The sequence below is a fragment of the Amblyomma americanum genome, chromosome 9 (genome assembly GCF_052857255.1).
Source record: "Amblyomma americanum isolate KBUSLIRL-KWMA chromosome 9, ASM5285725v1, whole genome shotgun sequence".
In the NCBI taxonomy this organism is placed as follows: Eukaryota; Metazoa; Arthropoda; class Arachnida; order Ixodida; family Ixodidae; genus Amblyomma; species Amblyomma americanum.
In genome coordinates this window covers 140,748,138-140,820,226 of record NC_135505.1, presented here as the reverse complement: position 1 = coordinate 140,820,226, position 72,089 = coordinate 140,748,138, and the positions used below count along the sequence as shown (strand labels likewise).

The following is a 72,089-nucleotide window of genomic DNA, read 5'->3' as shown; positions in this document are numbered from 1 at the left end:
CCACAGAGTGGCCCCGCTACATGGTCGGCGTGCCTAGACCGGGACATCGCATGACAATGCCCCGTCTCTCGCCCGTTTCACCAGAGCCCTTTGGGACTCAAGCGAGGAGCAGTTGAGGAGGGCAGTCTCCCATGCCTCTCTGGAAGGGGTAGGGGAAGGGGGGAGGTGGGGATTTGGAGTACATGCCCACACCATGTGGAAGATATCACAGGTCTCCCCACAGTGCGGGCATCGCCCATCCGTGTTAGGATCGTAATGCTTTAAGATTGCAGGACAGAGCAGAGTACCTGCCTGCAGGCGCCTTAAAGTTCGCTCCTCCGTCTTACTCAGCCCCTTGGCAGGGGCCGGGAAAAGGCGGTGGTTGTCGCTATAATGCGTTATTATTTCCCTGAATCGCAGCAGCGGCTGGTTAGTCTCCGAGCCAGAAGAGCTGGGATGAGGAGCCCGGTAAATAAGCGCTCGGGCAGCCGCGTCAGCGGCCTCATTACCTCGTACGCCCTGATGGCCAGGAGCCCAAACGATTCTTTTCGGTGTTGGATCAGTGGCAGTCCGTCTTAGAATGCAAGCAGCTAAGGGGGAGATCTCCCCAGCCAAGTAATGATCACATGCTTTTCGGGAGTCCGTAATGATGATTCTCGAATTGGCGTGGGCGGCAGCAAGCGCTATCGCTACTTCCTCGGCTCGCATTGAATTCGGGGCTCGAAAAGAGAGTCCATCGACGTGCATTTCCTGGTGAACAACAGCGGTCGTGTAAAATACCGTGGGCGACGGCCCTGCTACGTCTACATGATATACACCGGGTCGGGAGCCGTGTTGTCTCTCAAGAGCCCGAGCCCGCGCTTGTCGTCTGTTTTCGTGCATGTCGGTGTCCATGTTACGGGGGTGGTGGTGGTAAAAACGTTTATCTCCTCTGAAAAGAGGGAGTTACATGGAGTGTGCTCTGGGGTCAGGCTTAGTGCCCTTCCCCTCACAATCACTAGGTGGAGTCCCTAGTACGGGACCCCAGTGGCTTCCGCTGCCGCCATAGCTCGTTCGACCATAATAATAATTGGTTTTTTTTGGGGGGAAAGGAAATGGCGCAGTATCTGTCTCATATATCGCTGGACACCTGAACCGCACCGTAAGGGAAGGGATGAAGGAGGGAGTGAAAGAATAAATAGAAATAGGTGCCGTAGTGGAGGGCTCCGGCATAATTTCGACCACCTGGGGATCTTTAACGTGCACTGACATCGCACAGCACACGGGCGCCTTAGCGTTTTTCCTCCATAAAAACGCAGCCGCCGCGGTCGGGTTCGAACCCGGGAACTCCGGATCAGTAGTCGAGCGCCCTAACCACTGAGCCACCGCGGCGGGGGGTTCGACCATCGCCTTTTGGGCTTTCAGGTCGCAACAGGCGAGTAGGGCCGCCTCCCAGTCCTCCCGGGTGGATTTTGGGTTTGGAGTAAAAGCAGGGTTGGAGGGGCACGCCCACACCATGTGGTAGAGGTCCGAGGACCTCTCCCCACAGTGCGGGCACTCCCCGGAGAAGGCAGGGTCAAAGTGCTTTAGCGAGGCCGGGCACATCATGGTGTTCGTGACAAGGCGGAGGAACAGGCGTTCCTCCGCTCTCGTTAATCCTTTACACGGGTGGGGGTACAGTTTATGTCTATCTTTGTATAATTGCGTTATTTCCTTGTAAGTGTAGGTCGGCGTGGCTTCCGCTACTTCTTCAGAGGAGGCGGGGGACGAGGTTGCCCGGTTAGAGAGCGCGCGGGCGGCTGCATCTGCTGCCTCGTTTCCTCCTAGCCCCGAGTGGGCCGGAGCCCAGACTATGAAGCGGTGGGATGGACCTCCTACGTACGAGCTGTTTTGCAGTAGCCGGTAGGCCAGGTACGGGACCCAGCCCTGTTGGACGTTCCGACAAGCCCCTCGCGAGTCGGTTATGATTGTCTTGGAATCGGAGTGTGTTGCCGCTAATGCGATGGCGACTTCCCCTGCTTGAGTGACGCTTCGGGCTTTGAAGGTGAGCCCGTTCACCGTTTTGGACTCGTGGATCACTGCCGCCGTGTACCACCCGCCTTGGTGCGGGCCGGATGCGTCCACGTAGTATACCCCGGGTTTCCTTCCGTAGTGGTGAGCTAAGGCCTCTGCCCTGGCCCTGCGTCTACCCTCGTGGTCGTCCCTGGACATCTTAATTGGGAGTGGTCTTACGTGCAGGGCGTAACGCCACTCCTGAGAGAGTCTTACTCTCTCCTCGGTTAGAGTCGTGTGTTCTATGTGCAGACGGGCTAAAAGGCGGCGTCCTGACGGCGTCTGCGATAATCGCGTGTATTGACCTGTGAGGTGGGCTTCTCTAAGTTCATCGAAGGAGTTCGTCATACCCAGACCTTGGAGTCTCAGGTTAGACGTGGTTATCGGGAGGTCGAGGGCCTTCTTCGCCATTTTGCGTATTATCACCTCGATGATGTTCTGGTCGTGTTTGTTGAGGCGGAGATAGGGGGTCGAGTACAGGATTCTGCTTGTTACAAAGGCATTGGCCAGCCGCAAGGCGTCTTTGCTTCGCAATCCCCCTTTCTTGTTCGAGACTCTGCGGACCATTCGGCCCACCTGATCTCCCACCTTCTTTAGTTTGTCGAGCGTGGTCGTCGCCAGCCAACGCTGGTGGATGAAAAGACCTAGGACTCTAATTTCTTTTCTTTCGGGTATCGGTTCCGATCCAAGTCTCAATTCTATCTTGTTTGTGCATTTTTTGTTGGGGCGAATGTGCACGAATTCGGATTTTTGAGGGGAGCAATGAAGGCCACATCTTTTCGCGTACTCGTTCACCGCGGTGGCCGCCTCCTGCAGGCTGGCCTCCATTTCACCGAGAGAGCCCTGCGTGGCCCAAATGGAGATGTCGTCCGCGTACAGCGCGTGCTGCACACCCGGGACTTTCTCCAGGTGGACCGGCAGGTTCTTCATTGCCAAGTTGAAAAGCAAGGGGGATAGCACCGCTCCCTGTGGCGTCCCTCTCGTGCCTAATAGAAAGGGGCCGTGTTCCGCGTTCTGGATCCTCACGTAGGCCTGTCTGTCCGTGAGGAAGCGTTTTATGTACTCGAAAGCGTTCCTGCCGCATCCCGTCTCTGATAGGTGTGTGAGGATCGCCTCGTGTGTCACATTATCGAAGGCTCCCTTCAGATCTAGGGCCAGCACTATCTTATCCCCGTTCGGATGTTCGATCGGGTTTAGTACCTCCCTGCTGAGCTGCAGCAGGATGTCCTGAGCCGATTTATTTGGCCTGAAGCCGTACATCGAGTCGGCGAAGACTCGTTTGTTTTCTAGGTACTCAGATAATCTATCTCTGACCGTAGCTTCCATCAGTTTGCCCACGCACGAGGTGAGAGAAATAGGTCTTAGGTTATCCGTATCTATGGCCTTGCCCGCCTTGGGGATGAAAGTTATCAGCGCCGTCTTCCACTCCGTGGGAAGTGGAGCTTCGCCCATCCAAACCGAATTAAAGTGTTTTAGGAGGGATTCGTATGCGCGGTCCGGCAGATTGGCTAGGAGTTTTACCGAGATCCCGTCCCTTCCTGGCGCGGTCCCGCGTTTCATCCTCGCTAGAGCGGCCTTGAGTTCGTATATTTTGAAAGGTTCGTCCAGCTCAGCATTTTGGGCTCCACTGTATCTGTAAGCTTCTCCCCTTGGATCTTGGGTCGTGCTCAGGTACTGGTCCCGAAGCTTCAGTGCGAGCTGGGCCGTATTTCCTTGAAATGCATGTACCGCTCTCTGCAGGTGCTTCTGCGTCTCGGTGCGCGTCTGGTTGGGATCTATGAGCGCCCGGAGAGGCGCCACGTGTTTTTGCTAGACATCTGCCTAGCGGCCGCGTTGCACCTATCTACCCAGTTCGCGTCCGCGAGTTGCGCCGCGTACTCCGCCGCTTCTTTAGTGATTGCCGCGATCCGAGCTCTTAGCTTTCGGTTATGCTTCTGTCTACGCCATCTTTTGACCATGCTGCGTCTGGCTGCCCAGAGGTGGAGGAGGTGGGTGTCCACGTCCGTCACCGCCTCTGAGAGTTTTACCTGCGTCTCCGTCGAACGCAGGTTGATCAGCAGCTGTTTTGTCCAGGCTTGATAACCCTGCTCCTGGATGGAGCTTACCTCGTATTCCTTTCTAAATTTCGTCCAGTCCGGCAGCATAGTGTGCCCCGTAGGCCTGGTAAGGGGTTTCGTACGGATCGTTATGGTGATCAGGCAGTGGTCACTACCGAGAGTTTCCTCCGTATTCGTCCACTCCATTCGCCTCGCGTTTTTCGTGAAGGTTAAGTCGGGACACGTATCCCTCTGCACCGAGTTCCCTATCCGCGTGGGGCACGCCGGGTCAGTGTGTAGGGTTAGACCTAACGCGGACGCCGCCTCCGCTAGCTTCCGTCCTCGTATGTCTTCTCGATGATAGCCCCATGAGGGACTCTGCGCGTTGAAATCTCCCATTACTAGTAGCGGGTCTCGTCCTGCTTCCCTGATAGCTCTGCTCAGGAGTGTGGAGAAGGTTACGTTTTTTGCTTTAGGTGGGCAGTATACGTTCAGGATGTGTAGCGGCGAATCCTCCTTTTTCAGTGGCAGAAGAGTCACCATCACGTGCGAAAAGCTGGTTTGTAATTCCAGATCTACCAAATTTGCAGTGAAATTTTTGTGCACAAAGATGCACGCTAGGGGGTCGAGTTGGAACGTTTTGTAGTTTGTGAGGCTCACGTTCCCGCCAGGTTCCTGTACGGCCACTACTGCCGGAGTATGCTCGTACGTAGACAGGTGCATCCTAAGATCCGCTCTCTTAGTCCTCTATTTCAAGCCCCGACTATTCCACTGCGTTAATGTTATGGGACTCTCTTTAGTTTGTCTCGTCATGTTGTATCTGGAGATTGTTGTTATTCTGGAGGGGAAATTGCTCCTAGTGGTCTTCCTCCTCGTCCTCGCTCAGCACCCTACGCTTCCTGTAGGTTCGGGGATTCTGGAGTCTTCTCGTGTTAGCGTATTTGCAAACCGTCATCGCTTTCGCTATCTGTTGTGAGACTATGGTGGGAATGGATTCCTGTACCCTTCTCATCATAGCTTCTAGTTTATTTTCAAGACTAGGTTCTGTGTCGCTTTCCATCGCCTCCTCTTGCTGAGGTGGCTGGGGTTTAGCTAGCGCACTTTCTAGTTTTCTCGTTAGCACCGCGATCTGCGCTTTTAGGGCTGCTATCTGGTTTCGTAACTCGGTTTCTACTGGGTTGGGTGTGGGTGGAGAGGAAGGTTTGGGAGGAGGAGGAGGAGGAGGAGGAGAGGCGGTCCCACTCACCTGCTGCTTCCCGTTCTGCACTATGCTGCCCCAGGTCCTCTTTTGCTTGGGTTGATCAGAAGTCGACTCCCTGCTAGGTGGAGGGGGCGGGAGATTCCCGCTTCCTCCCTTCTTCTTCTTGTTTTTTTTTCTTCTTTTTCCTCCTCTTTTTCTCCTGATTGCTGGGTTGTTGCTGCGCGTTCGTGCGGAATTTCGCCGTGCAGTCTCTGGAGTTCGTGGCGTGTTCGCCGCCACACACCGCACATTTTGGTTTGCACACGCGAGGGGACCGCACCCCCTCCACAAACGGGGCTAGCGTTCCGCAGGGTCCGCAGTTTTCTTGTCTCGGTGTCGGGCAGGTATCTGGCCTATGTCCCACCGTGCCGCACAAGTTACACGCTGGTATGGTGCGGCGGTACGTTGCTACCGGTATGACTTGCGCGTTGTACAATACAGCTTTGGGCTTGTACTTGCCTTCGAAGGGGATTCTGGCTTTGTTCGAAGTTCCGAACTTTCGGATCTCCAGGATGGTGCTTTCTCCGTGAAAGCTTTTCACCTTCCCTCGCAGGGACTCGGTGGTTTCCAGATTGGCCACTGTGATGACTCCGTGAACCACGTTGTCTTCGCTCTGTTTTACGTGCCCGTGCAAATGGAGGTCTGCTCCTTCTTGGATTTTTATCGCAAAGTCCCCGACCAGTTTGTCTGCCGCGTGGATGCTCGACGTGCCCACGATGATCAGGTTTTGGTCCGGGGATATTGTGAAGTAAAAGTTGTCCGCTTCGGCCTCCCCGACTCGTTGTCGTAGGGCTAGGCCTAGCTCACCGTGTTGTAAGTTCTTCAAGCTTGTTGCCGTCAATGGTTTGATGATTAGCACCACATCGTCTAATCTAAATCTGCAGAGAAACTTGGGTTTCCATGCAGCTTTGACTTGCCTTGGGCCTCCGGCTGCGCGCTCATCGGATGCCTTGTCGGGTTGCGCATGGTGGCCTCCGTGGGCTGACGTGGCCTTCCCTTGCGCGCAGGCTTGGAGTTTCTGGGCTCTTTTTTCCAAAACCTGGATCACATTAGCGTTGCAGGCTTGGTCCCGACTGGTCTGCGGCACAGTTGACCATGCCATGCCTTCCGGGTCGTAGCCGCGTTGCTGGTTTGCGCTTGCCATGTTGGCCTGGAGCGGCCTCCCCGCCGCCGAACGCCGGCGTTCAGCCTTGAAGCTGCGTCGCGGCGCTATGGTGGATGGGAGGAAAAACGATAAAAAAAGGTCAACAAATCGGCCCACCGGGTTGGGAGTGGTCTCCCTGCGTGCCGGCTGACTTGCTGGCCCTGTCAAGTCCAAAATTGGCGGGATCCAACGCGTTGGTCCGCCGCCACGGTCGAAAATCGCCGGAGCCGATGTCCCATGCGTCCGCTCGCTACGCGCGCTGGTAGCGCCCCCCTGTTACGGGGGAGCGGGGAGACCCAGAGCATATGGCGCCACAGTACCGGGATACGCCCCGTCTCCTCTGGAGTGCAGTCGTGTTGGATGTGTAAGCGGTTTAGCAGGCGGCGCCCAGGGGCCGTCTGCATGAGCCGCGTGTATTGGTTCACGAGGTGGGCCTCCCCCAGCTCCTGGTAGGAGTTTAGCACCCCCAGTGCCTTCAGTTTGGCATTAGAGGTAGCCACCGGGAGGTCCAGGGCCCGCTTAGTTGCCTTGCTGATGATGGCGTCTATTCGCGCCTCGTTCGCTTAGTAGTTCGGAGATATGGCACGGCGTAGAGGATCCGGCTAGTCACGAAGGCATAGACGAGCCGAAGCGCGTCCCTGCCCCGCAGACCGCCCCGCTTGTTGGAAACGCGGCGGATCATACGCCCTACCTGTTCGCCTACTCTCTTGAGTTTCACAATGGTGGAGTCCGGTCTGAGTCTGTGGTGAATGAAAAGGCCCAGAATACAGAGCTCCTCCACCTCTCTAATAGGACCTCCTGACAGAGAGATGTGAATTGCTGTCCTATTCTTTGGGTTCGCTCTGACATGCAGAAGCTCTGATTTCGCTGGAGCACATTGGAGCCCACAGTCCATAGCATACGCATCGACTATGGAAGCGGCCTGCTGAAGGCGGGCCTCCATGTCCCCAAGGCTCCCCTCAGTGGTCCAAATTGTAATGTCATCTGCATATAACGCGTGTTGAATGCCTTCCACCCGGGCCAGTTGGCTTGGGAGGCGCATCATAGCTATGTTGAACAGGAGCGGTGATAACACCGCTCCCTGAGGGGTACCCCATGTTCCCATCATGTAAGGGCCGTATTCCTCGCCCTCAATCCAAAAGAAGGCCTGGCGATTAGTCAAGAAATCTCTTACATACGCGTAGGCCCTAGCCCCACAATCGGTAGAACTCAAGTTGGCCAGGATGCTTCCGTGTTTAACATTGTCGAAAGCCCCTTTCAGGTCAAGGGCGAGGATGACTTTGTCATTGTGTTGCATAGTTGTAGGTCGTATTACATCCCTGTGCAGCTGGAGAAGGACATCCTGTGCAGACATGTGGGGGCGAAACCCGAACAGGGTGACTGCAAAGACGCCCTTACTCTCCAGGTATGGAGAGAGGCGATCCCGAACCATCGTCTCCATAAGCTTGCCCGCACATGAGGTCAGTGATATGGGCCTCAGGTTGTCCGTATTCACGGCCTTACCTGTTTTAGGGATAAACGTCACAAATGACGTTTTCCACTCTTTGGGAGTGGACGCCCGTCCCAGATCTGGTTGATGTATTCTAATAAATGGAGGTAGGCTGGGTCCGGTACGTTCGCCAACAGGTTCACTGTTATGTGATCCCGTCCCGGAGCTGTACCCCGGCCATTTTTGCTAAGGCCGCCTTAAGGTCGTGCAACTCAAAAGGGGCACCAAGTGTTTCATTAGGCTTGCCAGAGTACATGTACTCAGGCCCAGGCGGGTCCTCCGTACGACAGAGATATCTGTCGCACTGAGTGTCCGCAAGTTGCGCCGTCGTACCTTGATACCCTTGCAGAGCCCGCCGGAGCTGCTTTTGCGTCTCCCCTCTCGTTTGGGAAGGGTCGATTAGACTGCGAAAGAGACGCCACGTCCCCTTCGAGCTCATCTGATGAGCTGCGGCGTCGCAGCGTGCTATCCAATTTGAATCTGAGAGTTCGGCATCATACGCTGCAGCCTGCTCTGTGAGTTTGGCTATGCGGTCGCGTAATTTGCGATTAGTTTTCTGCTTTTTCCACCGTTTAGTTAAGCTCCGGCGCGCCTCCCACAAATGCAGGAGGTGGGTGTCCACTGCGGGGATCTCTTCGGTGGTTTGTAGTGTTGTGACGTGTTGTTTCTGAATGTTGTATATGTGGTTAGCCCACTCCGCGTAGCCGCCGGAAAATAGTACGGGAGGGATAGTGTGATTTCGGAATTTGTGCCAATCGGTCAGCTTGGCCTGACCCCATTTTTTGCGCGCTGCCTTCGCCATCAGTGTAATCCGGAGAAGGAGGTGATCGCTGCCTAGAGAATCTCCCAAGTTCTCCTAAGCAGCCGCTCTAGCATTTTTAACGAGAGAAAGGTCGGGACACGTGTCGCGGGTTACCGAATTCCCCACTCGGGTGGGATACGCCGGGTCCGTGAGCAACGTCAGGCTGAGGGTGGAGATGAGCTCCGCCAGCTTACGTCCTCTTGCCTGTTCGAAGTGGTAGCCCCAATGAAGGCTGGGAGCATTGAAGTCTCCAACGATCACTAGAGGCTCTTTGGCTGCCATTTTTATCGCGCGAAGGAAGATTTCATTAAAAGTCAGGCGCGGCTTATGCGTAGGGCAGTATATGTTGAGGATATGTATTGACGGGTCGCGGCGTCTGAGAGGCAGTACCCGGACCATTGTATATTCTTGCTCGGTACTCAAGTTTAAGTCGACCTGAACCACGGTGTAAGCTTTATTCACCAAGATGCACGTAGAGGCGCCCCTCTGAGAGGTGCTGTAGCCTGATAATTTAGCGTCTATGCCGGGCTCCTGCAGGGCAATGAGTGCCGGCATGTCTCCTAGGGACTGCAGGTAGAGCTGGAGGTGTGACCGTTTTTTCCAAGCTCTGAAACCCCTGCGGTTCTATTGAATGATCTGGAATTTTTCAAGGTTTTTATAATTCCTATTAGATCTGCTAGCCATTTTGTTCTATTTATTTACGGGCGAGCGGACTAGCTCTGGCCGGGAGCCAGCGCAACCCCAGCGATTGGTCGCACCGACCCACCAGCTGCAGAGCCTGAACCATGTTCCTCCGCTCCCTGGCGGGAGGCTGTCTTACGTTTGAGGTGAGGGGATTCGCAGCTAGTGGCGTTCTTAAATTGGGTGCTGACCCAGGGCTGCATGGCTTTAAGGACCGAGTCAGTGCCTGGGCCATAAGGTGGGACTTTGGGAGCACGAACGTGAAAACTTTGCATGGATTCCCCCGCAGGGGGGCGCCTGCAGCTTCCAGGCGTCACGACGGTGAGTGGCGGCACCACGGGTTCCCGAGCATCCGCAGGGACATCCCCGCAAGGGATGATGGTGAACTGTGCATCACCACGGACCCGAGCACCCGCGCCTCGCCGTGCGTGGCATCGCCGTGTCCGGGGAAAAGGGGATCCTGGTGGTTGAGCCGATGCCGAGCGTTTGGACCCTTAAGGCCCCTTGGCGGAGGCAACACACCACTTTGGCCCCAGCTTCCTGCAGACGGCACCTCCGGCCTGACCCGACCGGGGGGAATCGGCAGTCGCCTTTTCCTATCCTCCTCTTCATCTTTAACTTTCCTATCTCTGTCTCACAACTCTCCTATATCCTACTCGCTTCTTGGTTTTTCCTTTTTTCCTGGCGGCGAGGGTTAACCTTGTGTGACCAACTACCCTGAGTTGCGTCATATTTGGTTATAGGTGAGGTGTACAGCTGGCGTGGACAGGACTTGCTATCAAGTTCCTGTCCCGTCCCCTTGTTGGACTCCGTGGTGGGTGGCTGGATGACCGAAAAACAAAATTTTTTTATGGCTCCCCAACTTTCAAAACCTGATCGCTCTCTCAAAAGAGGGCGGAATGAGGCAGACAACTTCTTTCAAAAAAGAAAAGTAACTTTCCCCAAATATCATGTGATCCACAGTGAACAACAAGATAAACAGGCGAGAATAATATCCCCCTTCCTTGTGTCAAAGCGCTTGACTGAAACCCTAGGCATTAGCTATAAGCTGTCAAAAATGGCCAGCGGCGACTTATTGCTCGAACTGTGTGACAATGTCCAACATTCTAAGCTCTCCAACCTAACGTCCATAGGGGAAATCCCGGTCTCCGTGACTCCTCATCGCTCACTAAACAGTGTCCGAGGCGTAATATCGGAAAATGATTTTCTTCACATAACTGAAAAAGAAATGCTCGAAGGGCTCATCGACCAAGACGTCATAGATGTCCACCGAATCAAAATCCGGAAGGACAACAAGGAAATAGACACAAAACACATGATCCTGACGTTCAACACCAGCACCCTGCCCGACACAATGGACGTGGGATATTTGAAAATCAATGTAAGACCATACATACCCAACCCTCGCAGATGTTTCAACTGCCAAAGGTTCGGCCACGGCTCACAGAGCTGCCGCGGTCGTAAAACTTGCGCAAAATGTGCCTCGAACGATCACCAGTCTGATGTATGTGACGCAGCCCTGTGCTGTGCAAACTGTGAAGGAGAACATGCTGCATACTCCAGGGCGTGTCCGTCCTGGAAGAAAGAAAAAGGGATAATCACCATAAAGACAAAAGAAAACATTTCTTTTAAAGAAGCGAGAAGGCGTTTTGCGCTTACAAACACATTCTCCTTCACAGCAAAACAAAACTTCGCTGATGTGGTGCGCAGGGGCGTAGCACCACACAGCACTCCGGCACCTGCCAAGGCCAATCCAATTCAATTCAATCCAATTTATTCCAACATCAATATCAACAGACAATGATGTCGCGGACAATGGACAAAAAGCCTCAAAATAGGGCTTGACAGCGTCCACTGACCGTCTTCTTGGCAACGACACAGCATTGAAAATATACATTAGATATGAACAAAATATGAATTCGAAGAACAAAAGATGTACAAAGAGTAGGTGAGGAACACTTTACATATAAGAAATAATAATTGAAAAGCAGCAATATAATTACACAAAAGGCAAATGTGAATAAACAGCCAATGAATATATGCAAAGAAGCACACTTACAGAGGCGAACGCTTTGTAACATGCAAGGGAAACAAATATATGTGCGTCATCAGTTATTAAGTAATTTCGGCAGTTGAAATCGCAGCATCTGATCACCATATTTTGTGCGGTTACAGGGGACCTCCGAAATCTCATGATAGCGAGTGTCCCGAATATTTCTGTTTAGTGTTAGACAAGATATGGTCTCAAGCGATCTGTTTCTCTTTCTAATACCTGTTTGATAACGCTTTCTGAGAGTATGCTGGTAGAGGTCAGGAAGCGGCACTAATTTTAGTTCTCTGAAGAGTGGTTCGGAATGAGTAAGATATGGAACATTCATGATAGCGCGAACAGCCTTCTTTTGTATTATGTGTAATTTATTAATGTTTGATAATGTGGTTGTCCCCCAGACTAAATAACAGTAGCTTATTATTGACATAAAAAGGGAGTTATAAATAAGGAGTTTTACACTTCTAGGGAGGCAATGTCTCAATTTAGAAAGTACACCTGACACTCTGGATATTTTTCTAATAATTGTATCTACTTGCAAATCCCAAGACAAGTGTTGTTCAAAGAGTACTCCCAAACATTTCGCAACAGGCACAATTTCAATGACCAAGTTTTCAAACTGCAGCTGGTACTGCAAATAGATGTGGCGGTTTCTTGGTCGAAAAAGGACCGCTTTTGTTTTGGTTGCATTCACAACAAGGGAATTCACAGTGGACCAAGTCGATAGCTTCATTAGTACAATGTTTGCTTTCATAACAGCATCATTTGGATCTCGGGCAGTAATTAGGAGGGACGTGTCGTCAGCATACACAATAAATTTAACAGAACTGTCAATGTTAACAATGTCATTAATATATATACAGAATAATAGCGGCCCAAGGATGCTTCCTTGTGGCACTCCTGAAATTATAGATCTTAAATCTGAGCCATTGTTGTTGATAATTACTTTCTGCTTGCGGTACTGAAGGTAAGATTTGATTATATCAAGAAATAAGCCGCGGAAACCATAATGATTCAGTTTTTTTAATAATGTTAGGTGACTGATCCGGTCAAAAGCAGGGCCATCCACGCTCCAGGCAGGGTCAGCGAAAGCTGCCCTGTCACTGCCAAAGCAGGGACCGCCGGTCCATGAGTCGGCATCCCGCAGGACCTCCCCCCGTCGGGAGAGGCCTGAAACTAACACAACCGCGGCTGCGCGGTCCTCCAGCACCTCTGTTGAGGTGATGGATACAACACCCACTCCGCCTCCATTACAGCGGCGGAATAGCTCTCTTGAGCGAAAAAAAGACAGGCCCCTCATAACGGGCCCACCACATAAGTAAATCCCCTTCCATTCCCTCTCAAAAACACAAACATGGGTTTTTTAATTCAATGGAATTGCAGAGGACTTATGCGGAATTATAGTGACATAACACATATTTTAGGGTCAATGTTACCCATAGTTTTATGTCTTCAGGAGACCAATCTTGGTCCACAACATGTGCATATCCTGAAACATTATAAAACTTTTAGACGCGATCGAGAGCAGGCAAATCGACTCTCAGGAGGCGTCGCAATTCTCGTCCAAAGCGGCGTCCCTGCTCGAGAAATTAAACTCAAAACAAAACTTGAGGCGGTTGCAGTCAGTATCGTAAGCTACAAAACATTAACAATCTGTTCCGTATACATTCCTCCACATTTTATGTTAACACTCCATGATCTACAGCAACTGATCAGAGAACTTCCGGAGCCATATCTGTTACTTGGGGATTTTAATGCTCACTCCTCCCTGTGGGGAAGCGAACGCTGTGACGCTAGAGGTCAAATAATCGAAGATTTTATCCTGACGAATAATGTATGTCTTTTAAATACGAAAAAGGCCACATACTGTTCCCCAACGTCTGGGAAAATGAGCAGTTTAGACCTGTCTTTTTGTTCACCTTCTGTTTTTAGCGATTTTAAGTGGGACGTTTTAGACAACCCGTTTGGGAGTGATCACCTACCAGTTTTTATAAGCCTATCATCCTCACCTGCAGTCGTCCCAACCAAACCATGGCGATGGAAGCTACATTTAGCTGATTGGGCGTTGTTTAGAGAAAAGGCCAGATTAGAAGACATTTACTCAGAAACACTTAGCATAGATGAAATCAATGAAATTCTCACAAAGTGTATCATCGATGCTGCACGGCTAGCTATTCCCCTGTCCACAGGCGTGGTACGCCAGAACCACAAGGTATGGCGGACGCTAGAATGTTGGGAAGCCAAAAAACAACAAAATAAGGCCTGGAGTGTATTTCGTAGGTATCCTACTCACGAAAATCTAATAGTTTTCAAAAAGGCAAAAGCTAAAGCCCGATATATACGGCGGAACGCGGAAAAAATATCTTGGCAAAATTATGTGCCTTCAATAAACAGCTCGGTAATATCACAAAAACTGTGGGAGCAGGTCAGAAAAGTAAATGGCAGCTATTCCCCATTCACCCTTCCTCTGCTGACGGATCCTGGAATTCAGACAAGTATTAAAGAACAAGCAGACATTTTGGGGCAACATTTTTTTATAGTTTCTAGTTCTTCCCACTATACACAGTCATTCTTAAAATACAAAACCACAACCGGAAAACAAGGACTCCCTACGGCAGGCAGCATAAACGAGCCTTACAATAATTTGATTACACTTCAAGAAATACAGAGAGAAATACTGTCTATAGGAAAACAAACTGCACCAGGCCCCGACGAAATTCATTATGAAATGCTGTCCCATCTATGTGAGCAATATGTAGAAGTTCTGTTAAAATTTTTTGACAAAATATGGGTAGTAGGGAAAATACCAGCTGCTTGGAAAAAAGCCGTTATTCCATTTCTAAAACCAGGAAAGCCCCCAACCTCCCCTAACAGTTACAGGCCTATAACCCTTACAAGCTGTCTTGCCAAATCTTTTGAGAGTATTATAAATATTAGATTAAAGTTTATTCTAGAATCCCGAGAGCTTCTTGATGTCCACCAATGTGGTTTTAAAAAAAACATGTTCCACAGTCGACCATTTAGTCCGCCTGGAAAACACAATCTGAGAGGCCTTTATACACAGCAACACTGCCTTTCAATTTTTTTCGATATGGAGAAGGCATACGACACGACCTGAAGGTTCGGGATTCTTCGCGACCTGGCAGAGCTTGGTATCCGCGGGAGGGTGCTGAAATATTTGAGTGACTTTTTATCCAACCGTTCTTTCCAAGTTCGTCTAGGCGCAACCCTCTCAAATAATTTTACTCAGGAAAACGGCGTTCCTCAGGGATGCATTTTAAGTACTACATTGTTCATAGTAAAAATGAATTCTTTAACCAGTATAATTCCACAGTCCATTATGTACTCGGTCTACGTTGATGACCTTCAAATTGCATGCACATCTTCTAGCCTGGCAACTTGTGAGAGACAACTACAACTCACAATAAACAAATTAGCACTTTGGGCAGACAGAAATGGATTTAGGTTTTCTCCACAGAAAACTGTTGCGGTTCTTTTCTCGCTGCAGAGAGGACTGCAGATTGATCCCACCCTCCACTTGAACGACACCACACTTCCAGTAAAACAAGAACACAAATTTTTAGGCTTAACTTTTGACAAAAAGCTAACGTTTCTACCACATATAAACACCCTAAAAAAGAAAGCCACCAAATCCCTGAATATACTTAAAGTACTCTCACGGAAGCGTTGGGGATCCGATAGGAGGTGCCTATTGCACATCTATCGCTCTCTAGTACGCTCTTCGTTAGACTATGGATCCATAGTGTATGGGCCTGCGAGGCCATCATACCTTAAAAAGCTAGATCCAGTACAAAACCTCTGGTTGCGCCTTTCAACTGGTGCTTACAGAACATCACCCATAAATAGCCTTCACGTAGAAGCAAATGAACCGACCCTCACCAACAGGAGAACAATGCTTACCTGTGCATACGTACTAAAAATAAGGTCGCTACCGAAACATCTTTGCTACACCATAGTTACAAAATGCCCATCCAGAACACTGTTCACCAACAAACCTCAAGCTGTAAAACCATTGCTCCTCCGCTTTGAAGAAATATGCCAAGAAATAAACATACTAGATGCACTTCGTGATGTTGCCCAGAGACCCGATAAGTTGCCACCTTGGTACTTGTTTCCTGGTGTATGCGATTTCGCACTGACACACAATCAAAAAAGACATACCCCACTGGAATATATACAGCAAGAGTTTCTTGGAGTAAGTGAAAAATACAAGAATTGCACAGATTTCTACACAGATGGATCTAAGACAGCACTCTATGTAGGGAGCGCGATAGTGCAAGGGAAATGGGAAAAAGTAGTCAGGCTGCCTCAGTGCGCTTCAATCTTTACAGCAGAATGCTACGCCATTGCTCTAGCTGTAGAACAAATATTGAAGAAAAACATACAGAACAGTGTTATCTACAGTGACTCCCTCAGCGTAATTACGGCAATAAACCCCAGAAATGCAACTGAACCCTTAATAGGAAACATAATACATAATGTAATACGAGCTGATTCCCAAGGACATACAATAAAGATTTGCTGGGTTCCCAGTCACGTGGGCATCAGCGGAAATGAGAGGGCTGATGCAAGCGCCGCACTTGCCCTTAACGCAAAAATAAAACCAGTAAACATACCGCACAAGGACTGCATCAAGTCAGTCCAGAATAAATTGAGAGAAAAATGGCAGACCTCTTGGGACAACGAGGTTAACAACAGTTTGTAAAACCTGTCCTGGGTGAATGGAAGACCTGTAGGCACCAGGAACGATTTATTGAAGTAATTTTATGTCGTCTCCGCATTGGACATACACACATTACACATAATTTCTTACTAACGAAACAAGGCAAACCTCGTTGTGAAAGATGTGGAGACGAACTAACAATAAACCATATTTTATTCTCATGTGCAAAATTCGAAAAACTAAGAAATAAGCACTTTACGAAGTTTTATAATGAATATATTCCTTTACACCCAGCGCTTCTTTTAGGCGAAAATGCCATTAACATATCTTTCGTTTTTAGCTTTTTAAAAGAAGCAGATGTTCTTCAGAAACTGTAAATTTTTATCCACAGCTTTGCTTTATAATATGATGCATTTCAGCCATTTTCTCATTCCATGAGAAGAGGGATGAGGTGGTTATTTGAATGGTTGGGAGCCTTAGGATCCTTGCCCAGCCAAGGATGGCTACTGAGGTTATCTGACCTTCTTGAAAGCGTTTATTTTTAGCCATTTATAAAATTTCTTCTTTCTCTTATTACTACCAGAACGAAATAGCAATTTAAGTCCTCTACACAACCATGTTTCCTCCCACCAACAGAAAAGTGTTCATATACCTTGAGCCTGGCGCATGATAGCCTAAGCTGCTTATGTGCCATTAAACCCAACACAACACAACACTTTGCATGGATTCAAATCATTCGTTGTCAGAAGTAAGCTCTTGTTACAATATATCTGCTTTTTTTCATCACACATGTGTTTGTTGTTTTCATAAAAGATGTGCAAAAGGCAGCTTCCTTGATACATGTGTGGTCTTTGGCGTGAAACGATGCAGGAAGTTAGTAATTTACTGGTTGTTTCCATTGAAACCGCTCCTTTGTCGTAGGACTGTGGCAGACGGCGACGCATATTTTCTCATACATTTTCACCCATAAGTGCCCTCACGTCATGGACACTGCCGGATTCAAGAAGCTTAACGCTTTTATTCAAGTTCTCTCGGAAGGAACCTGCGAGGTGTCTGACCGACCAAAACACCGCTGCGTATGCAAACATGCTAGCGGACACCGGAGACTGCCGGGGTTAACGTCTGCGCTGTCGTCTGTTACGGTGCGCTGTTGGCTTTCGTTCGCTTATGATGCCGTTTGGGAACTTCTTTTGATATAAATCTGTCTGGGCTGTCCAGTTTTAACCGCTGTATCAGTGAGAAAATGTAGCGCATGCTGCAGTGACCCCACGAGAGTCTTGCGCGATTTAGAGAAACATAAGAGCATAAAGCGCCTCTCGGTGGTATGTCCGGCTTCCCAACACACATTTATCGTTGATTGCCTTCGAAAAAATGACGGCGGATACTCGCTCACAGTCTCTTTCATAGCACTTGTTAACAGTTAACGAACGGCTGCCTGCATGAGTAGACTGTGAAAGGAAAAAAATTGTTTGGAATGTTTAATGTACTTGTATGTCTGTGAGTCAATCGCCCACCCGGTAACCCCCGCCAAGGGAGACAGAAGCGCGCTCGTATCGCAGTGTTTTAAATATACATCGCCATTGGAATGACGCCTCAGACTTCCACAATCTATTTTACGGTGTAATCAGCTTTCATTCACGAATGTACGGCATTACATGTGCAATGTGAAGGCATAAGAGTGCTTTGGAAGCGTTTGTTGACATTTATTCCTATGAAGCGCTATCTCCCTCGGAACGCAAAACTGGCCACTTGTGGCGCTGAATGCAGCGCCGACGTTGGAGGAACCTTCTATGGGGCTTATATCAAAAAGCAGTTTTTTCATCAATTATTCATTCTTTCTTTTCGCTGTGTTTGTTCTTAGCGCAACTACCAACTACAAGGGAATATTCTCTAACGACAGCAAGTCCATGGAAGTGATCAACTTCGACGGTATGAAGTGTTATCTTATTTATGTGAATCAAAAGCACGTAGATGCCACAGTCACCACATTTAATGACCGATACTGAGCGGTAACTTTCAGTTTCAGTTGCATGCCGGCTGCGGCGGTTGAATTTGGGTGGAGGTGGCATGCAAAAACATCGTTTACTGTACGATGTAAGTGCACGTTAAAGAACACGTCGTGGCCAAAAATTATCCTGAACCCTCCCCTACACCATTTTCATAGGCCATATGAGGCTTTGGGACGTCAAAAACCAGCCTCGCGTACTTGGGTTTCATGTGGTATCGCCGCCGGATGGGCGATTTATAAGCTGCTCACACTTAGCTGTTTTTTTCCGCTGCGCTAGTGATAATGCTTCGTGGTCTGATTCGCAAGTGCTCTTCTGGTTTCTCGGAATAGCGCTAGTGGGTGTGTGTTCTAGTGAGAGACACCTGTATCAGAGACAGTAGGCACTCAAATTTTCAGCTCCGGATTCACCACGATGTTTTTTCGGAAAAAAATCAAGAGGCACCCAAGAGAAAAGAAAAAACTGTACGCTACGAAAAACGCGCACCCATAGCTCGATACAATCAAGTTGTCAAGAAATTAACACCGCTTTCACCCCACTAAGTTTAATACAGATATCTAGTAACCGGTAGTGTTGATGGTGAAAAACATTTATTGTTAATGACCCTAATCCGTGGCAGTAGAAAGGATGGTGTTAATTAGGAGTCGGGGAAACTGAGCGCTGCGCACCAAAGCTCGGGTACATGCTATGTTTCTGAATAAAGGGCCCTTATTCAGTCCTCATATATTATGAATTTCTGTGATAAAGCTCATCATCAGTATCTTGGAAAAGTGTTTGTGAACGATATATTTCTGTTTCACATTCTGACACTAGGGTGGTCCACTTTACTCATGATTAGTTCTGTCTTGTGCCGGCACGGGGGCTGAGTGGTTATGGCGCTCGGCTGCTGGCCCGAAAGACGCCGGTTCGATCCCGGCCGCGGCGGTCGAATTTAGATGGAGGCGAAATTCTAGAGGCCTGTGTACTGTGCGATGTTAGTGCACGTTAAAGAACCCCAGGTGGTCGAAATTTACGGAGCCCTTCATTACGACGCCTCTTATAGCCTGAGTCGCTTTGGGACGTTAAACCCCCATAAACCGGAAACCAGTTCTGTCTTGCAAACACAAGTTCTGGCGGTGGCCCGCTATACAATACAATGTCGCTGACCGCTAGGTCATATTAAATAAACTGTCTCATTAAGTATCAAGGAATAAACTCAAAATCTCTAACTCACGTCACATTTCTTGCTGACTTTTTATACCAAACATCGTTACACCCTCCTTGATCGCTTATTGACTGGTGCAGTGAACTCTAGTGGGTTGTAAAAACCAGCTCTTCATTTAATTCATTCATTTCGTTTAATTATTCACACGGCAACACAACGTATAGCCTGCAGCTTGAATTCTTTGCGAAACCGAACCGTAGAGAACCCTTAAAATGTTATCCTACCTGCGGTAGTGCTTCTTGTACACCCTTTTCTCAAAGCTGTAATTATGTTCATCTTTTTACAGCCCTTAATGCGCGCCAGCTGTGGACGCTCCAATATCAGGACCCAGAAAATGGTCCCTGCATGGTTTTTACCATTCAAGAGCTTCAAGCCAAGCTGGGAGATGGTAAAGCTGATATATTCTTTATCTGGACGATGAGACGAAGGCAGTCGCGATTAAAAATCTCTGCCTTTCTATTATACGGAAACTTAGGTGATACATTGACAGTATACAAGGGGTCGTTGCCTTACCGGTTGCCCCTCAAACAGGAATGGATTGTTGGGCAACTGTCAAAGTTGCCCAACAAGCAACTGTCACCCATACACGATGAATATCTTCGCTGAAGAAGCGAAAGTGGCTGTGGTTTCCCGATCAAAAAGTTCTTCGCTGAGTTGGGGCAGATGCACAACCTCAATTGAATTCTCCCGGGCTCTACACGTGCTCTAAGAGGTGTACATCGAGTAGGTGTAATTTTATGGCAGTTGAAAATTACTCAGATTTTTAAAATCTGTCTCTTAAAGAAAGTTGTACGTACTCTCGTTTCCCAGGTTTCTCCATCTAGGTTGTTCCAAGCTCTAAAATAAGAGTTCGCGTCTCATTTGTGAAGGTTACTACAGCATAAATGAATATCTAGGAACCATAAGCACTTTAAAGACAAAAGAAAGAAAATAAAAGAGAGAGACAGACTTTCCGCCCTTAGTAAGTAAGTGGCCGGAAGATCAGTTAAGAAAACGTACGATAAGGTGCGGTGCATCGTTCACTGAATGTCTCATGTCCATTTTGTAGAGTTTCACCATGGATTGAAAATAAGCTATCCAGCTTAAAATTTGTCATGGGTCATGGAAAAAAAAATCGAATATGAGTTTAATTTAACAGATGTGTACGAACGTGAATGTGCCTACGGTGGCGCTTGATCTGAAGCCTAAGCATCGGCTTTCCTACTTAAGTTCTCTGGAAACAGAAATCAGATCAGATAAGGCGCTGCAGCAATCATGATAATATTTGTTACAATTGAAAAAAAATAAATCACAATGTCTTATCACAGTGGGTTCGGGCTTAAGCTGCCATGAATAAGAAGCTGTCGGTAATCCCCCATTTCCAAGTAGTAGTAAGTGGTTTTATTTTTAAATTAAAAACGGAAGTAAAACGACGTTGCTAGCCGCGGCATCTTCCATCGAATCCTGAAGCACCTGAGCTGCGGTTAGCGGAAATGGATAGGGAGAGAAGAGCGAGGGGGAAAGAAAGAGGGAAGTCACAGCAAGAAAGAAAAGAGACAGAGGGTTATACAAAATTACGCACAAACATAGTGACACGCCCGCCGTGATAGTCCATTCCAGAGGGACACGCAATAAAACTTAATTTTACACCTTTGACACGCCTTACCAAAGGCGTGCAGACGCGTCTGCTGAATTTGAGTTGAACCAAGGAATTAAAAAAAAACGTAAAGACAGCGGAGCGTTGCACACGAAGAACTGGGTGTCGTTTAGAAGCCGTGAAAAAAATATTGTGATTTAAATTTCATTCTGTTGTCTGATCAAGTAGGAATATTTATGCGTTTCTTAATGTACTCATTTGAGATCGCTATACTGGTTCCAAAATTTTCAGACGGCATTCAGAAACATCCGCTTTACTTTAAGAAATAGAATAAATCTTCATTAGCGGGGCCTTTTTAATATAAGCGCATCAATTACCTTTCAGACGTCGGAACCTGCCATATGTACTTTCGGGGCAGGCCGAAGGAGTCGGATCCGCACAGTGACTGCCAGAATTTCTTCTTAAAACGTTGCATCTGGAAGAAAATATACAAGCCGTATAAAGACACCTGCATAGAAGACACTAAATCTTCCGATACGGGCGAAGACTATAACATTGTTTTTTAGAATAAAATTTAAATCTCAAGCCCCCTCTCTTGTTAGTTAAGGTAACTAACCAGGAATGTGCCCCTCCTCAAGGCGAGGCTGCTCCTGCACGGTGCATCGTGGGAAAGCAAACCACAAGGGGAAACTGCGGGGCTGATTCCCCACAGTTGGTCTTGGGCGAAGGTGCAATTGTGGGCACGTCTTGCGTTTTTAGCTTTTTAAGAGGAGCAGGTTTTCTCGGCGGCAAACTCTAAATTTCTACCAACTGATTCGCAGAATTTTTTTATGCACCTCAGCCACCTTCTCATTCCTGAGAAGAAGGAAGGTTTTGTTTTACTGGCTGGGAGGCTCAACATCCTTGCGCAGGCAAGGATGCTTGGGGTTGTTACCCGACCTTTTTTAAAGCTTTTAATATGAGCCATTCATAAGATTTTCCCTCTTTTCGCATTAGGTATTAGAAAACAACATTTTATGCCCTCTACACCACCGATAATTAATTTGTGTAAAAAAATTTGCAGATAACTTTTTCTCTTACCTTGAGGTTGGCGCATGATGGCCTGAGTCGCCTATGTGCCATAAAACCCAGCACAACACTCATCGAGTCGCACGACGCTACGAACTCTTGATTTTTGACTCTGCTCTTTATTCAGTATGTAAATAAGTTTCGTCAAAGTGCTATTGAACCCGCTTGTTTTCGTTTTCCCAAATTTTAAGGCTTCATTCTTTCTTCAGCCCAAAGACTCAGGCATGCTACCAAATGGAGCCAGGGTTCGAGATAGCCTGTGTGCTAGACATATCACAGAACTCTTCTTAGCACGTACAATCTTTAGATTGGCTTATGAGAGTCCCAAAATTGTACCTTCAGAAAGTCTCCCGCACGTCGTCCGCCCAGCATTATTTCCACGTCCCACTCCATATTCTGAGGACGGCTTTGAGGCAGGTTGATAGACGGCCTTATTTTGATATGACGGCACTCCGTGCAAGATACAGACAGGCAGACTTCCGTACAGCTTAAAATGAACTGTTTATATGGCCTGACTTGTGGCCTTAAAACAAAGGAGCTTAGCTATGGCGATTAAAACCCGTTTACATGGCACTCATCGGGTTTGGTTTGTCCTTGTTATCGGCGGTGGTCAATTACGACTGTGAACTTTTGCTACAAGGCGCATATCACCACCTCCATAATAGTAGCAAGTACCGCTTCTGTTTATGGTTGTTCCAGAGCTCTCTGGTCGCGTCTCGAGTAGCAAACACGAGGTGATTAGATAGCATGCTGGCCTCTTTAAACCAAGCGTATCGGGCTACACGACAATACTGACAGCGTTTGGGCTTGCGGTGTATTGGTCTAAAATTAGCAACAGCTCTTAGACTCTCCGCGCCCGTGCCGCCTGTATTGTGCGAGACGTAGACGTCGTCACTTGCTGAGTAGCTAGGTGACCGTTACTTCTCGTCGTGCATTTCTGTTTCCTCGCCATTTTCGCAGCGCGCCGTCCCGGGCGAGCGTGGACTAACAATTAGCGCCCTCGATCGCGAGTGCGGCGCACAGAAGCAGGCTACAGCGGTTCGCCACTTCCTATGTCGACAGACTGAAGAGAAATGACGCTTGCTTCATGTCAGCAAGCTGTGTATTCACCGGCGATGAAGTTGCCACGTGGGTAATACTACACTAGCGCGCCAGTGGTGGCCGCCGCGAGCAGTTCCAAGCTTCCGGTGTGCAGCTGTTTAGACACCCGACCGCAGGCTTTTTATCGAATCTTTTACTGACAGCTATCGCTTTAAAACAGACATAACAACGCTTCGCAGCAGTGTTAATGAGCTCATGTGCTTAGAACGTGGAGTCAAGGCTCGAGAAGGACGGCAGATTGGGCGAGTTGGTGTTCCATGGTAACAACAGCGCTACACAACAGGACCAGAAAGAGGAGGAGACAAACACGGCGCTGAACTTACAGCTGATTTATTTGATGTAAGAAGTCAATTTATACATAAAATGCTGGGCTAACATGCGCACTGTCATACATCGATGATGAGATAAAAAATCCAAAATGCCAACATACATACGTGATGTATCTGCCTTCCAATCTACCCTTTGTGCAACAATGCCAACTTCTTCAACTTTGTCAGCGAAGGAAATGTCATTGCTGCACGAAGGGTAGATTGGAAGGCAGATGCATCACGTGTGTATGTTGGCATTTTGGATTTTTTTATCTCATCATCGATGTATGACCATGCGCATGTGTGCCTATGGTCTTGTACGTATAAATTGACTTCTTACTTCAAATAAATCAGTTGTATATTCTGCGCCGTGTTTGTCTCCTCATCTTTCTGGTCCTGCTGTCTAGCGCTGTTCGAATTTTTTCTAGGCTGGATAGTGCACAAAGACATTTGACTGCTGTGGACATATACCTTAAGTGCAAGAGCCTCAGAGGGTGGTTATAGGTCTCATCTGGATTCTGCTTTTCCTCCTTTTTGCCTTTTTAAGGCGAAAGCCTTACTTGTTTTATGAGCCCGCCGAAAGTGTCCGCCTCACTTGTCAATAAAATGAAGCCATCGAAACTAAAATAAATAAAATAAAAATACAAACAAAAATACACGAATAAAAATGAAAATAATAAAATAAAAATTAACTAGAAACAAAGTAGGAAATAAAGTCAAATAAAAATAACAATTGAAAAGACAAAATATAAATAACAGCAAAAATAAAACGACAACGCGCACTGCCGTGGTGGAAAAAAACCCGCCTTCCAGAAAGTTCCATGCTTTCGCATTCCTGCACGTAAGCAGACTTAAGTGCCCTCAGAAATTTGGTTCCTTGGACAGCTTCCTACAGGAAACGATAAATTTAACCAAACATCGGTCTTCTTTACCTCCCCGCAATTCTAATTCTTTGGTCTGTTTCCCCAAACCAGAAAGCGCAGCGAGTTGAAGGATCAATTTTATACTTGGAAGAATTTCATAACGCAGGCAAAGGGACATGGTCATATCGTGCTTCTTCGAGTGTACCGATACGAAGAAGCACTGCCTGACTGCGCTAGAAAAGCTACTTTACATTGCCACAGTGGTCCATTATATGCTGTCTTAGTACTCAACTGAGTACCGGAGGAATCCTGCGAAACTGCGAGATAAGGCTAATGCGAGTGGTGATTGGCTTAGAGCCGTTTTATGGAAAAGTTAATACGTGGACACGAAACGACGATGGTTTTGCGAACACCTCCATTTAGTAGTGGCGTGAGCCTGGGATCGTTTTCTGTACCTTCCAAAGATATTGAGCCCTGTTTCCAGTGGAGTTTATCTGCGAAAAAGGGGCTCCAGTTCGCAGATTTGTTTGACGCTGAGCCCATGCCTATTAAGCGTTAACGAAAAAACATGGTTATAATTTTGGAGTTTTTTTTATCATAAAAATTTGGGATAAAACTTTTTTAGGGGACAGACTATCAGATATCGCGATAGTGTGTCATGAGTGAATATTAGCATCTGATACATTCCAGTAAATGTCCCTGTTTATGGCCATTGCAATGGAATAGCTTCATTTTATTTCTGCAAGGTTTCTGCCGCTCTACTGCAATATTGCCTTACGAAGGAAATATATTCGAGAAAAGACACGTCGCAGCGCTGCGTTATGCCCTTTTCTTGTGTGTCTCCTCCGTCGCGCTGCAATTATGGAATACCGTCACCAAGTCGCCCAACAACTTATCTTGTCGTTTATGTTTGTCATGTCCCGCAGTGAGTTTTAATAAGCAAATATTTATAAATAAATGCGTATATAAACCTTTGTCAACAAAGCAAAGATTTTGCACTACCTTCGCGTTTTTAGATACGCGCTTTGTTTGCGCCAACAAAGTCAATTTTGAGGACAGGGGAAGTAATAGCATTTTCTGCGAAATAATGCGTGTCGAAAACGTGACGAGCTCTTATGTGAAATAATTCGGCAGAGTGCAATGCATATTGGGTAACCGTACCATATTTCAGCGACATCTGTATCATAATTAAGTGACTGGATAATTTGTTTCCTCAGGTTGTTAGGCGTTATCGGAGTGAAGAAATCGTTTTAATGATCTTCGGAAGCAATAACACCTGTTCTGATGTGGATAAACGAGCCTCATTATCTGCAGAATTTATTCTATAATTGAGATTGATTACAGCGAGAGAAAAGTTGTATGCGCCAACAATAAAATGGACCATACTGATGGAATAGCACGCGCTAACAGCCAGGCGCTTCCATAGAATTGTCTTTTGCAGCGAGGACGCATAAAAAGAGGCGCCTCCGAACCACAGCCTACGCTTCATGAAGAAGTCGTTCTTGTGTACGATGTTCCGCTCGCAGACGCTGCGCATCTCTGTGCACATCATGCTGTGCTTTCACATAGCAACTGGGAATGAAATACAAGACAATGGCGGAAATCTTGATATCAGGACGGTAAGTTTGGTGTTTTCCAGCGCAATGATGTTCCAGAAAAACGAATGCACATTTAGTTAGAAAATTTTTACTGGGTAACAGAATTGTTTTTCACAAAAATAAAATGAACAAGAGAGGGGTGGAAAGCTTCACGGTGCATAGCCAACGTTTCCGCATGGGGCCTTGTCTTCGCGAACGCATTATCTTAGGAATTTCTGACTTTCAGTTGACGTGAAATCGCCTGCGGGTCGGTGTCTTGTAGTAGTGAATGTTTGCACAGCAAGAGAAGTATATGGCGTCGAGTCTGTCTAACAAACTTCCCACTGCTTCTTTAATAGCAGCGGCGAAAACTCTCTATATAAAAGTGCTTAGGAATGCTTCACATATAGGCCTTAAGTAGAAGCAGAAACACATGACGAAACAGAACGCTAAACACGCTAGTTCCAAATCATGGTACACTCACAGTCGAAAGAGCATACATGTGCGGACAGTAGCATAGTGATCCTACGTAATATGTTCTTGTATATAAGTAGCAGCACCTATGCTCTCCATACCTATATTCTTCTCTGTTCTCATCTGTGCAATCTGAGAGAAGCAGCAACTGTCCCCGTTGCATTCAATTTTCATGGCAATCAACCTTAAATCAACCTTACTGCTAGCGTCATGGGTTAGTGGTGGTGGTTTTCCCCGAAATTTTCCAGCCTCTCCTCTCCACCTGATACTGGTACACTTGAAGCCACGTTTCTATCTGTCGTATCCATTCAGTTACGCATCCAAATAACCGCTAACCTGTCCTATGCATTTACACGTCTTACCAAAGCCAGCTACCGCTATTAAATTCCTGCTAGAATGCGTACTCTTATTGGTTCTCTAAAACGAGCTTAATTGGCCGCGGAGGCAAAGGGGCTAAGGCGTTATGCTGCTTAGTACAATGCCCTAAAATTAAATCTTACCTTAACCGCCGCACTTTCACGAAGACGAAATGCCAAACCGCCTTTATGCTGCCGTATGCTCGTGCATGGTAAAGAACCCCACGTAGCTGAAACTAATCCGGTGCCTTCCACTACGATGTCTCTCATTACCGTCGGGTAGCTTCAGGAGATTAAAACATTCTTACCATGCTTGTAAACACGCTTTGGCTGCTTGGGACGAAACACTCAAAGACGAGACGCATAGAGTGGCAGGAATGGGCCCCTCTTGCCCACTAACTTTACTGGAGCATAGAGGTGATGATTTAGAGGTGGCCACCGTTACGTGACAACCGAGAAACCATGACATGTCAAGAACTTCGGTATCTTTTTTCTTTTAAAGAGTGATCGACGTGATGATAAGCGCACTCAGATGGGTTGTGAAAAAAAAAAGCACAGGCAGTCACGATAGAGAGTCGAAGTAACAAAAAAAAAACAGTAACAAACAACGGGTTTAAATATTCCTCGGGAGCAAACACTGAACAACAGCAGTTTCACGAGATGAAAAGCGGGTAAAAAATAAAACAACCTACACGTACAACAATATTTGCCATAGGCATAAATCTAAGTAAAGTTTTCTCTCAGTCAATCAATTGATCGGAGCGCAGCACATTAGGGCAATGGAAAACAAAGCGAACGTGTTCGTTGCACATATTAGAGAAAGGTCATGTGAAGAAAACTTCCGTTTTATACGGCCAATATTTAGCACACACAGTGCACAGTAGTACAACAGAGCAAAGATTTAAGCCAACCAAAATGAATATCGCCTTTACATTACACTACTGCAGGACGTGCATCAAGGTAGCCGTGTCCAACAGTTGTGGACAAAAGCATTTTTGAGCACTCAAGTTTTACGTATGACATAAGATTTCGCTATAACAATCGCTATGTCTGCAGAGATCACCCGAAGGCAGTCTTGCATTTTTTTCTATTAAATTTTTTGCTATCGTCAAGAGCGTTCCCCACATGTTTTCTATGGCAGTCTTAACTGTTCGATGCTATCGATAGAAACAGTTTAAAAGGAAGGTTTTGATGCATATAAGAAGACTGGAGCATTACCTTAAATATTTCTATAACGTGTCTTAGATTTTCTAGTTTTCAACATTTTTATCTGAAAACGTTGGACATGCTAAGCCTATATCAAATGGTCACTCCTGTTCATGCGCTTTGCATAATTTTTACAGTGCGTAACCCCAGTGAGAAATATAGCACCTCTATACGCGGAGATTATTGATCTTAAAAAATAATTCAGTTGGGAGAGTTTAATGAATTTGTGGTTCTTTTCGCCGCGTGTTTTTGATGCACTACAGTTTGCTGTTGCAGAATCTCCAAGACACGTGTTATTGCAACTAGACCACACAGCCGCTGAAGTAGAGAGTGGGTCCGTCGTTATGTTGAGTGTGTCCTGGTATAGCGGCCTCTGGTGCTCTTACTTTTGAAAAGTTCCTTTTACTTTAATTACTTTATTATTGATAACTTAGAGCTGTCTGTTCTCCTTTTTTCTCATCTTTTTTTTTTTGTGGAGTGAAATGTAGAAGGTTAAATGGCTAAAGGGAATAATGGCGCAGCATCAAATGACCGTTTAGTTTTTGCGTGCGTGTGTGCTTCCCTGCTGTCTTCGTGACTTGATGCTTTTGATGCTTGTCTAACCAACTTGCCCATTCCTATACGCTCCTTAATGTAGAAGGTGCTCATGTTCGTGTGATGTTGGATTAAATTTTTGCTTTCTTGAACAGGTTCTCAACACAAGCCAACCATTTTGGTTGTACTGGGAGACGGAGGATAATAGCTTCAAAGTTTGCTTGGAAGGCAATAATAAGCGATGCATCTCAGAAACAGAAACTTGTATCCGGATCATCAAACTCAACATCTCAAATGAAGAATACAATTTTAAGGAAATAACGCTATTGAATGAGACAACAAAGTAAGTGAAGTGGTGCTTCATGAAGCTCACAGCGCGAGATAAGGCTTGCAGTGAAGGAAAAACACCTTGTATGTATTTTAAGAGATATCAAAATGCATTCTATGCAGTGGAAGAAGAACTTCTGACTTTCCTATGAAAACAACTGAGTTGACTGTTTCGGTTATGTCAGTGCAAGCAAACATTAACGCCACTGTTAGCCTTTAGGGTGAACCCTAGAGGATTAGAAGGCTTGGTTCGCCTTGTATTTATGGTAACATAAATTAACTCTATAGCTATCTACTTTTCATACCATTACTTGGTGGCATGAAATATCTGCGCATGACTGTTTCGCCCTAAGTACCCTATTCCCAAGTAATACCTATTATAGTTTGCGTAAAGACACTCTGAACGAGTTCGCCAAAACTAATTTGAACTGTACAAACCTGAAAGTCATTGGATCTTCCGCAGTGGCAAATGTCCTAGAAACGTTGTTCTCTCTGGTATCTCGTGAATGATGAACATTTTCTCGAAGGTAATTTTTGAAAAACATACTGCGTCGCTGTTTAATGCTACGAGGCTCTGCACAGAGCGTCGATAGATCTTCACCCAACGGCTTCGAGGAGAGCGTTTCTTGGCACACTTGATGTTTCGACTCGTAGAGTTGCACCGAAGCCGTTGTCGCCGAATATACACCTGATGATGTGAAGAAAATGATGAGCATAAGAAAACGAGCAGCTGGTCTGATCAGCGTGGCCCTGAAGTGCTCCAAAATGTCTGTGCTGGATATAGCCAGTCAGGTTCCCGGACGCTACGACAGTTTTCATTGCTGTGTACTTTCCTTTGCTCCGTTGTTATTTCGCACATTTTTTTACTGAAAGGAAATGTTTCAAGGGGCGCTCACGTAATTAGAAACGATGAAGCTTCAGCTGTATGTATAAGCGGGATGCAGAATAAGGGCCAAGGGTATCTGTTTGTGGGTTCAGTCTCATAGCCATGGTCAAAAGATATCAATATACTAAATGACCACGGTTTGAATGAGTAATGGGCTGTGTGAGCGACCACAATACCTTATGTGTGCTTGCAATGTGATGAGGTCTGGTCATGCGAAAGACGACCGCAGGAATTCGGGCTCTGGGTTGCCTTTGTGCAAAGAGCGCTTGTTTCAGCCTTCTTGCATTACGCCCAAAAACGACTGTCTTGTGTCAAGTTATGGCTGTTTGTCATCGTCGTGGCTGTTTGACAGGGTGATGACTATTTGTTACTTCAACTGTTATTAACGCTGTCGTGTAAGCAATAATTAATAAATCATCAGTATTGCTGCCGGAAATATGGTAGAACTTGCACAGATATAATTGAAAACAGATAAATTGTTGCGAAATCTAGCTTTATTCACGTGTTTCAGGGGCCTCAAACGTTCTTTTTGGGCATCTGACGGACTCCTCGTGGTCATCTTGCACATCACGATTGCTTCAAAGTCATGCTGCATTCATGCCGTATTGTGTACTTATTATTTTCTCTGCATTTGGTCAAAATGCATTATGCTTATTATTTTGTAGAAAATCAGAAAATGGAAGAAGGCACGAACAATTTGCTCATGAAGGCAGATAATTCTCTTTTTCACATCTACAATTTACTTTCGCTGAGAAGCGACTTTCGGCATGGGGAGAATGAAATAAGATGCAGCGTACTTTTTGGAGTATACTCAACATTTATGATTCGTTCAGTTCCCCCGAGACAGCTCTCGAAACACGCACAGTTTATCATGTGGATGAGGTGATAAATACAAGCATTACCCTGAACTTCAGTGGCGTTGAGCTGGCTAAGAATAATGCATTGAAAAGAGCCGCCTATTTACTGCATGCTAAGAAGGTTTCATAACAATACACCTTCCTAACCAGAATAACAAAGAGTCCTTTTTTCCGCGCGGCATTGTGAGGCCGCCTGAAAAATGAGTATATCCCTGATAAGATGTTCGTATATAGCCTTTGAATGCAAGCATAACGTTGAGAAACAGCTATTCATTTCAGTGATGGTTCGTGCCTGAAGTAATGAACCACCGGATTAGGCAATGCTGATGTCATGACGTTAAATCGCCGAATTATACCGTCGTCACTATTTCCCTGATTATATCAGAGCGTGCACAGGCAGAGGACAACGCAGACAAATTGCTGCAGAAGATACCTTTATTCCGTTGGCTCAGAGGCTCTCAAACGCTGCTTTCAACCGTATCCTAAACTTAGCTTAAGCATTCAATCTTCTTTGCCGCTTCCGCTTCATAAGCCTCTTCGCACTTAAAAGGATACAACTGGCTAGCTTTAATACTCTTGAGTTTGACGGCCGTAATTTCTTGCGAAAAGGTGACACATACCTAAGCAATAATTACCTTTTCGCGGTGAAAAACGTATGAGATTCGCTCATGCCTTACTGCGTCAGAAATTGCAAGGACAGTTTCCTTACGAGCCAGTGAGCAAACAGAAAGAAGCACCGTGATGGAAATTGGAACGCATGTTACCACCTCTCGCTTTCACGAAAGAAATTGTTTTAATGCTTTAACGCACCACTAGTTCTCAATTTAGTTTATCGAAAAGCCCAATAGAACGTTCTGAATTCCAAAATGATGCTCATATTATTTTCATTGCTACGGTTTCTTTCTTTTCCAGGGTCGAAAATAAATTCCGGGGAATATTCGTCAACGACACCGAACCTCCTAAGTCCATGAGAGTGTACGAGGTTGATGACCCTTCCTTAAGTACGTGCGCTACCGAAAAAAAAGACAATGCGGTGCCCAGTGCTCAAGGCTATGCGTGAAAATTGTAACGATAAAATTTCATCACAGAATACATAGAGCGCTGTCGAAATTCAAGGTGTAATATATTGCTCCGTGTTTGTATAAGAGGAAAACTGAAGGCGGACAAGAGTTCCAAGGTCATACCTAGCTACGGAGCCATGAATTTAAGTGAAATTTAGAAGCTTATTATCCAAGTCTGTAATAGTAACTTTCACAAGATCATTCGTGGTAAGTCCACCCCTACGGTTTCAGTTTGGAACGCTTACCATGTGCTCTGTTTGTACTTCTCTTGTTTCACAGCAGGTCGAGCGACTTTTCATGCAATTTATTTTTGAGCACGAAATGCTTCTAGTTCCCGTTATCAGGCCGCTGCGGGTGATGTTCGGACCAAAACGGAGGATAACACGGAGACGAACCTAGACGGGTATAACTTCCTCCATAGGCGAAACTTTCAGTTCCCCGACCTTGATGCCTAAGGGCTGCGCTGTTGGCAGAGCAGCGCATGCGTCAACAACAGCGTCTTCGTGGTCCCGTGCCCCGGTGGTAGTAAAATTATCGTAAGAACCAGCGCCCGGCACAAAGGAGCCAAAGTTCGGCCCAGCAGTCCGAGTAGAGAGGCCTACGCGCAGTCGTGGTGGCACTTGAGTTAACTTGAGCGAGGCGACAGTGCCGCGTGAGTTGCCGTCGTTGCGTAATGCGACCGTCATGTGACCGCACGTAGGTAGCGATTGCAGTTACTGATGAATTCCTGTATCTTATTAATGTGAAGGCACTAATCCAGAGTTTCAGGGCCTAGCAAGATCGCCTAGAGTTTGCTTGTCCGAGAACAACCTGTATTGCGCAATTTTCATTGGCGGCAGCACCTGCTATAGCAGGGCAGTGGTGCATCGCTTAACCGCGGCACTACTGCGCCAGGAGGTGTATGAGGACTTCCAGGAATCTATGAACGATAATTAGGACTTTGTCCTGCACTGGATGCAGTTATGCTGATGGTGCCCACAGCCATTCGATCGATGCAAGCCTCACAGATTGATTATAGACTTCCTGCTTCACCTTTGTGATGAGTGCAACATGCTCCACCCTCTTGTTGACCCCTCTCTATTGTTATTTTCTTTATGCTCCTTGTCTCTTTGCAGGGTAGCCTACCGGAAAGAAATTCACGCTTACTTTCCAGTCTCTTCGTTTTTCTGATTTATCTCAGAGATGTTAACAAGACGCCACAAAGAACTTCGGAAAGCGTCCCTGACCGCGTTGTCTGTGTTTCGATGGAGGTGAAACGCAAAGGCGCCCGTGTGCTGTGCGATGTCGGTGTACGTCAAAGATCCCCAGGTGGTCGAAATTATTCCGGAAACCTCGACTACGGCACCTCTTTCTTCCTTTCTTCTTTCACTCCCTGCTTTATCCTTTCTTTTACGGCGCGGTTCAGGTGCCCACCTATATGTGACACAGATACTGCGCCATTTCATTTCCCCAACAGCCAGTTCAATTCAATTGAATTTTCTGATGCAGCGTTCCTGATGGAGTCGCCATCATGGGTGGAATTTTCGCCTGCCCTGATGGCGAAGAAGAGACAGCAATTACTACACCTCCTTCTCTTTCCCCCTGCGGACATAGGGATTGCAGTAGCAATAACGCTCCTGTGATAACATATATTTTACGTACGTAGGCAGTCCATAAACGTGCCACCTCAATATAACCCATAAGAAAGGTGCATTTCGTTTTTGTTTGCTAGCCAATCAGGATTTGCTATTCGTAACCTTCTAGTGGGAGGTGCTCTGCGGATGCCCAAGGTAGTGTAATTGTGTGCACATTTTATTAAATTATAAGGTAGAGCTTTGGTAGTAAACGTAAAAAAAATGCTATATTAGGCAGCCTTCGCAGTAACGTCGGTCACACGTCTTCGAAGAGCGAAAAAACATAAATGTATTTGAGAGTCTTTTAATACATAGTGGCATCGATAAGGTTGCACTGCTCTGTCACTATCATTCTACCGAAAATTGGTTGTTGGGTAAAGGAAACGGCGCAGCATCTGTCTCACTTCTCGGCGGACGCCTCAACCGCGCCGTAAGGGAAGGGGCAAAGGAGGGAGCCAAAGAAAAAAGGAAGAAAGAAAAGTGCTGTAGTGGAGGGCTCCGGCATAATTTCGACCGCCTGGGGATCTTTAACGTGCACTGACATCGCACATCACACGGGCGCCTTTGCATTAAGTCTCCATCGAAACGCGGCCGCCGGGGTCGGGTTCGACCCCGGGTACTCCGTATCAGTAGCCGAGCGCTGTAACCACTCAGCCACCGCGGCGGGGGCCGCGAAGTCATTTTATAGCACCGATTTCTGAATGTGAGCACGTCATCGCATCCTGCGTCTTGCTTAGACTCACGATAAGAATTTTTTGCCCGTATCTTCGTTCTTGAAGTTATGTCCTTTATATAAAGCTTTTCGACTTCTGCTCTAAAATATTTGCTAAAGTCGCAGTTTTCACTCTTCGTCCATGCTCACTTTTCGCAGATGATTCTGGGCCTGGCCTTTATACGCTGCAATACGTGGATGACCCATATCCCGAATGCATCGTATTTTTTGTCAACGATCTTGGAACCGAAATTCAAGACAGTAAGTAACGCCTGTGATTATGATTGCATTTTTGTTCAAGTCAATGTCAGGAATGTCATCCGCGTTTAACAGAACGTCGGATGTTAGCAAAGCATGTCTTGCAACCCGCAGTGTCATTTTGGTGTGTTAGAAATCTATCATACAGTGCTGACAATTTCAGCAACAAGTCTCTTAGATGTCAGGTCTCCTTGGCTTCCAACGCGGTAGCAGCCATGTAAGTTGTTGGCGTTAAAGCATCGTCATATCAGTAATAATGCTACATTTAGCTTATTCACTAATACTTGAATTTCAAGTAGCTGGCTTTTCAGTTTATAACCGAAATTCATCACCTTCAATAATACAAATCCTGCACAACCGCCACATATATGCTCCCACTTCAGAACCGTTTTAGTACCAGTTTCTAGTTTTCGCCTATGAGGCAAGCAATCACCAATTTGACCGAGCGTTAAGCTTGCACCTTAAGGTGCGAGCTTAACGCTTCAATCATTATGTTAACGCTTAAATCATTAGCTTAAATCATTATGTGGCCGACAACTGGCGACGTTCAGAAATTGGGTGGTTCAGAAACGTCCAGGAGCAAATCAGAAAAGTTAAAAAAAAGCTGCGAGGTGTATATTGTCGCCGGTAGCAGGTAAGAGCATAAAACGTTTCGCAGCAGTAGTGTCGCACAGTCAACGACACGCTGGTAAGAGCACTCTTTGAATGGCTCTCAGCCATATTGTGTTCGTGTCTGGTGCTCCGCTCGTCCGTTTTTCTTCTTTTCTGCTAGCGACACGTTTCGCCGCCTTATCGCATTGGCGTTTGGTCGCGCAAAGCCGCTGTCGCTGATCGGCTGAGCCTTATATAATCCGCTGCAAAGCTTGGTTTACCCCCTCCCCCTCCCCCTCTCTCCATAGTATTAGCTTCTTCGATTCATCGCCGCAGATGTCACTTGAAAAACAGATTCTTTTCATTATTTATTTATTGATACTGCGATCCTTTACAAGACCTTCGCAGGGGTGGGCACACAATACATAAATTCTGGAAACAACAAAAACGACCTCAGGAACAAGCAAACAGTCAAGAACAATTGATCAACAATTTAAGATCAAGAAACAATGAAACAAAGAAATGTAGCGGTACGACATTATAAAAAAAGTTAAAGGTGGCTTTCAAACCTTTTTAGTGAAGTTTGGGTTACTGCATCATTAGTTAGATTATTCCAGTCTGTAATCGTTCTGGGGAAAAAAGAGTACTTAAAGGTGTTATTTCGTGCGTTTAATGGTGTTACTGTAAAATCATGGCGTTGTCTTGTGTTGTACCCTGAGGAGAACGATATAATATTGGATGTGTCAATATTGTACTGACCTTTGATTAACTGAAATAAAAATTTTAGACGACAGATGCGATTTCTATGAGAGACTGGAAGCAAACCACTTTGATTAAGAAGTGCAGTGATAGATGTGCGGTTATATGAATTGTAAATAAACCGTGCTGCTTTCTTTCGGACTCTGTCTAATTTAGCAATGTTAGATTTAGTGAAAGGATCCCAGATTATGACGGCATATTCTAACATAGGGCGAATAATAGTGTTATACGAAAGTGAACGTACACTGGGGGGGCCGAGCTTCAGAGCACGTCGGAGGAAAAATAGTTTGCGTAGGGCATTAGCTGTAACGTTGTCAATGTGCTCTGTCCAGGAGAGGTTATTGCAGATCCGCAGACCTAGGTATTTGTAAGTATTCACTTGAGAGAGAACTTTGTTTTTAGCAGTATAGTTAAACAAAAGAGGCTTCTTTTTCTGGGTTATACGCATGAACACTGTTTTATCATAATTAACGCACATTTGCCATTGGTCACACCATGTTATTATCTTAGTGAAATCGTTATTTAACCGTACGTGGTCCTCAGTAGTAGTAATCTTTTCATATAACACACAATCGTCAGCATATAATCTAACAGAAACTGAGATGTTATCGACAATGTCATTAATAAAAATCAAGAAGAGGAGTGGCCCAAGAACAGATCCTTGGGGAACGCCGGAATCAACAGGAACTGGAGGGGAAGGGGAATTATTTACTACTACAAACTGACGGCAGCTCAAAGAAGTTTTTATAGGGCGTTAACTACAGTAGTTGTTTCCTGACATGTTTTTACATACCCAATTCTGAACGAGTTTCTGCACTGATTGGAATAGAAAGTAAGACTGCCAAAAGCAGGCCACAAGAAGTATGCACAACATAAATGAAAAGTACAAAGAGAATGTAGCAAAACTATCGCTGTCATCCACGCCTATCTTCACCACGGTCATTTCAGAAAACAGTGTCATAACATCGTGTTGACTTTCTATCGAAGCCGCTGTTCAGTGCTAACGTATGTCGCTAATCCAATTTCAGGTGCGCAAACGTGCGAAATGTACTTGGCCGAAAGTGCCCTTCACAACGGTCCTTCACATAGCTGCCAGACTTTCTTCAATAGAAGCTGTAATGCTGCGAAGGTATACCAACCATACAGTGAGACATGCAATGTAACACCTGCTATCACAGAAGACGACAATACAGTCATGTCTCGTTAATATGGACACTTGAATTCTCGACAGAGAGTGTCCATAAAGCGAGTCGTTCGTAATGCGAAGTCATAATAAAATAAAAGATGTTCACAAGGATCATCGAGAGTGATCAACATCGGCTTATGTACAATTCCTGATGAAGAAAAATAAAAGATGGGAGTTTTGTAGCTCCAAGCCCATTATACTGGATGAGATTATATTAAAAAAGGCAGTGCAGTGCGAAGCATTTGTTGGCGCCACACATACGGAGTGATGACGTCTCTCGTACTACTACTGTTTGCGTCCGACAAACCGCTAGTCCCTCACGAGGGCGAGCCCTCATGATGGCATCGCTCGGTGAGGTGAGGGTGAGGGAGGATTGGCAAGATGAAACGACTGATCATGCTTTCTTGGTGTGGACTACTGGGACGCAGTTTTTTTTGTTGACATCCTAGAAAGGACCGGTATGAAGAATTTTTTGCTTGACTCCCACGGCGTTGGACACCCCCCGGTTGAAAACGAGGATGGTGTGCCTTACAAGGCTGTTATGGCTTTGGGATTGCATAGTATATGGAAGAGCAGAATGGCGGTGCGTCACACAGACCTTGGCGCATGACCATTTAGAGAGCATAGTTTAAAGCAACAACTGCGAGGTATACTGAAACAGTCAAAATTGAGGATCCAGCACTTGACTGGCTCCCGTACATTGAAAACTTAGACATTTAGACAATTTTAGCCTTTATACGTCAGTCACAGCTTGGCAGGCGGCTATTGGGTATATACTGTGTGCTTATGTCTGCAATAAAAAAAAGTGGTTGCTTAGTGGCTGTAGTGCTCGGCTGCTGAACCGAAAGACGTGGGTTTGATCCCTGCCACTGTGGTCACATTTAGATGGAGGCGAAATGTTAGACTCGTGTACTGTACAATGCCATTGTAAACCAAAGAACCCCCGGTGGTCGAAATTATCCAGTGCCCCCCACTTCGACGTCCTCTATAACCTGAGTTGCTGCGGGACGCTAAATCCCCATAAGCCAAAACTGACTTGTAACGGTACGATGAGTTTTCTTTTTCAATAACGGATGTAGGTCAGTGGTCACTCACTGGCCCATGCAGCTGCTGTGTTCAAAACCCCTTGAGACTGGTGTACAGACTGGTCGAGTATTTGTATTCCGCAGTGACGTCATGGAACGCGAAAGCTGAGTGTGATGTTTAGTTTAAGTGAAACTGAGAACTAGCCTTCGTTGCCTGTTGCTGAAACGTTGCGCTGAACACCGATTGCATAGAAATATCAAAATTTGCGCGAAATCGAAAAAAGGAGTTAGAAAAAAGGTTTTTGTTGCTGGTACTGAAGCAGCTTCATACTGGCTTAACCGCCAGTTGAAAATGTTTTAAGTACCTAAATCGCAGGAATTTTCTTAGCTATTCTTGGTTTAAGTTATGCCGGGAAAAGGGTTACAGCGACTGTTAAAAAATGATAGGTCTGAGCATTAGTACGGTCGCCTGCTCCTTGACTGCTGATTACAAAAGACTGCAATAGTGATGCAGTAGTTGGGTGCCTAAGATGCTTAACTTATGCTTAGCAAGCTGTAACATAACTTACTTTTTCGAGACTGCCGTTACTACTATAGAACCTCGAAAGAAGGCAGGTGTGCTAAGTTCTTTAGCCAGTATTTTTGAACGGCTACATAACTCTGCTCATACGGCAAGCGTTACATGTCTACTGATCAGTAAATATTCAATCTGCTCCCGTTGTGTGTTATCGCCCTGCTTGCACTCAGAGTTAGAAGCAGTAGTAAATGAAACACCGCATTCCTGCTTATAATAATTCTTGTCCAAGCATAATGAAAAATATTACCGTTTTTTCTTTTCTGAGTAGTTCTCTCCAATTCCCATCTTCGTTTTTCCTCTTAGAAGAACAAGAAATGGAAAATTTGTGTTATCAGTACGAACCAAAAGTTTATTTCGTAGTTGAACCTATGATGTGTACCATGGTAAGCTGACTTACTAACAACTACACAGGCGAACAAAAGAATGCACTCATAATATAGGCCTTCAGGTAGGCGCTAGCCCACTACTTCTTGCTGGTTCGACCCACTCGAACCTTTATGTGCTCCAGTTTATAAAGTACTTGAGCACACAAGTGAGATTTCAATTTCGACAGTAATGGGCAAAGTTGATTTATAGCGAAAGTGTGTGCGGAACATCGTTCCGCACACAACTGCTGCGTGTACATGGTGCCGTGTACATTGATCGCAAATATAAATGGATAGGCAGCCGTCGAATGTACTGTTGATCTGATATGGTGGCAACGCCTGGGAAAGAAAGGCACCGAATCAATTGCAAATGTTTCTCACGTCTCATGTCAACTACATTCTCGGAGTTCGAAACGAACCGATTGGGACATTATAGATGCTTGTCATTCTCGAAGCGGACGGCCCAAGAAAGTTTTGCACCTGCCCTGTGGAGCGAGGCACACTCAATAAAGGTGGAACATTCCTAGCTGCAATGCACATATTGATATGCCTGACATTTCAGACTGTATAGCCCGTTGGCTGTACAAAATCATCTCAGTACAGAACTCAAATGGCTTCTTTTCCGAATAGCACAATGGGACTCACAGAAACACAATCTGATTGTGCTGTGTTGCTCCGGAGTTCGCACTTGATTGAGTTTACTTTTATTGCTAAGCACTTAAGCTGTACGTGGTAGATTTTGTACGACCGTATTTGTTTCATTGTCACGGTTGGTCTATTAGCCAGCAGGCTCCTATTTACAATATGGTTTGCGAAATAACACGTGCGTTCCAACTTTTCGCAAGGTTTATACATTCGTCGATGTCGTCGAGTCCTTGAAAGATTGGAAGATAAGCTGGAATGAAAATACCACTAGAGGCCAGCGCGAAAGGCTTGAACCTTGCGGTGGGAGGTCGACTGGGATGTTTTCAGGATAAACGCTTCTCTCCCGTTGCCGGTATAAAAAGCCGCTAGAAAACGATGTTCAGTTACTTGCTTTGTCTTGACACTCGCTACGGGCTGGAAAGAGGAGACCAAGCGAGCCTTCAGTTTTCATATAACCCCAGACGGTCGTGTGCGTTCTTGAAATTACTCTGCCACTTGAGTCAGAAGTGCAATGGCCAAGGAAGATTTCGGAAACCTTGTTCTTAAAGTTGTTAAAGGACCGGTAAGTGTTTGTAAGTGCGAAATACAAGAGACTTAACTTAGTCTGGTCTTTTAGTCGAGAATTTTGGTCGCCATGGGTCGACTACATTAGATCAGCGAACCCTTTTTCATTCATTTAAGCATCCTCGTGATTCCATCACTACATACCCTTTTATGCCCTGTGGCAACAAATATCCCTTTAAAAAAAGAGCTAAGAGAGAAGTTGGGATGAAGAATGCGATTCGAGCTTTCTCTCAAGAGTACTGATAAAACATGCTAGACAGAGGCTCTTGAATAGAACGACGCTATGCAGAACTGGCATTGGTGGTGACTATGGTTATGTCAATGTAAAATGGCGGGTGGTACAGCTTTGACAACCCAATACTTATTCTTAGTTTAATAACAGCACGTCTGTTACTGTTACTTGGGGAGCTACTATATTAAGGAGCACGCAAATCAGTCATGGTCAATTGCGTTCAACGGGTGGTATAACGGATAGATTTTGCCAAAAGCAAAGAGTCCAACACCTTTGTCTCTAAACCATGCAGTGGAGCTTTTGTAGAACCTGTGTAAGTCCTAAGCTTAAAAAAAAAACGTCACAAAAGTTGAAAAAAGTGTGCAACATGATGTCAATAGAACATTATTCTTTGAGCTGCTTGAAATGGGGGCAGGTATTTAAAGAATGTGACAACCATAATACTATTACGAAGACGATCACACGCATTTCATTTGTGGAAGATAAATATTTCACTCAAAAGTTTATTTTCCTCTTCTTCATAATCATGTATGGCGGGTTAAACATACAGAGTGGCATACAGTGCCGTTTTATGGACAGAAAGTCAAGTGGGTTGACAAGTCAAGTGGGTTGACAAAATGTTACAGTCTTAAAATTCGGCAAAAAAGTACACTGCCGAAAAATCTCGTTGCAGTGTCCGTTTATTCTATCGTTCCCCTGCTGCCTACGCAGTTTTTCCCGTTCTCAGATAAGAGAACAGTAGTTTGTGTCCCAAACTCATCGTGCATGTCGCCTCTGACCAACCATCATTTCTTTTCACATGATTTTCGGAGTGCATTGGATGTACAGCTTTAACATGTTGGACTCGTTATATTAATCAAACATCTAAAGAAAGCGCATTGGACATCGAAGCAAAATAAAAAGCAGTTTTACGCGTCATGGGAACATTTGTTGAAGAAAACTAGCCAAGAAATATTGCATCTTAACGTTAAAGTCCTCACTGTGCAATGCAATTACGACCATTTTTTAGCGCGGACAGAAAGACCAAATAAGTGCACTGTTCACCCGTACGTATGTACAGTCGGTGATTTTTTTTCTTCATATATGCTGATGCGCTCCCAGTTCGACTATTTTCCATACACGATGGGCGTGATGCAAGACGGCAAGAGGCAAGTCTACGGCCTGACGGGGTCACTCTTTGGAAACATCACAGCCTCTTTAAACATCAGGTACCAAGAACTTTTGATTGGACGCCTGCTAAGATTCGTGATTGCTAAATAAAAAAAATGTAGAGATTTGGCACAAAGATCTCCTGAATATCGCGCAAGTAAGCAGATGCACTTAGAGTTTAAAGCATAATGGCTACAGAAAATTTGCTCACATTTAGAGCGTCACACCTTAAAGGGCATAAAAAGGGAAAGAGGAAACATATTTTTACCGCGTTTGCATTGTTTTTCTTAGCATTATCTGGCACAGCAGTAGGCTAAGCTTTTGTCAACCGTACATTGCTTGGGGCTGTATGGAACTGGTTTCATGTGCATACAATAGAAACATTATGGGTAGATGCAGTAATATGACATCGGATTCGCTAGCAGATGGAGCTCTGCCACTTGAAAATGTCGAAACTTGAGCAGAATTAGCATGAAGAAAGCGAAAACATGTGTTGGAGTCGTAATGAAAGATGGATGTCTGTTACATGAACTTTCCGCATGGTTTTTATGCGTCTTATGCAAAAAACGTTGGCACACACCACAAAGAAATAGAGTATGTTTTGATGCGTATCTGTCGATACTTCCAATGATGCAGCTACGACATACTCGACAGCGTCGACTCGTACTGGGGGAACCTGCTGGACGATGGCAACTTCACCGGTCCCCTGGGAATGCTGCAGAGAAACGTACGCATGGCGCTCTCTCTCTCTCTCTCTCTCTCTCAATACCGCAGAGCCTAAATCCTGAGACATTACAAGGATGCAAGGTAAGCAGGAAGGGACACACACAAACGCATGTATCGAACGCAAACAGACGAAGACCAGTGAAGAAGGCTGACACATGCGCTACACCCATAACCAGCACCAATAACTGAACTTTCCGTTATACACACAAGGGCCTGGTTTGATGTCCTATCTATCCCGGTTATTTTTGCGCGCTATTAATGCCTCACGGTGTTCGATCAGCAGCTCGACTGTATATTGATTTAACTCGTCAAGCTTAAAGGAATCACTGACTATAAACAGTGCGTAATTCTTACTATCATAATCAGCCTAGCCGCTTCCCCTTCACGACAAAGGGTACTTCCACTGAACTCTAATCAAAGGTCTCCTGTTGCGTTCCGCGGCTACCTATCTTAGCAAACTATCCAATTCCGTAAACAAAGCTTGTACTTTGAAGCCTTTTACTTAGTTTTCTTCTATTATACTTCACTCCGTGCCGCCGCGGTGGCTCAGCGGTTATGGTGCTCGGCTGCTGAGCCCAAAGATGGCGGTTCGATCCCGGCTGCTGAGGTCCAATTTGAAGGAGGTGAAATTCCAGAAGCCCGTGTACTGTGCGATATCAGTGCGCGTTAAGAACCCGCGTGGTGCGCAAAATATCTGGGTATGCGTAATGAACGTAAATGAAACCCACCAGTATGTGAACGAAAATGAATTGATTGATTTGTGGCTTATGGGGTTCAACGTCCAAAAGCGACTCAGGCTATGAGGGACGCGTAAATGAACGGATACTAGTAGATACTAGTACCATTACTAGAAGGTACTAGCACAGGATAGATACGCAGAAAGGAGTAGCTGAGAATGAAAGCGTCGGCTGGGGAAGAGAGATTAGGAAATTAGCTTGGACGGCGTGGCCGTGGCTCACTAAGAACACGACTAAGTAGGGATGAGTGGGAGAATTAAGACTTTGACCTGCAGTAGACTTTGCGCGGTGGACAGCGATGACATTGACGATACGTGTTCTGTCAGTATTATCGCCAGGCCCGTGTGCAGCGCCACCTTGCGCGCAGGAGGCGGACGTGGCCGTGGGTCCGTTTTCCTTGAAGGTGGACTACCTGCGCTTCCTTTACGCTGCCGAGGCGCACATCTACGAGGACGTGCCCATGCTGAGCGCAATGCGCAGACCCTACCTCACCGGCGGCTTCTCCTCCACCGACTCCTTCCCGCCGATGGTGAGCACCGCTGCCCAAGAACACATACATAAGGGCCACCGAAAATTTGGGACCTAACTGTAGTGCATCCCTAGGAATAGCAAAATATTACTAGTATAGCTCACGTGATGATAGTAATACGTAACATTATCTGTCCGCATCGTCTGTAGGATACCTATGAAGCACATAATGACTGCACTCTTTTCTAGCATACTTCTTCAATCTTTACTCCTTAATTCCTTCCCCGGCGCAATGCAGCATGTTAGCTAATATTCACGCCGGCTAAAATCTGTTTTTAATTCAAGAGCTCTCTATCTCTCCTTAAAAGGAAGGTCCGGAGTGAGGGGGCTATTTTTAAATCTATTTTCCGAGAAAAGTGAACTTTTATCAGCCGTGTCATTTCTCATTGGTAATCTTGATTTAGAGGACAATGTAGAGTACGTTTTTATGGACGTCAGTGAGTGTCTGAAAACCTCCGGAGTTACACTTTAAGCTCGGCAGCAATGCCACCTTGACCTGCTTCAGTAAATGCATTTTGAATATTTCCTGAGCTACGATAGGCTTTCAAGTATTCTAGCAATACGTTAATCACTGGAGCCATCACACACAGCACGCTGCCTTTCTCTGTAGTTGCAAACAAATGCTTTCGCATCCTAGATAGAATAATTTTTGTTCTTGCCGCGTACCCGTAGGCCGTCCTTGCAATGTTTCCGTTAATGGCGGATTTAATTAACGCCTTGAGTAGTCTGTAGTACTAAGGTTATCGGCAATATATTCAGGATTGCGGTACTTGGTCTCAGTGTTTGAGAATACCTTTTCGGCAGTCGCTACCACAGTTGCTGCACACGTATAATGACGCTTCGAAAAGAATCACGACCACTGACCACGGTAAAAAGTATTGTTGTCTTGTAAGTAATTGTAACAAGTTGCTGGTATAGAACTGCTTGTTCAATATTTAGCATGGCTGTTGGCAATAAACAACGTGAGGAAATAGTCTGCACGGCGCAAAATGGAAAGGATACCATCGACGGCAAATGATATGAAACCGAGAAACGGAATAGCTGAAGGTTTTCGATAAGACGGGAATTTGGTTTCAGTTAGACCTCGTCTACACCTGGAGACCATGCTAAAGTAACGACGGGCAACTTGATGATCACCAAATGGGAGTTTGTGCTTATCCATGGGTAAATACAGGCCGATGCCACAGCTCAAGATCTCATCTTCGCTTGGTACCTTCCTGAGAGAACGCATTGACCAACCACCTGAGCCTTTGCTGTTTTCTCTCTTTTAGCAACTATGAAACAAAAAAAGGAACTAAACATACGAAAGAAAAAGACTATAGCTAAGGCGAATTGTTGTGCTTCACTGATGCCTCGTAATATTTTAGGTCCTTTTTTTCCGAAAAAAAAAACAGACGATTGCGCTACTGTTTGCGTCCATGGCGCTGCTGGTGTTCCTATCTGCCTGGTCATTAGTTCGCGCACACCAGTCATGGATGTCTGCAGTGAAAGTGGTGTTCTGGATATACGCCGAGTCTCTCCTCATGAAATGTAAGTATTTAATTGGGATACGTAGTTGCACTAGTTAATTAACTGTTCACAAGATCCTATAGTGATACGAGACAGGGCGTTGGCTGCGATCTTTAGGCCTAACATCCGGTGACCGATATCTATCGGCCTTGAGTGGCTTATCTACATTTCATTCTATGTAATTTAAACGCCTAGAATGAACGTGACTTGTTCGAAGAAAGAAGTGATTACTTTTGTGCATACTGTTTTAGTCTACACTCAGTAAGTCATGCACTGATAACGTCGAAAATATTGCATAAAAGTCACGATAAAAGCAGCCACTCATGTTACAACGCTCTCCCATTGTTGTGAAGAGCCACAATATGAAAACGGATCTCCGGCCAGCCATCAAGTGAGAGGTCACGGCGCGGTACTATGCCGCTATGACCTGCGGCCTCTCATGTTCTACACCGCAACCATATGTCATTGTCTTTCTCTCTCACGTCGCGGATGATGTCAAGACGCTATTTTTTAATGTTCAAAGCCGTACGCAACGTGGTGGGAGCCGCAGAAACCAAAACCATTTGTCCTGGATTGCTGTTAATGTTGAGCACTTCGTCTTTAAGGGAATGTGCATGATGGATGTGCAATGATGGGTATCCGGTTTTCCCGACCAGGCGTTCTTTCTCGTTTGTCGCCGGCTTTCAAAATCAATGCCTCCTTGGTTTCGATGAAAGCCAAGACCATTCAGTTTGGTGAAGCAAGCCCTCTTTTATTACCGTTTGTTCTGCTCTTCCATTCACTTGAGTTCGTGCCTGCTGCACACTTGCTATTATAATAGAGAGAACACCTCATGACTAGCGCCGTAGTATAAAAATGGGCAAACAATTCCACTTCTTTTTTTCTTCGTGACACGACGTTTTAAGAGAAGCACCCAGCAGTCACGGCAGTACCTTGCGATATTATACAAGCGGCCGCTTAACATAAGCGGTGCCACGTCGCTAGCAGCTACCTAAGTGACATGCCCAAGCAGGCACCCGTGTGAATCCAGTGATGCGGGTGGCATCTTATGACATAAATTCCGTAGCATAAATCCTATAGCATAAAAAGAAAACCCTGCTTCGCCACTGGTCACCACTGGTCGCCACTTGTCGCCACTGGTCGCCATTTGTCGCCACTTGTCGCCACTGCCGTGCATAAGGTTTATTACCTGCAAATCCTACTTCCATCTCCGGTCTGCATCTATTATCGAACCTCCACATTAAGAGCATTTATGCAGTACTTTATTTAACCGGGAACTTTGTAATCCTGCACCTCATTTGTGTGATCGGGCTCGGCACGTGCGCGTTGCCATGAAGAACCCCAATTCTTGCTGTGCTCCTGTGCCCAGCCACAAGCACTAGTCCCTTGAGGACTGCCGCATCACGGATTCTATTCCTTGCATGGATGATCGCCACATTCGTCATCGGCCAATACATCACTGGTCAGGTGAGTGACAAGCGAACATCCAGCACCGTAAATAATTTTTAAATATTGTCCCTTAACGATGACGGTTGTTTATTTGGATGACTTTCTCTTATAGACACATAAACCTTTTTGACATGCTCTTTGAATCAGGACGGTGGCAAATGCGCCTGTGCATAATTAATAAAGAGGCTGTTTAATTTATCTCGTTTCTTTTTTTTGCTTTAATCTTATTGTGGTTCTTCCTTCTTTTATTCTAATGGTCTAAACCCTTTCTGGCACCGGGAGTCATTTCCCCAAGAATTTTTTTTTCCGTCCAAATAGTTTATACAAGCCTCTAAGGGAAGCAATTGGTCCCGTTTACAATAGAACACACCAATCATAGTTCTTTTTACGGGCATGTGCCACATTTTGTACAAAGTGTCACAATAAGTGGTAACACAGAAACACCACATTACAGGATCGTTATTGTTACGAGTTCGAGCCAGCTTTCGTAGGGGACGGGGACGATTCGGAGGCCGAGCGCCAAGGCGAGTCCCTTGAGGGCCCAGCGCGAGAGTGCCGAGATCGTCGGGATCGCCTTTTTCATTCGTGCGCACATGGCACTTCAACACCGTCGGGGCTGTTTCACAATTGTTTATTTAGAACATGCATATCACGCTTAAAGCAGTGAAGAAAGTGATATTATTAAAGGTCAGAAAACCCATCTCCAGAAAAATGGTGGGGAATGTGCTACCAAGCTCACTGTTTTGAGGAATATTATTGATTATTAAGGTAATATTTGCCACATAATATAAACATTGCGATAAATATTACTTGGTCCATATAAAATGTAGTATATGTAAAGGGTGATAGATTAATCAGAAACGGAAATTCCCCGACAGGCTGTTGTTGCACATCCCTCAGAAAAAACTCCAAATTCGTAATGGAGAAAATTGTGTGCTAAGAGCTTTAAAAGGTCAGAGAAGTTGCGCGGCGGAAACAGACACACGCGCACTGGGTGATCGTCAGGATCAATATGACAACCACTTCCAATCTCACTCTATGCTGTTAGCTTTCTACATGAAGTGTCTGGCCACATTTCGCGAGGCCAACAGAAAGAAGTACTGCCGCATACAGGCGGCGATTAACATATAACACGGAATGACACCTGGAAAATCTTCTAATAAATAATCTTTTCATTTCTATACATTTCGGGAAAAATCGTCCTAGGTCAGAAGATGAGGCTTAATTCAGATGGCTGCCCTTTCCATTCGTTACTTGAAGTGCAGCTTAAAACGGTTGCATGGATACTTCAAAACCTTTAATCACAGGGTAATTCAGGAAATACACTGTGCCCAGGAATAAAACGAATGAGCCGAAGACTGCAATGCTATTCGATAATGCGGTACAGGTGTGGTTCTCAGTTCTTCAAGCCTATACGCTGGGCGGGAATCTGGAGTCCGGTAAGGAGCTTGGTCGTATATCTTGTAAACACGTGCAGCCAGGACTCCATTTAAATCTGTTCTCACACTTACGCTGGCCGGGCGCAGGTTAAAGCTGCCCTGCTGATCCGTTCTCCGGCGCCCCGCATCGACACCTTGGAGCAGATGCTGGAAAAGCGGCCCCCCATCCGCCCAATCACACTGACGGCCACGCCTCTGATGAACATGTTGAAGGTAGGGCTTGTTGCAAAGCTACTTGGTACAGTACTCAGCGCACTTCTATAAATCGTGCCAATAGCGCACCAAATGTTACGCGGTGGTTGCATACAAAAGCCCTAAGCTAAGAGGGAATATTTTATCGTGAATAAAGTTTTCTGACGATAGTGGCTGACTTGTCATATCATGAAAAGCTTGCAGGTATGTTTTCGCTGCGCCTCAGCAGAAACGCCACTGCCGCTGCCGGGATTGCACCCGAGTCATCAGGCTAAGAAGCCGAGCGCTCTATCCACTAAGTCAACGCGTCGGGTTGTGTGAACTCAATGCACGTTATTAACCACAGGGGGCAAATAGTCCGGAGCCTTCCGTTACAGCGTTTGTCACGGCCCATCTGCAGCCTCGGGATGTTCCACCCCAAATACCATACCAGGATAAGCAGACGTGCAGACTGAGGTGGACTGACTTTTACACGGGTCCATCACTGCACCTGAATGTACCGACGAAGGCGAGCGGGCATGGAGACAAGAGAAATAAAAGTAATAATCTAAATGTGCGATGAATTTTTTGTATCACAAGCAATGTCAAATTTAGAAAAGCGTGACAACTGCATCACCAACGTCCTGCCATTTCAGCGCTCGATACAGATATGTGAACGTCTGACCATACTTAAGAAGGAGATTCTGGCCCGAACAGGGACACAATTAGAATACGAAGTACCAAAGCCACTGGGAGGAGTTATGTATTTGCTGGAAAATAAAACATTTGCACTCAAAATTTCTCGTGGAGAGCACAAGCAAGCATGATAATCATTGCAAGGTGGCCGTAAGACATTCTTTAGCCCTGCTCATAAATGGTAGTAGCAGTAAAGTGTTGTCTTGACCTCTGTTAGTCAGTGTGTGTGTGTGTCTTTTCGAGCCACATTTCTCTTCTTTAGATGAGTGCACCCTTCAATATGCACATAGAGCCATTAATGTACACACATCCAGAAACTATGTCACAAACCCGTAAAGTCATGTTCTCATTCCATTAGTGGCCATCCTGGATTATGTCACTATTTCTCTCCTGGCCACTCCTTCGATGGCGCAGCTGTCCGGCCTGGACTCGTACCGTGCCCTGCACGACCGCATCGTGAGCATGCGCGGCGAGCTACCGCAGAGCGTGATCTACTCGGAGCGCACCCTGCGTCAGGTGGTGGCCGGCGAAGTGATCATCATCATGGACGCCACGGGTAACAGGGTTTTCGTGGCACCCTTCTGTGACGCCCTGCAGCCCGCCTTCTTCCACGTGTCGCGCCAGCGAGTGGAGACGGCCGACTTCCGCTGGTACATGAACAAGCGCCTCGACCCCCGCCTCGTCACAGCCATGGACCGAAGGTGGGAGGCGACGACTGCCAAAAGTACATTATTTTACTACTCCAGGAGAGATGGAAACTATAATGTGCCACTCTGCTTCTTAGTATCTCTGTTGTTTTATGTCCACTCTTCCTTTTTTACATTTTCATATATTACACATATCCAACGCTCAAATGCGTACGATATCTTCATAAAATTATTCAGGTCGCTATAAACAGACAGGCACAGACCGCCATCGAAAACTGAACCTTGGAACGTTTAAGGCTAGAACCTTATCTAGTGAGGCTATTCTTTTCTGTCTGGGGGATTTGATCCTTTCATTCTTTGGCGTTTCTTAATCAAATCTTTTGCGTGGCGAATTCGTCTAATCATTAATATAATATTAGGAAAAACCATGCACATGAAATGAGACCTTGCGATACTTTATGGCTAAGGGTCATTAGCTGGGACAGAATGTCTAAAGCGTTAGTGAGGATCCGCAAATTTTCGGACTAAAATTTTGAGAAAATAGTCGTATGCTTATTAGTGTCAAAACTTTTTTTTGGTCTGTAAAGGTAATGTTAATACGCACGCTTGCTACGGAATCTTTGGAATTAATATGTGAATTTGGCTGCAACAAATCACACCCATGTTCACCAAACTGAGTGCCTTTCTCGTTGCCTGTCAGAAAAACTTGGGGGCCTTCTGAACCACATAATTAAAGAAGAAAATGCGACAGCCTTTATTGAATGCTATGGGGATATGTACGATGAGTGATAAAGTTCTTGTGATTTTGTCGCCAAAACTGCGGTTGGAACCGGTTCCCTTAGCACTACATGGTATGCATCAGTCATCAACTTCTATGATGTTGAAGAAGATTCCATTTCCTCATGAGGGTTATACTAATCTGATCCACTCTTCTACCTAAATATTTCTAATAATCACCACTTATTAACCTTAATCCCTTTTCTGGGGTGGGTCTGCTTTCAAAATTTCCGTAGTTCTTTGGAATTTTTATGGGTGGGCAACTTTATAATGACTGGGTCCTCATGCAACCTGCCACGGGGGGGGGGAGGGCAGTTACCCACAATCCGGTGTTCAGCGCTGCCACCTGCACGGTAGGCAGGTTGTGATGATGTAACAATGTTTCATGACCTCTCTCTACTAAAAGGATGGCTCATCAAGGCCGGTTGTGATGACGTCACAAAGTCACGTGGCCTCTCTCGACCTATCATGGCATTCCGCTTCGGAGAAACCAGAAACTGCATGACGCCAATCTAAATGCGGTAGCATTAATAAGCACTATATGTCTTTCCTTTCTTTGATAGGATCCGCTGGTTGCAGGAAGCCGCCGTGCCCTTCATGCTCCCGCACGAGATATTCCGCAAGCCGGCCACTTGCTTCCTCGATCACAGCGGAGGAAGCGGCGGACGCTCGGCGGCTGGCCAGTACGAAGTGCTCCACCTGGAAGACCTGCGAGCTGCTTTCCTCGTCCTGCTGTGCTCACTGGCCGCTGCACTTGGTGTCCTCCTCCTCGAGTTGGCCGCCCACAAGTGTTGCTCTTGCCGACAGCTCGAAGGGAAGAGAATCCTCGCATAAGCAGCAGGGATTGCAACTACCGTCGGATGCAGCCCTTATGAAAATGGTCTATAGACTGCCTGGAGACTTCTTATAGACTCTATTGCCTTTCTATAGATACTTATGTTTGTCTATTAAAAGTCTGTAGACTGTGTACAAACAAAAGTATACTAAAAGTGTATGACCATAAATCTATAGGTTGTCTATTAGACTGTCTAAAGGATTTGTATTGCCTAGAGATTGTTCTCTAGGGTTGGTCCATATAGAATCTAGAAACTTTATAGACAGATGTCTATATCTATAGACTGTCTAAAATTTTTGTAAGGGTGCTTAATAAAGAAGGGACACATGGTCCTGAAGGGAGGCTTTCCGATCAATGGCATCGACCGACTTTCATTATATCTTGGTGAACTGTCTTGCACATGCCAACATGACCTCTCAGGTGGTTGGAAGGTGCAAAAGGATTAACTGCAAATGCTCCTTAAGTAAGGCATGAAGTTGGGCTAGCTGGCATATAAAACCGCGCGAAGGAGACAGGAAGACAATACGAGGCACGAAAAAGAACACACAAAGCGGTTTGTGCATTCCTGTTGGTGCCTCTGCTGGTTGTCCTGTCTTCTTCACGCAGTTATAATATTACAAGTGCTCCTTCCATCCAAATGCCATCGGCTTACACTGTTATGATGCCGAGGTAAACCTCTGTGCAAGACGACTGATCGCGAGGTCATGTCAGTATGTCGCAACCATTGGCTAGGCCGTTTCTTTCTTGAGTTGCATCCGCCCAAAGGGGTAGACCTGCATTAATTATTTCCATTGTCACAAGATTATATAAGGAACCTGCGCTGCCAAGGTGGCCCTGCAATTATTCCATTCGGTGACTCAAAACTGCTTTTTCAGCCGCTTGGGCTCCTGCAAACGCGAGAACACATTCTGCGCGATTAGACACCCGCGTTTGGCTGACAGCATTCATTGCCTAGCTTCTCTCGGCGTAGCCCAGATAGCTGACGCACGGCACGTGCGCCTTCAACAGAGCGCGGAGGCTCACGCCAATAAGCGCCTGAAGGTGGTGCGGAAAAGTACTAAGAGTACTACCCAAAACTGTTTGCTCTTCTCGCTAGGCAGTGTGTTATGGCGCTGCAATCGGCACCGCAAACTTTAGCGCAACTTCCCTATAGCTTCCGCGTTCTTCGTCTTCTGGAAGTGAAAGAAGTGACAATGAGAGCCAGGGCTTCACAGCAGCCCGATTCTTACTTATTCTGCTGCCTACGAATATTGCAGCTTTGCTTCTGAGCATCGCTTGTTCAATGTCCTTAATGCTTCGAGTCCTCTGTACGAATATCGTGCGCAAGAAATTGCACTTGTCAACACTAGAGGGAAAATTTACTTACCTACAACGTAAAGTTACGTAAAGCCTTTTCGATAGTTTGCTTCACTGACACACAAAGAATTGTAGCTTGCGCTCTTGTATTATGAGCCACATTTGTTTGCTTTATGCATTGCACTTTAAACGCTCCTGTTTTACCTCTGGAGGTATCTCTGAGAGTGCTGAACTTTGTGTTCTCTAATTAATAATTTCTGGAGTACTCGAGATCGATTTGTACATGAAGGCACCATAAAATGGTCATGATGTAGAACATGGGCAAAATGATCAACTTCCAGAATTTCGTTGCTGCGCGCCCATACATTGTAGAAATGCTAAAATTACGTCTATTAAATAATTACGAAAATACAATTTGCACCATATAGTTAAAATTGAAAAGTCATGATAATACATGAGCATCTAAAAGCGACAAGCTGCACGGACGTAATAGGGCGCTTTGGAAGTCAGTATACCTGCGCAGAGGTACTCCCGATTTCAGCAGCGTAAAGAAAAGTATGGTGAACCAAGCATACAAAACATGTCGTGTTAAATCTTCACTGAAGCTTGAAGCACCTCGCGGTCGAAGACATGCATGGTTTTCGATGTAGTCAAGGATTCAATGAAAATTCCTCTGCTCAGACATAGAAATGAAACATATGATTCGTTCGCAGTCGGTTACCATGTAAGGAAACATTCATGATGATCACTCACTCAAATGACCCCATGGTTGTTTGCATGCCTCCGCCACGCAATGCTCGGCAAACACGCGTGGCGGAAAGAGAGTAGTCGTCTGAGAACCCTGGCGAGGAGGGCTGCAAATAACCCTTGGGAGGGAGAGAGGAAGACGAAGCAGGGAGTGTCTAGATGGACAGTGTACTGTACGCACGTATGTTGTCGACACTAGCAACTCAATCTTGTTAAAGAACAATTGTTCCCGTAAGTAAAAAGGCATCCTGCCATTGATTGCAAAAATTGAAAATTGGTTTCGAGGGAAGGAAATAACGCATCACAATCTCACATATCGTGGTGTTGTCATAAAGTGGTCTATAGAGTTTCTGTTGACTCTTATAGACTATAGCCACCCTTTACACTTTTCTGTCTATAGACACTCTATAGACCACCTATACATTGCAGTCTATAGGAGCCTTAATTTTCTTTTGCCTATAGACTATCATAGACTAAAGCCAATAAGCGCCTTAATTTTCTTTCTTCTGTAGATAGTCTATATTCTATTGTCTATATAGGGTCTATAGACTATCTGTAGCATAAGTCTATAACAGCGTTAATTTTTTTTTCTATAGACAGTCTATAGACTGCAGCCTATGTCTATATCAGCCTTAATTTCTTTTCGTCTATAGACAATTTATAGATCACCTATAAACTACTCTATAAGAGCCTTATAGTCTATAGATAGTTTAGTCTATATTCTATTGTCTATATAGGGTCTATAGACTATCTGTAGCATAAGTCTATAACAGCGTTAATTTTTTTTTCTATAGACAGTCTATAGACTGCAGCCTATGTCTATATCAGCCTTAATTTCTTTTCGTCTATAGACAATTTATAGATCACCTATAAACTACTCTATAAGAGCCTTATAGTCTATAGATAGTTTAGTCTAAAGCTATGCTACTATGGCTAAAGTCCTCCACCTGCTTCGCTCTTTGGGAATTAAAAAAAATATTGTGTGAAGACAATGCAACACCCTCCTGTATGTTGTTTTTGGAAGCCTTGAAAAGCTCATTTTCGTCATACCGTGACGTATATTGTGAATACAATTCAATAATAATTAATGATAACGAGTGAAGCGGGGAAAGGCAGCCATTATTGAAGTAAGGTGTGCCCGCAAATTGTGATACATCAAGTGAACACGCTCTCACTTGAAGGAATCGTTCGAGGCAATTCCATTCCGTCTTTCGATCGTTACTGTCCAACGAGCTTAATTCAGAAGCATTTCATCAGTGATTCTATATTTGTCTTTACAACGTTCTGGAAATAAAGGGGGAAAGACGGGTGTGAGAATTCAAGGATGTGCCCATCTCGTAAAGGCACCATTAATACAGTCTCGATGAGCATTGCCCTCTGCGCGAATAACGTCTGCCATTTATATCCTTGCAGTTTGCATTCACGTGAAAAAGTGCTGCGAGGCAACAATCACAAAAGGCAATATTTTTTCGTTCCTCCGCACACACCTGATGTTTCGGAGCCGATGACGCGCTTATTTGACCCATACCAGTTTTTTTTAAACACGAAAACACACAAAGAGATGCTATGCCAGGAAAAATTTTAATTATTATTCGAAAAGTGTGCCACATACTATTTGGTGGGAGATGCGGCGTGTATGGACAAAGCATTAAGGTTTCGGTTTTGTTTTCACGATAACAATAAGGCTTTAAAGCCCGAGTAGAGAATTTAAGCTTATAAACCAATTGCCCTCGGTGGTCTTCGGTGCCAGACCAAGCTACACATGGCAAGATGCGAGCGGTAAATATACGACCGTGAAATGGGTTTCTGTTTCACGTTTTACCCATTTTACCTCGAGACGGCGGAAAATCATTCGGGCTGCAAACAACTGTGTGCACGGATGTGTCGCTGTCGTCGGGCGTGTTCTCTTGTGGATTACGTTTTCATCGAAATCCAACTTAATCGTCCACATACGGCAAGTGTACACGACTATTTTATTCATTTTGTCCCCAAAACCACTCAAAGCAGAGCTGTGTGTGCAGAACAAATTATGTGCGCAGCGAAGAACTACCTATACCCGATTGCAAGCAGCGTTATAAGCAGCGGAAGCCATCAGGTGCTCGACTAATGCCGCTTGTGCCTGTGCCGCTATGTCTTTCCTAGCAGGCGGAAAGGCAGTCGGTGCGAAACCCGTGATGATAAGCCGCTCCTCGCGAGTTGTCTACTGGCTTTTTGTGTTGCAAGGTAGATTCGCTGCCAGCCATATCGCTTCGCCCGTGAATGACGGCCGAAATGGAACTACGCGTCAGCACCGGCTGAGCTTCCGGGAACGCACAATCACGTACTGAGGTGGGTTATGTTCATTTTTTTTGTTATCTATGTTATCGCCTGTCTGGACCATCGACTGCTGTTTATTGAGAGGTGGGCATTGCTTGTTACGTGAAGACGCTCGCTCGGTGCGCGTCTTGGACACCGAAATTTCACCATTTGAAGATGTTTTGTAACGCTTTAGACGCTTTACAGTGGCGTATCATGGGGGCTGCCATTTTTTATCACGCCGCCATTACACGCCTCCTGACTGCTTGGTGCGCGTTTCGTCGCGACGGCTGCTGCGTCTGATGGTTCGGTTCCGACAGGCTGTGTTTCGGTTGATATCGTTGTAAAGGAGTGGAAAGACGACGCTATGGTTTGGCCAAAGCTTCAAAGGACATATCAGAACCCTAAATTGATCACTTGAGGCGTGATAACGACATAGAGCTTCATGTCGCGAAGAGCCGCTCAGCTCTCCCTCGCCGAGTCAACGGAGCATTCACCTGAATGCTTGTCCTTGCATCCGCTGAAGGCTTTGCTGAAGGTGTTTTATTGCTATTATCTCAAACGGCAAGCAAGGTTTAATGCTCCTGCAGCAGCGCAGGTCGTTGACATGGATGAAGACACCACTCTAAAACGCTCACATGCACATCGTACGCATCTGTTTACAACCTGTTAACGGTGCTTAAAAAGCCTAAAATATTTTCTGCTGCAAAGTGACGGCTACACACCAGGTTGGCTGCCACTGATTCTGCCGCCTACGAATGTTGCTGCTTGGATGCAGAATATGGCTTTTTCAATGTTCCGTTTGCTTTGTGTCCTATGTACGGCAGTGTTTTACAACAACTGTACTTGAAAGCTCGGCAAAGGTCTGCCAATTGGAGAGAAGAGCGCGTGAGCCTCAAGCACAACTCCATTCATGCAACTCGTCTTCGAGTTATCATGCTCCCTTGTACCGCAGCGGTGGCCAAGTGGTTGAGCATCCGCCTCGTATGCGGGAGGTGCGGGGTTCGATCTCCAGTGCCGCCGGGTACCCACCGGTGATAAAATGGGTACAAGCTTTCCCCTGGTCTGGTGCTCGGCTTATTTAGGGTGAAATGCTTGGGAAATGGGTCTGTGACCCCACCTTGAGAAAAAGAAAAAATACGTTGTGACATCGCGCTCTTTGGCCATAGCCGCCCTTGCGCCATAAAAATCCATCATCATCATCATGCTCCCTTGAGGAAGCCCCTTGCGGGCGTTGCCACCACTAACACCGCACACACAACCCGCACACATTCCCGTTCACACGTGCGCATGCACTCGCCCACATACCTTGTTTGTCCCGTTGTCGGCAGTATTAAGGCGAAAGCCTTTAATGGCTCATACTCGCGGCCACGAGCCGGTCCGTCTAATGTCACGCTCTTCAGCAACTCGATAAGAAAAATTGGCAGTGGCTTAGCTCTGCTATGCCAGTATATACGCAGCGAAAGCTTAGGCATAGCTTAGTTAGCCTTGGTCAATCTTGATAGCCAGTCCAGGTTAGTCTGGTTGTCTGACTAGTTGTTGTCACGTGGTTCGTCACGTGGTTGGTCACGTGGCGTGGTGTGAGCACGGCGAATCTGCTAGTTCGTGTCCAATGTAGCTTTCTCTACAAAAAATCTTTGTACACGATGGGATTCGAACCACCATACTTCCGGTCTGCAGCTAAGCGTGCTAACGGCTACGCTACTTCCTGACAACGTGTATGTAGTTCTCCCTGTCTAGGATCCTGGAGAGGGTTTGCGGAAAGGCGTCTAATCAGACGGATGCCTTCCAAACGCCCTCCAGTGTCTCCAGCATTTAAGGTCCACAAACAATTGTGTACTTAGTCAACATCTTAACACCACATCAGTGACACAAGCAGCTACACCGCGCTAAATGCTTTCGCCTCACCGCACTTTAGGTCAACAAAGTTCCCCCCTGAATTTTATTACTGCTGTCCCCAGCTTGTGTCTGCTTGGTCATGTAACTGCTGACGTCAGCGGTCACCGCATCAGAAAACGTTACCAAGTCCGCATGACACACACTCATGCACAGAGCGTTTTCTCACCGACATGTAGGTGGGGATGCTCAGCTTTAACCTTAGTTGAGATTCAGCGCGTAATCAAGGAGGTGAGACGCCGATTTGATTGCAGCTGTCTGAGCGCACAGGAGCTCGTTCCGTACTGAATTCCACTTATTCGTATTCAAAGTAATCTCGCATCATATTCGTTTCGTAGTCACTTATCGCTGAAAGGACAGACGGAAAGCTCTTTTCGGTGGCTTGGAAAGAGGGTTTTTCGATAGTTTTTCACATAAGCTCCAAATGGGGACAGTACCTGGCATACGCCACGAACGCAAACCTGCAACGTTAGCGGACGAGAATTTTAAAGATGGGATATAATCCAGAGTAATACTTCTGCGAAAAGCAAGGCTTAACTACAAAATTCCGTCTTAGGTTTGCGGGCAATAAATGTAGATTTGAAAAACACCTAATATCAGGCCTTCTATCACTCTTCTCTCAGTTCCCATCGAAATAAATGTAATCCTTCGAAACCCTGATAGTGTAGCAGTTTAAAATTTGCCTTTATTATATTATGGTCTCTTGTAACATGTACGTTTTATTTTAAGTTTCTGAACTTTAGTGAGGTTTTCGTATGTAGCAGACAATGAATTCCCTTTTGTAAATATTTTTCAGTAGTTTGCCTCACTGGTATAAATATATTAGCTGTAAATTTTGCTCGTGTAATGAGCATGCGCTACCTTTATCCGCTGTATGAATTGTCTGTTCTGACTCAGGAGATATCTCTGAGAGTTTTGAATTTGGAGACTTCCGTCAAAAGCATTTCAAGTGCACTCGAGATAGATTTATACAATAAGAAAAAAGATACTGCTCGGGCAAAACAACAAACAAAAGTTATCAACTTCCCGCTTGTCGTTGAAACCGGAGTCTGTAATGCAGAAAGCTGGTGGATTTATTAATGAACTATAATTGAAGCATAACTAACATGACAAAATTACGATAATTTCTCACTATTGAACACAATATGACTACACACACCTAATGAGGCACTCAAATACCCAGGGTATCTGCACCCATTTACTCAGTGTTTGACACCACCGTGGCAGATCATCACAAATGCGATCAATGAAAATCCAGAATACACGCCATGGGGAGGAGGATTCCCACAGTAGCCTTCATTATTGTTCTTCAATAGATTCCTCTACTCTGTTACACCGGATTATGTGTGTCGCTCTCGCTTCGCACGTTGGTGCTTTTTTGTCACTGGAATAGCAAAAAAAAAAGGTAAAACGGTGACGAGGTCATTGAATTTGCTGCTTAGCTCCCCAAATATTCAAAATTGCTAATATGTTACAAACACCTAAAATGGGCTGGCTTTTTGTCCTACTAAGAAGCAAACAGTTGGAGGGACACTTAAGCTCTGCCTTGAGGGTGTGACGCGATAGCGTTAATGGGTTAATTCCCATATATGCGCAGTTGGTCATTCTCTACATTCAAGTACCTCTGGGAGTCCTCATACCCCACCTGGCTCAGTGGCGATGTGCCACTGCCCGGTGATGGAAGGCGCTCCTAGCGTTGGGCCTTGTAGGTCCCAGGTTCATGCTCCCGAGCTACCAACGATTAATTTAAGTGCAAATTGCTACGGGGGGCTAATTTCTTGTCCACGATAATCTGAATGTGCATGATACGATGATGACCTCCAATTTTGGCCTCGCAAGTGATCCCTGCAAAGATGACCCTAGTCGAGCTGCAAACCATACCCAACTACTTCACGAACCACAAGATGGTGTTTGCCAAAATCGCCGTGATTCAAGAATAGCTTAATATAACATTAAACCTCGCAAGCTGAATACTTATTCCGAGTACATACAGAAGCCGCAAGCAACAAATTAAGCCAAAAGATAAAGAAAACAGCTAAATCATAACAGACGCAAGAATAGCTATCGCTCGAGCATTCAGTGTAAGAAAGGTGTACCGCTGCCTTTTTTTTTTGTCCAGGCACTCAAACGACAGCTTAACTACAAGCAAATACCGGCCCAGTACCTCTCTCCGGATGGATGCAACTTACAGGCCTGTACCGGTGCTCCAATGGCGCCAAAGACACCCTTATAGCATTGTGGGCTTTTGCGTGGCCCAGCGTCGTCGACCGCCACATGCTATCTTTCCTACCCCTACCCCTCTCTTAAAAAAAAACTTGAAGGAACTCTTAAGTTCCGCCTTAAGCGTATGACGTTGTAGCTTTAATGGATCCATACAGTGGCCTGGGGTCTTCATGGCGCACCACTTCACCTAGGTTTGCCTATACGCCCATATATGCGGAACTGGTCATTCTCAACTTTACATTAATAGATTACGGGGAGCCCCTATACATCTCCTGGCGCAGTTTTGCAACGGTTAAGTGATGCGCCACTCCACTGGCAGGTGACTGCTTCAAACACAACCACAGGTGGTGCTTGCGAGACTGAGGCTGCTTTTGCCAAACAAACATTCTCGATCAACCATTATTTTAACGGTGGGCAGTTTGTTCACAATACGGTTGGCTGTTTGGCGCCTGCCATGGTGAGCAGGTTGTGATGACGTCACAATGTCACGTGACCTAAATGGCAGGAGGACCTCCTGCTTCTTCGCTTACAAAGCCGGAAACGCCGACGACAGATTTTCTGCGGAAAGGGAGCCATAACGCGGACGCGTTAATTATGCCACCAAGCCATCCTTATTCGATTAAAGCAGTTGAATCAATCAAGTTTATCCCAGGAATGCAAAAGACGCCAAACTATGAGTAAATTGATTTCAGAAGTTTTATTTACACTTAAGAATAGAAAACCATTCATAATTCTAAGAGAATAGCAGACCACAACGAGGCTTTCTGTTGGGCTCTTTTCAAGACCACAATAGCAGCGCCCTCTTCTTAAAAAAGGGATGTTGACGTCCGTAGTAAGTGAGTGTTCCTTGTGTCGCGCAAGGAAACACTTACATGTATATAGATGCTACCGTTTTAAGAAACGTAATTTAATGTGGTGCGGCTCAAGTCTCGTTGCTGTAGCTGCACACGCCTGAGCAGTTCATTTTCGGACTCGTACGTTGTCTTGAGAATGCAGCTTCCGCATTTTCTGCGCAAAAATAATGAGCGTTTTTTTTCTTCGCCGAAAGAGTGCAGACGCTTCCACCGTGTGTTTTCAATCAATAACATTATTTATTTCATAATTAATACATTTTCATCAGTAGACGGCTTACATCCGCGGCTGTAGGGCTGATGGATGTGCGTTTTGTTGCAGTTCACTTTGAAAAACGTCTGGCAGCTTACTGAAGGACCTTCATTGACAGCCTTGTCTCGAATGTACATCTGGCAGGTTTCTACGACTGAAAGTAGATGTGGTTATATGCAACTTGTCAGCAATATAACGCCAACGGTAACATGCAACGGTAACGTAATGCAATGGTGATATAAGCGACCAATGCATGTGTACGAGCTCGCTACGGCTAGGCTCCGGATAGCGCATCACAATTGCCCAACAACTGCTGTGAACTTTGCGACGAGATCTGAGGGAAGTGTCTGGTTTCCCTTCCCTCTTGATTGCCTGAACACTCTGAGCGACCGAAGCGATGCCTAAGAACTCACAGGACAATTACAAGCTGTACCGACAGCGTCGGCGGGATGTCAGCGGTACCTACACCTCTCTCGTTTTTTTTTATAGTTGTAGCAGCGTGTATCGTGTTACCATTGCTGTACCGGAATGTCGGCAGCGCGACCGCGCATGCGCCGCCTCGTACCGTAAAAAGTTCTCGAAAAGCCTTTAGTATACTGCAGAGTCCTGACAGCAACACGGACGCTGGCAGGAAGTGACTAACGTAGCCTTAACTACACGCCCCGAAGGAAAAAATGGTTCGGTTGGTTGTTTTTTTTTACTTTTGTGACATGAATTTCAACGCTGAAAACAAAAGCGAAAGAACGCATAGAAGAAAAGAAATACGCGTATGAGGGTATCGAACAATAAACCATCAGGCAGGAGACGAAGACTCTACCGCGCAAATAAAATGCATTTTTAAATTGTCTGTGTTGATACCTTAGGAGTGAAAAAAAAACACAAACTAATGCAACTCAGAAAACACTGTATGCAGTTTAAAAATTCTCAAACGAAAACAGCAGGACTTAAGTGGCGACCAGATGCAAAAAATGCCTTAAATGCATGCGTGGTTCTGTGTGAAATAGCCATTCTGGTATCGGTTTCAAATGCCTCGATGTCTCAGCGCATCCATACGCTGAGTCGGAAAAATACTGTGGTGCCACGAGGGTAGAAACTTGGGAGAGTCGGTAACAGTGATCCATGGTATGTGAGTGTATCGCAAAACGGGACAAATGACAAAGAAACACGCACACAACACAGCGCCTGTGTTGTGTGCGTCTTTCTTTGTCCCTTGTCCCGTTTTGTGCTAGAGCCACATAGCATGACTCTGGGGCCAGCTGGGCATGGTGTATGTGTGACGCAGCCATGTTGTCGAGTACACAACAAGTGTGCCGACTGATGGGTAATATCACGTCAAAGGGGATGCCGTCTTTGTTTTAGACCAGGAGAAACCTGATCCCGTAATAGCTCAGCGTTAAGGCGTTTTTTAAAGTCCTTTGAAGGATATTGCAGAAGAGCACTTTTCAGCAGTCCAGTAAGATGTGTTTTATTGTGTCTGGCTTTCTACAAGTGAAACAGGGCACTCCCCAGGGAACGAATATTTTTCCTACATCCGTGCATTATGATGATGATGGTTTAGCCTCCAAAGTCCCTTTTAGCTGCTTACTAGAAGGTTGATATTGCTCTTGCTGCAGCGCACATTATCTTTACGCATTTTCATGCCCATTTTCAATTGTGTGGTCAGTACGAATTCCGGTGTAAGGCAGAATGTCGGCAGTGTCCTTACATAACTTCTTTCTGGTTACTGAACTTATACTCTTTGCAAGCCTAGCTCGTAGGTATCTACAGGTAGAAATGACTTCCATTAAACAACCACGTACCACTGTCGGCATGCGGTCGGAAGATTTAACAAAGACCGGTAGCAGTCACCACATTCTTAGTCACAAAATCTCACGTAAGAAAGGATGTTTTACATTCTTAAAAAAATGAAACGCCTTACGAGTTGTTAAATGAACACACGGGATAGCCCAGCCCGCATTTCCGACACCGTCAGATTAGATTCACCCGGCTTGTTCATTTGTACGAAAAACGCCATAGGAGCAGAAAAAACAATTTAGGCAGTTTCTGCGCATTAGCTCTAGAGAGATTCAACACATTAAGCACGTACCATATATTGGCAACGGAAAATAATTTACGCACACTACTCCGCGCAAAATTTGGAGCGGCACATAAGCTTTGTCTTAATGATATGATGTGATAACATATTGAGTTAATGCCCCTATATGGGGAATTCCTCATTCACAACTTTGCATTCATATGTTCATGCGAGTCCTGAAACCACTCTTTCTTCAATGGTGCAGGGGTTAAGGGATGCATCACTTCCTTGCAGTGGCAGGCGCTGCCACGACCGGGTGAATGCTATGGCATGTGAAGCGACAAAAGCAGCTCTGAACGCTCCTCCGAGCACAAAAACACCAAGCGGCTGACTTCACAGAATGCAAAACACCTAAAGTAGCGAGGGAGGCTATGCTTTCTGTCCAGCGGGAAGAGAAGCGGCTGATGGCGGCAGCTTCTCAAGCCGCGAACGCAGCTAAGGAGGTCATGTGCGGTTCCCGCGTCGAAGAATCTAGCCGGGAGAAAGAGGCGGACCGTGCAGTAGTCAAAACAAACTCAAGATTGGCTACCTTCATCTTAGACCCATGCTAGAATGTGCAATCTCTCGGCATAGAGGTTAGCGCAATTTCACGAAAAGGCTTGAAATTAAATTCAGGCCAGTGCAGTGCACAATGGAGCTAAATATAAGAGACAAGGAAGAAGCTGATTAGTCTACGGAACAAACGCAAGTTGATGGTATCATAGTTGAAATCATAAAGAAGAAATGGACCTGGGCATGGCATGTTGCTGATTTATGGCAGTGCTGATTTAGGGCAGCGAAACGCATTGCATGGGAAGGCAATCGTATCAGTGGGCGAAAGAATTTCAGATGGATGAATCAAATTATGAATCTGCTAGGATAAGGTGTCGTCGGATGAAGCCGGACAAGGCTGAGGCCTTAGTCCTGCAGTGCACTCAGATAGGCTGATGATTACGAGGATGATGCGCACGCAATGATTTCATGCGATAGACAGGATTTCAGTAAAGAAAATGTTGCACAGCTGTCTCTGTGGAAACTGGGAAGGCTATACCTAATGTGAAGTCACTGGAGTCAAGGGTGACCAGGCCGACAGGATTTCAGTAAAGAAAATGTTGCGCAGCTGTCTCTGTGGAAACCATTTGAGTCTATAGCTATCGAAAACTTTAGCCACTTCAGAGCGTTCTGTTACAGGTTCGCATACGAGCGCTGGCCACCGATTGTACTTCACGGAAAGGGAGCTAAATTATGGCAGTCAACCACAAACGCACCGGCCAGTAACGAACCGCGCTTGCGATGGACGAGACGTCACGAGTGGCCTGGAGGCTTAAAGGCTGAATGAATAAAGAATTCAACTGCATTGTCGAATATAGCAATGTATAATATTGTTGCCTCTCAATATTTTTCAATTACAGCTTTCTTAGACATCACTTTTATTGGTGAGGAAAATGTGAAATACTGTAAAATACTGTTATGAACATATTCTTGAGAATATATTTCGGATGAGTAGCGAAATCTTGATTTTAAACTTTTGCGCTTGCACCGACGGTTAAAACTTTCACACAAAAGCAAAGGGGTGTATTGGCTGTGGAGTATTGTGAGAATATTCTGAGCACATTAATGGGAATGGTCTAACTGTCCGATGTGTAGCAAAATCTTGCTTTTAAAGTTTGTCTTGCGTTCACACCGGGTAGTTAAGAATGGCATAAAAAACCAATAGGGTGCATTTCTGTGAATAGATAGCAGAAAAATACAAGCGTTTCGTGGGAGCATCTGCGGATTTATTGATTTTTACGGTGCAATCGTAAGAAAAGCGACAAAACTGCGGTGCTAAAAAATTTCTCGCTCAAAAAATGCACTTGCCCAGAAATTTTGGGCATGCGAAAGTGATAAGCCGGAAAATGAGTTGTCGTAAATTAACTTAATACTCAACACAAAAGCGTCTATGCCTTACCTGCAACAAAACTTCCGAATATTAGCAGCAAAAATATATACTTTTTCTTGACCTAATGTATATGCCTTACCATGTGAAACCAGGGAGTTCAGGGAGTTAATAACAAACACGCTGCAGTTGAAAGTTTCTGGATCCGTGTATTGCAGCGTGTAAAGGTACTCAATTCCTGTGAAAAAACGAGCATGAATGTCTTATAGAAAGAGGAGCTTTCATCTACATCTAGTAAAAAGTAAAAGAGCACCTTTAAATTCCGATGACCTTTATGCAACCCGGTCGCCTTCTAAGTGCAGGCCCACAATAACCCCAAAACAGTGACGTACGACTGCGTTAGCGGTTGTTATAACCAATGAAATTGCCTTTAGCATACCGCAACTTCAGTGGCCGTTGAAATTTAGTTATCTCACAACTTATTACGCTATAGCGTATACAGCTCGTTCGGTCGAAAAGCTGTCGGCGTAGTAGTAATGTGCACCGCGTGTCGGAAATAACCGGGGAGTGCGTAAAAAAACTCGTGTAATTTGGGGTTCTGGTAATCGATGATTGATAGGTGTATGGTAAGCGACGACGAGTTATTGAAATGACTGTGATTGAAATGAGTTATTGAAATGACTGTAATTAATTGATTAATTAAAGAAACGAAAAAAAATAGAAAAAATGGGAGTCCTAAAGGTGTAAAATAACTTATAATGGGAAGCCAATGCATGATGATGCTAATTAAGAAAATAGAGTGACTTACTGATCAATTAATTAAATGAAACAATTGAAAAAATGATCACTGCGTTCAGAAATGCCAAACTGCTCAGAATGGGAAGCCAATGTTGCACATCGTTGTCTTAATAAAATAATATTGTAAAAAAATGGTAAAGAGTCGCTTCAACATCAGATTGCGCACCAAACGTCGTACGCTATCGCGTCAACAAATATGCACAACATAGGAGAACACCAACGTTTTTTATTCATTTATAAACTTAAGCTACCTCTCAATATACTGCTAGAGGGTTAAAACGGAAGGTAAAAGAGATGTCATAAATGTACATGATAAACCATAAAAAAAAATTAAATCACGCAAAAATAAGCGCTGAGGCAATTGTTACCACTTTTTATTCCAAGCAACAGAAGTTATTTTCCGAAATTTAAAGATATATGCAATTCAGACCATAAAGTTTGGATGCAGAACACATGAAAATTCTTAATGTAATATACATCATACATACCGCAAATACGAACTAACTGCGCAGGGGAAAACCATCACATATAATAGTGTAAAATTAATGTGCGTGTCGCTGAAACTAAAGAGCTTTATGAATGAAAGTATGAGCGTTTATAACGAAAATCATTTATAATTTTTAGACTATGTGGCAGTACTGAGCAGTGGAAAGCTCGTGTGCTACCATAATATACTAATATACATAATACACAACTTTCCCTGGCGTATCCGTGCATGCTTTAGTTGAACGACAAAAAGAAAATTGTCGTTGAGCCGGAGGCGATTCATTTGTGCACGCGCCGCCACCGAATTTACGTTCTTTCGTGGTAATTAAACTTCAATAAAAAATATCCACGCTGCTACCATTCAGTCGCTCCGTGACGCGCAAATCTGCGGACAAGATGTTGCTAGAAAACGGCTCGGATGCGTTCAGAGTGCAATGAAGATAATTTCACCCGACATTGGTGTTCCTTACAAGTAAAAATCACTTCTTACCATCATGCTCGGTCACTCGCATCGACTTCGGCGGGTGCGTGGGGAGTGTATCGTTGACAAATGTCCCCATGTATGCGTGGTGTACTCTGAAAAAGGAAACAAGCTAGAGCGAAGATAAAGCACGACCGGCTGCGCAGCTAGTGGAAAGCCGTTGTTTCGCGTCTTTTTTTTTTGTACAATGTGGCAGTGCTGAAACCTGAGGAAAAAAAAAAATCTCACAGGACTGTTACGACTATAAAACGTGACATTCAGATATAGCCGTTGAAGCGTTTAGTCACGTGACCACTGGTGTAGTGGTCACGTGATGCATTACTGCACTGGCAGGCGGCTGTTCCAAGCAGAGCCACCCGTAGGCTTATGCGACCCAGGTTGACCGGCGCAAGCGGTGGGTGCTAGCACACCCGACGGTTACGCCGACGATGCCGGACGACGACGACGCGCAAGCCTGGGACGGGCGCTTGACAGCTATCGCTGTAAAATATTCCAGACTTTTGACGGCGTGCCGATGTGAAGGAGGAACACGAAAAGGTTGCATTTCAGTCTCTTATGAAACCACTCGTCCCTAAGCCCATGTGTACATGACATTGTGACCCACCTGAATCGACCGAAATTTGAAAGTTCGTACTCAGCCATGATAAATTCTTTCTCGTGCGAGATTTATTTCATGGAAAATTTCAACAAAGACAAATACAAATAAATGTGATCAACTTATGGCCATAGATCGGTGATTTTAAAGCGCTCGAAGAAACTTTGAAATCAGATTTCGCATCTCCTCGATAGCAGCACCTCTTGTTCTTTTCGGGTGATTATTTCTGGACATCGCAGTCCAATACGAAATGCTCTCAGTCTCTATAAAAAAAAGTAAGAGCGGCCGATCGAACTGGGCGACGTCGGTACATTCAACAAATCCCAATGTGGCGCCGGCATGCAGGCAATGCGCGAAGGCGTAGACGCACAGTCAACATGCATGGTTTCAGAGAGTTGCGCGAGAACCGTTTCGAGCGCCGCAGAAGCTGCACACCGACAAGCTTCGCCAGTATGCGTTGAAGTCTCAGAATATTTCTTCGCTGCGCGTATCAGCAGCCGCCACGTCATGGTTGCACTTGCGGCCTGCGCAGGTATTGAAAAGTCCTGCATTTGTTACAGTACATCTCTGCTGCTACGTTTCCGGCGTGTGCGAATGCAGCGCCGATGTTCACCACTGCAGAGAGTATGAAAATGTTTATGCAAGGTGAAAGTACAATTATTTCGACGATCATAGTAATAGTTTCAGCTGGCGAACGTATCCGGGGACGACCATACTTATTTATTTATTTATTTATGAATACTGTCAACCCTCATTTGAGGGTCATTACAGGGAGGGAAAGTGAACAGAAAAAAAATGCATATATAACCATGAATGAACAAGCTTCTTTGAGCATACAATACAAGAGAGCATTGAAACGCAACACAGTTCACACCACTGTAGAACCACTTGCTATACAACTTATGACTAAGCTAGGAAGACAAGTACGCGGAAAATTCAACAGTATGTCTGCCAAGCAACTTTTTGTCAACGAGTGCTATGAGAGTATATTAGGGACGAACTTCGAAGGAAAAACTGAATGGGAATAGCTAAAATGCGCCGAACGCTGCGACCGATCGCGGTGCCAAACAAAGGGCTCTCAAGCATGTTGTGTTTCCGTCACGTGACCGCTATGAGCGGCTCGCTTTTTCGGCATGACAACGTCTCCCCCGGTTCAGTGTTCCCACCCGACCTTCGCACTACGAGTCAATGAAGGGAAGTAACTAGTGACTCCTGTTTTATAGCGACTGAGAGAACTCCTTGCTGGAGAACGATGTACAGAAATCTCCTGAATATAGCAAGAGCGGTTGCTATTGATGGGTTGTGAGATTGACTTCAGAGCACCCTAGAGCTCCTTAAAATCGCCAGTCCATTGGCGAAGTTTGGATCTGAACGAACAAAGCCAAGGGTGAATTCACTTACAGTTCTGTGCCCACTTTCTTTGACTGCGTAAAGTTGTAGTGATTTGATGATAAACCGGTCTTCTTGTTGCGGATGCAAGTGTCGCTTTTTTCGTCGCAGTGTCCTTTATCACACATTTCAGCAGAGTACTTAGTCGTCAAGAAATACACCCAAATGTCGTCAGGGGTATCAAGAACCTGTTCATGAGAATAAGGTCTTAGAAAGAATGGGGCAGAAATGCAAGAATGGCCGATATTTTTTCGACAGTGAACAAATCACATAATCCCTTGAGCCTCTTTGATTTGTGATGTATGGATCTGAAATTAACTCTTAAGATTACAGAAAAAAAAGGTACGGAGGCCAGGATGATTTTGTACAGTGAATACCACTTGAAAAAATTTAGGGTACTTCATTGAAATATTTGTTTCAGAGACAGATTGCTGAGTGGAAAAAAAGCACGCAGACATTAATTTTGATTTGCCAAGTGAATTTCCAGAGTTCAAAAAATCCTTCCGGCTTTTATTTCACAATACTGAACAATCCTCGCATGTATTGTTTACTATAAGCAGTTTCCGCTTCGAATGCGCCGAACGAAAACTGAGCAAAGGCTTTTCTGAAGTAGTATGCGAAGGGGGAGCATAGGTTGCGGAAATCCTTGGACGATCCTTTCCGATGGCACTTGGAACTTTCGCAATCTGCGCAGTCTCATAAGTGCAGTGTCCTATGTTTCGAATGTTGGACCACCCAAAGGGGCGTTGCAGAGTAGATATTTCTTAATTTTCTGTCGCTACTTATGGTTGGCTTAAGTATGCTCCCCTCCCTCACCTCTGCTGCCCACCCCCTCAGGTATCGCTGTGCTGGAGAAAGAAATTGCTTTTTGAGCAAAAAATAGACGCAGTCGCATCCTTACTTATCGGTAGACAGCTCAGCTGCGCCCTGGTGCAAGGGACGAAGGAGGGTACGAATAAGAAAAAAAAAACAGGCGTTGTCATCATCATCAGCCTGAATAGGCCCACTGCAGGGCAAAGGCCTCTCCCATGTCGCTCCAATTAACCTTGTCCTTTTCCAGCTGCGTCTACCCTATGCCTGCAAACTTCTTAATCTCATCCGCCCACCTAACCTTCTGCCGCCCCTTGCTACGCTTGCCTTCTCTTGGAATGCACTCCGTTACCCTTAAGAACCAACGCTTATCTTGGCTTCGCATTAAATGTCTGGCCAAGCCCATTTCTTCCTTTCGATTTCAACTAGGATTTCATTAACATGCGTTTATTCCCTCACCCACTCGGCCGCTTTCAGTCTCTTATCGTTACACCTGCCATTCTTCTTTCCATAGCTCGCTGCGTTGTCCTTAACTTGAGCTGAACCCTTTACGTTAGCCTCCAAGTTTCTGCCCGTAAGTGAGTACCGATAAAATACAGCTGTTGTTTTTTTTTTCTCTTGCAATTCAGGATCAGAGAGAACCTGCCATATGCGCTCCACCCCAATCTTATCCTCCTAGTTATTTCCCTCTCATGATCCGGATCAGCTGTCGCTACCTGCCCTACGTATACGTATTCCTTTACCATTTACAGCACCTCGTTGCCAATTGTGAACGGCTCTTCCCCTGCTAGACTGTTGCACATTACTTTCGTTTTCTGCATGTTAATATTTATACCCACCGTTCTGCTCTGTCAAACTCATTGATCATGATTTCCAGTTCATCTCCTGAATGACTCAGCAAGGCAATGTCATCAACGAATCGCAGATTATGAAGGCGCCGTAGGAATGATACATTAGGTGCTCGGCCTGCACCGGAGTGCCCGGGTTCGAACCCGGCCGCGGCGGCCGCGACTTCCGTAATGGCGAAATGCAAAAAAAAAAACGCCCATGTGCTGTGCTACGTCAGTACACGTTATAGATTCCAAGGTGGTCGAAATTATTTCGGGGCCTTCCTCTACGACTGCCGTGTCTATCTTTACTCACACTTTGCCTCACGGAGCGGTTGGGTTGTCCACCGAGAAGTGAGGCAGTTACTGTGCCATTCATTTCCTCAAAGCCAATATTTTAGATAAATTCTTGCCAATTGGTGTTCTTTACGTGCATTGATAGCGGACAGTCTACGGGCTTCATTCGGGTTTCTCCACCAATTAAACGTGGGTACCGTGGCTGAGATATGATCCCAATTGCCTGGGCCCAGCAGCCGAGCACCAAAGATACTGGGCCATCACAACGGCCACTTTGCTGCACCCAATGAAGAAGAAGGAACGCGAGGCGTGGATTTGCTTCAGTTATTCAGAAAGAGCGTAAGAAAAATCAAGAAATAATATTGATTCTCACAGGAGCATTTTTGTCTACCGGCCTAGTTGCGCCTAATCAGCTTGTTCTGCGCAGCTGCCTGTTGAGTTAGCATAAGAACATCAGGCATATGCTGTTTTTTTTAAATATCTGACCGTTTACAGCCTTCAGTCGGCAAACTACTATTTTGACAGCGGTAGATGCAACGTCAGTTCACTGAAATGCAATCTAATGTACACTAAAATGAACCATGGTTCTCTGTAACGATTGTATGTGTGATTGTTTACAGCGACAGCTGTTAGAAGCCTGTCCCTGGCTTGCGCGTCGCCGTCGGCGTAACCGCTGGGTGCGTTAATGACATCCGCCCGGTGGGTGGATGTCATAAATGCACCCACCGGTTATTAACGAACTCACCTTATATCGCGGTCAACCTGGATGGCATAAAACTACGGGTGGCTCTGTTTGGAACAGCCGCCTGCCAGTGCAGCGGCGCATCACGTGACCACTACACCAGCTATCGCTGCATCTCGCGTTGCATACTCGTAACCGTCTTGTGCGTTTTATTCCTTGCCTCGACATTCTCTACTTCCGTTGCTGAACATTCAGACAATATTCGGCTGTACGCTGCACATTAAGAGTGCAGGAGTTTTAACAGGCGGGACAAGTTTCTTGTCTACTTCATAATCTGACCAGTTCTTCAGGAAGATCCCGGCCGCAGCAGTCGAATTTCGATCGAGGCGAAATTCTAGAGGCCCGTGTACTGTGCGATAGTGCCCATTAAAGAACCCCAGGTGGTCGAAGTTTCCGGAGCCCTTCACTACGGCGTCCCTCAGAGCCTGAGTCGCTTTGGGACGTTAAACCCCCATAAACCATAAACAAATCTTCAGGAAGCCTTAGCCTGTAATGATTATCAATCAAACGCTACACCTACGTCAAAATTTGAACGTACGGGTCCCTCCAATATGAAAGGGATGAAAAGGTTCAAATATAAAAAAAAATAATCGTATCATTTCTGTGCTACAGTCATAACGACTTTTAGACATTATTCCTCATGAGGGGAAATAGGGAAATACAAGAAAAATAGGTGCTTGTCACACATTATTATTGACTAATTATTGATCCAATGCTCAAGTTTCGCTGCTTTTTATAATGGAGAGACCTTGTGAATTTTTTTTTGTGTCTGCAAGATCATGCCTATATATTTCCGCTTTAGCTTAAATAGCCCTTCACAATCAAAACAACTTGAAGTGAAGAGCGCATCCATGCGTGTCGTTAGTAGTAACCAGAATAATAGCGTAATCAAAATTACGTTTTTCATCCGTGCGTTCAAAGGAACGGATCTAGCGTGCGGAAATATGCGGGGTCACAGCCTTCCGTTTTCGCACACCCACACTGCGGATGCAACGTTACTGCTTGCTAACCGCGGAGGGGTTCATGCTCGAGGGAACAAGGGAGGAACGACAAAGCGTGAACACTCATATGATAACTATTACACTTGTAATTAATACACATCGCCGCGGTGACTCAGCGGTTACGGTGCCCGACTGCTGACCCGAAAGACGCGGGTATGATGCCGGCCACGGCGGTGGAATTTCGATGGAGGCGAAATTCTAGAGGCCTGTGTACTGTGCGATGTCAGTGCACGTTGAAGAACCCCAGGTGGTCGAAATTTCCGGAGACCTTCACTACGGCGTCCTTCATAGCCTGAGTCGCTTTTGGACGTTAAACCCCCATAAACCATGAATCAAACCAGCAATTAAAACACACAGCGGGCCAGCTAGCTACAAAACATCAACGAAGCATTCCTCGGAAATAGAAGGCTACGTAAGAAGGGCTTCTGGCCTACCGGCTGGTG

General features: G+C 45.6%; 2 protein-coding genes across 2 annotated transcripts in view; both read left to right on the top strand.

Annotated features, from left to right (window-relative positions):
• LOC144105652 (uncharacterized) overlaps nucleotides 1-21,502 on the top strand; it is a 33,928-nt gene extending 12,426 nt beyond the window's left edge. The window contains exons 3-5 of the mRNA XM_077638763.1: nucleotides 17,995-18,062; nucleotides 19,630-19,731; nucleotides 21,304-21,502. Coding sequence (XP_077494889.1) covers nucleotides 17,995-18,062; nucleotides 19,630-19,731; nucleotides 21,304-21,485 — 352 coding nt within the window. The 3' untranslated portion in view covers nucleotides 21,486-21,502. The remainder of the gene's footprint in view (nucleotides 1-17,994; nucleotides 18,063-19,629; nucleotides 19,732-21,303) is intronic.
• An 18,277-nt stretch (nucleotides 21,503-39,779) lies between these two features.
• LOC144103742 (uncharacterized) lies at nucleotides 39,780-50,726 on the top strand. The gene is made up of 9 exons (XM_077636397.1): nucleotides 39,780-39,830; nucleotides 41,166-41,272; nucleotides 41,850-41,940; nucleotides 43,044-43,205; nucleotides 44,599-44,734; nucleotides 46,083-46,180; nucleotides 47,689-47,814; nucleotides 48,883-49,169; nucleotides 50,456-50,726. Exons 1-9 carry the CDS (start codon nucleotides 39,780-39,782, stop codon nucleotides 50,724-50,726), a joined length of 1,329 nt encoding a protein of 442 aa, XP_077492523.1.
• The last annotated feature ends 21,363 nt before the right edge of the window (nucleotides 50,727-72,089 follow it).

Coding starts and splice junctions, on each gene's coding strand:
- LOC144103742 (XM_077636397.1), top strand. CDS start 39,780: ATGGCCAAGGAAGATTTCGGAAACCTTGTTCTTAAAGTTGTTAAAGGA. Junction 44,735..46,082: donor CGAGTCTCTCCTCATGAAAT/GTAAGTATTTAA, acceptor TCCTGTGCCCAG/CCACAAGCACTAGTCCCTTG. Junction 49,170..50,455: donor GTCACAGCCATGGACCGAAG/GTGGGAGGCGAC, acceptor TTTCTTTGATAG/GATCCGCTGGTTGCAGGAAG.